General features: G+C 44.6%; 3 protein-coding genes across 4 annotated transcripts; all 3 read left to right on the top strand.

Moving 5' to 3' along the window:
- The first annotated feature begins 20,073 nt into the window (after positions 1-20,073).
- LOC101730532 (neural cell adhesion molecule 1-like) lies at positions 20,074-29,740 on the top strand. Its single transcript, XM_031906673.1, has 9 exons — positions 20,074-20,195; positions 21,682-21,768; positions 22,085-22,291; positions 22,799-22,942; positions 24,310-24,447; positions 25,216-25,327; positions 25,859-26,022; positions 27,501-27,684; positions 28,916-29,740. Exons 1-9 carry the CDS (start codon positions 20,135-20,137, stop codon positions 28,962-28,964), a joined length of 1,146 nt encoding a protein of 381 aa, XP_031762533.1. The 5' UTR covers positions 20,074-20,134; the 3' UTR covers positions 28,965-29,740.
- A 3,627-nt stretch (positions 29,741-33,367) lies between these two features.
- On the top strand, positions 33,368-52,008 carry LOC100491693. 2 transcript variants are annotated; one of them, XM_031906405.1, is made up of 4 exons: positions 33,368-33,614; positions 44,812-44,861; positions 46,766-47,359; positions 50,864-52,008. In XM_031906405.1, the coding sequence occupies exons 1-4, from the start codon at positions 33,589-33,591 to the stop codon at positions 51,412-51,414; spliced, it is 1,221 nt and encodes a 406-aa protein (XP_031762265.1). In that variant the 5' UTR covers positions 33,368-33,588; the 3' UTR covers positions 51,415-52,008. The 2 variants fall into 2 exon arrangements, with proteins under 2 accessions (XP_031762265.1, XP_002942937.2); XM_002942891.5 differs by having other exon boundaries at positions 44,809-44,861; positions 50,864-52,007.
- A 1,921-nt stretch (positions 52,009-53,929) lies between these two features.
- On the top strand, positions 53,930-69,805 carry haus5 (HAUS augmin like complex subunit 5). The gene is given in 19 exon segments (NM_001127088.1): positions 53,930-54,221; positions 57,905-57,967; positions 58,092-58,124; positions 58,710-58,734; positions 59,514-59,646; positions 59,799-59,946; positions 60,107-60,185; positions 61,292-61,371; positions 61,450-61,507; positions 62,793-62,959; positions 63,775-63,832; positions 64,154-64,299; positions 64,706-64,868; positions 65,211-65,291; positions 65,376-65,521; positions 65,709-65,823; positions 66,500-66,638; positions 68,155-68,287; positions 68,948-69,805. Coding segments are annotated over 19 exon segments (1,992 nt in total). The 5' UTR covers positions 53,930-54,123; the 3' UTR covers positions 69,075-69,805.
- Positions 69,806-71,570: the final 1,765 nt, after the last annotated feature.

Here is a 71,570-nt window from a genome sequence, read left to right as displayed (position 1 = left end):
TAGGGAGCTAAATTTGGAAATATCTTATAAAGCAAAACTTCCACTGTCACTGGCAATTGTCCCACATCCCTAGAGAGAGAGATAGAGAGAGATAGAAAGACAGAGATAGAGAGAGAGAGAGAAAAGAGATAAGAGAAAAGCATTTCGGCCAGTTAGGGGGGATTTAGGGTGAGTGCTTATTTGTGCCCTGGGTACCCCTGGAACTATAGCGGGGTGACTGTTACCCCAATGTTTCTATATATCTGTAACCTTGTTATGGGCTAAGGGGGCCCAGCCTGAAGGCCAGTTAGGGGGGGATTTGGGGTGAGTGCTTATTTGTGCCCTGGGTACCCCTGGAACTATAGCAGGGTGACTGTTACCCCAATGTTTCTATATATCTGTAACCTTGTTATGGGCTAAGGGGGGCCAGTCTGAAGGCCAGTTAGGGGGGGATTTGGGGTGAGTGCTTATTTGTGCCCTGGGTACCCCTGGAACTATAGCAGGGTGACTGTTACCCCAATGTTTCTATATATCTGTAACCTTGTTATGGGCTAAGGGGGGCCAGTCTGAAGGCCAGTTAGGGGGGGATTTGGGGTGAGTGCTTATTTGTGCCCTGGGTACCCCTGGAACTATAGCGGGGTGACTGTTACCCCAATGTTTCTATATATCTGTAACCTTGTTATGGGCTAAGGGGGCCCAGCCTGAAGGCCAGTTAGGGGGGGATTTGGGGTGAGTGCTTATTTGTGCCCTGGGTACCCCTGGAACTATAGCGGGGTGACTGTTACCCCAATGTTTCTATATATCTGTAACCTTGTTATGGGCTAAGGGGGCCCAGCCTGAAGGCCAGTTAGGGGGGGATTTGGGGTGAGTGCTTATTTGTGCCCTGGTTACCCCTGGAACTATTACCCCAGTGTTTCAGTTTTTAACCATACAACAATGGGGGTTCATGTGTTTAGTAAATATTCTGAGACACAAACACTACGGATTCAGACAGAGATTTTGGCCTTTGTTGTAGGATACAAACATCCTGTGCCAAACACACCCAGGGGCAGCACCCAGAGACAGGGAGAAGGGTGCCCATCCCATAAGCAATAGGAGGATTACGCCGGCCCTGGGTGCCACTCCTGTCCTGTGCGGTGCCGGTTATTTAAAATCAAACTAGAGACCAGAAACATTACAGCGGGTCCAGGTTTATGACCCACAAAAAAATTCTGATCATGGCAGCCAATCACTGGGCAGTATTCGTTAATTATTACCTTTTCATTACAGAATATAGTGAGAAACTGCCAGTAATCCTGCACGCAGCCCTCTCCGTGTGGGGGTTATGTGACCCACCCCCAAAAACCTAATCAATACTATAAGGGGGTCATTTACTAACATTCAGATTTTTCTGGGGGGGTTTTTTTAAGTTTTTTTGAGCCCCAATTCCACAAACGTCATTTATCAAAAGATCCGAACTGAAAAAGCACAAACAAAATAAAGCTGCTAAAAAAATCCGAATCAGAAATATAAAAAATCCAGTGGTTAGTAAATGGCTCCCTAATTTTTGTATTTCTTTTTTATTCATGATTTTCATTTCTCGCCCTAAAACTCGACTTTTTGGCGAAAAAACGTTTTTTTCACCATTTATTATACGTTAAAACTGTGACAAATCCGAATGGAAAAATACGCCATGTAAAACCAATGGAGATCATGTAGGAGTCGGGGGGCTTCGTGGTTTTAGAGGTTTAGGGGGTTTTTTGATGCTTTTGTAGGACAATACGAAAACATTTCGGTTTAGAAACAAAATGAAAAACCTTCTTTTGTCTCAAAACTTTAGAGTTTTTGAATTTTTGAAGCCGATTTTTGTGTGACAATTCAAAAAATATTCGAGTTTTCAGGGTGTCAATTTGAAAAACTCGCCGTTTCCGCAACTTTTTCCCTTCGGATTCTTAATTAAATGTCGGACATTCGTGGAAATGGGTTTCGTCGAACTTAAAAATAAAAAAAATGAGAAATGTTGGAGTTTTTGTAAATCTGCCCCCAAGTGTTTACACCCCACTGAAATGGACATAATGATTGGTAATAAAATCCTGGGGTTCTAATCAGTCTGCTGGTTACCAGGGTCACTGACCCTAGCACCAAACTGGCAGCTAAAAGAAATACAAATTTGGTGTTGGATTTTGCACTTACCCAGGGCATCGTGCAGGGAATGGGGCAAATGAATATAATATAGTTGCCCCCGGGGACGCCCAAAGATGCCTCATTTCAGAGCATTTCTCCAAAATATCAATTTTAAGAGGGGTGGTTCACCTTCAGGTCTTTATTCAATTGGTCTTTATTTTTTATTATTTTTTTATAGTTTTTTTAATTACTATTTGCCTTTTTCTTCTGCCTCTTTGCAGCTTCCAAAGGGGGGTCACTGACCCCGGCAGCCAAACCCTATTGCTCTGTGAGGCTCCAGTTTTATTGTTATTGTTACTTTTTATTCCTTATCTTTCTATTCAGCCCCTCTCCTATTCATATACCGGTCTCTCATTCATACCACTCCCTGGTTGCTAAAGTAATTTGGACCCTAGCAACTCTTTGCAGCTTTCAAATGGGGGTCACTGACCCCGGCAGCCAAACCCTATTGCTCTGTGAGGCTCCAGTTTTATTGTTATTGTTACTTTTTATTCCTTATCTTTCTATTCAGCCCCTCTCCTATTCATATACCGGTCTCTCATTCATACCACTCCCTGGTTGCTAAAGTAATTTGGACCCTAGCAACTCTTTGCAGCTTTCAAATGGGGGTCACTGACCCCGGCAGCCAAAACCTATTGCTCTGTGAGGCTCCAGTTTTATTGTTATTGTTACTTTTTATTCCTTATCTTTCTATTCGGCCCCTCTCCTATTCATATACCAGTCCCTCATTCAAACCACTCCCTGGTTGCTAAGGTAATTTAGACCCTAGCAACTCTTTGCAGCTTTCAAATGGGGGTCACTGACCCCGGCAGCCAAACCCTATTGCTCTGTGAGGCTCCAGTTTTATTGTTATTGTTACTTTTTATTCCTTATATTTCTATTCAGCCCCTCTCCTATTCATATCCCCATGTCTCTTTGAAACCACTGCCTGGTTGTTAGGTTAAACTGGACCCTAGCAACCAGATAGCTGCTGAAATTCCAAACTGCAGAGCGGCTGAACAAAAAGCTAAATGATTCAAAAACAACAAATGATAAAAAATGAAGACCAATTGCAAATTGCCTCAGAATAGCCCTCTCTACATCATACTAAAAGTTAATTTTGAGGTGTTTGCAATTAGTTTCTTTGACCCAAAATGGACAGAAATCATGAAACCATTCCTTGTTTGTGTATAGAGACATTGTATGGGGGGTGGCGCTCGGGGGGGGGGGGATACCGCTCTTCTGTTGTTGTTTCGGAGGGGAAAACAAACCGGTTTATTTTTAGGTGTCGGCTATTCTGAGCCCTATTTAGCCGGGAACAATGGGAAGCTCCGAGTTTCAGGAAACATTTCAGCATATATCCAAACATCCAGCGTATGTATATCCCAACCAGCCCAGCATTGTGGGGCCCGAGGCGTTAGGGATACGTGCGCCGACCAACATCGCCTCGCTCACATACGTACATACTGTGATGTCACAGGCCCAGTGACGTAGCACGGGCGGTCTGTCTTTTTATAGAAATACTTTATTGCTTTAATCATTGCTTTAATGGGCGTAATAATTATACAGGGAACTGTGAGTATCACTCATGTATTAAAAGGGATAATGTACCCCCTACTGTAAATGATAAGGATATTAGCAGTCACTGAGGGGTTCTGTGCCCATATAAAGGCACAAGGCTGCAGGCTGAGTTATACAGGGAACTCTGAGTATCACTCATGTATTATAAGGGATAATGTACCCCCTACTGTAAATGATAAGGATATTAGCAGTCACTGAGGGGTTCTGTGCCCCCCATATAAAGGCACAAGGCTGCAGGCTGAGTTATACAGGGAACTCTGAGTATCACTCATGTATTATAAGGGATAATGTACCCCCTACTGTAAATGATAAGGATATTAGCAGTCACTGAGGGGTTCTGTGCCCCCCATATAAAGACACAAGGCTGCAGGCTGAGTTATACAGGGAACTCTGAGTATCACTCATGTATTATAAGGGATAATGTACCCCCTACTGTAAATGATAAGGATATTAGCAGTCACTGAGGGGTTCTGTGCCCCCCATATAAAGACACAAGGCTGCAGGCTGAGTTATACAGGGAACTCTGAGTATCACTCATGTATTATAAGGGATAATGTACCCCCTACTGTAAATGATAAGGATATTAGCAGTCACTGAGGGGTTCTGTGCCCCCCATATAAAGGCACAAGGCTGCAGGCTGAGTTATACAGGGAACTCTGAGTATCACTCATGTATTATAAGGGATACTGTACCCCCTACTGTAAATGATAAGGATATTAGCAGTCACTGAGGGGTTCTGTGCCCCCCATATAAAGGCACAAGGCTGCAGGCTGAGTTATACAGGGAACTCTGAGTATCACTCATGTATTATAAGGGATAATGTACCCCCTACTGTAAATGATAAGGATATTAGCAGTCACTGAGGGGTTCTGTGCCCATATAAAGGCACAAGGCTGCAGGCTGAGTTATACAGGGAACTCTGAGTATCACTCGTGTATTATAAGGGATAATGTACCCCCTACTGTAAATGATAAGGATATTAGCAGTCACTGAGGGGTTCTGTGCCCATATAAAGGCACAAGGCTGCAGGCTGAGTTATACAGGGAACTCTGAGTATCACTCGTGTATTAAAAGGGATAATGTACCCCCTACTGTAAATGATAAGGATATTAGCAGTCACTGAGGGGTTCTGTGCCCCCCATATAAAGGCACAAGGCTGCAGGCTGAGTTATACAGGGAACTCTGAGTATCACTCATGTATTATAAGGGATAATGTACCCCCTACTGTAAATGATAAGGATATTAGCAGTCACTGAGGGGTTCTGTGCCCCCCATATAAAGGCACAAGGCTGCAGGCTGAGTTATACAGGGAACTCTGAGTATCACTCATGTATTATAAGGGATAATGTACCCCCTACTGTAAATGATAAGGATATTAGCAGTCACTGAGGGGTTCTGTGCCCCCCATATAAAGGCACAAGGCTGCAGGCTGAGTTATACAGGGAACTCTGAGTATCACTCGTGTATTATAAGGGATAATGTACCCCCTACTGTAAATGATAAGGATATTAGCAGTCACTGAGGGGTTCTGTGCCCCCCATATAAAGGCACAAGGCTGCAGGCTGAGTTATACAGGGAACTCTGAGTATCACTCGTGTATTAAAAGGGATAATGTACCCCCTACTGTAAATGATAAGGATATTAGCAGTCACTGAGGGGTTCTGTGCCCCCCATATAAAGGCACAAGGCTGCAGGCTGAGTTATACAGGGAACTCTGAGTATCACTCATGTATTATAAGGGATAATGTACCCCCTACTGTAAATGATAAGGATATTAGCAGTCACTGAGGGGTTCTGTGCCCCCCATATAAAGGCACAAGGCTGCAGGCTGAGTTATACAGGGAACTCTGAGTATCACTCGTGTATTATAAGGGATAATGTACCCCCTACTGTAAATGATAAGGATATTAGCAGTCACTGAGGGGTTCTGTGCCCCCCATATAAAGGCACAAGGCTGCAGGCTGAGTTATACAGGGAACTCTGAGTATCACTCGTGTGTTATAAGGGATAATGTACCCCCTACTGTAAATGATAAGGATATTAGCAGTCACTGAGGGGTTCTGTGCCCATATAAAGGCACAAGGCTGCAGGCTGAGTTATACAGGGAACTCTGAGTATCACTCATGTATTATAAGGGATAATGTACCCCCTACTGTAAATGATAAGGATATTAGCAGTCACTGAGGGGTTCTGTGCCCCCCATATAAAGGCACAAGGCTGCAGGCTGAGTTATACAGGGAACTCTGAGTATCACTCATGTATTATAAGGGATAATGTACCCCCTACTGTAAATGATAAGGATGTTAGAAGTCACTGAGGGGCTCTGTGACCATATAAAGGCACAAGGCTGCAGGCTGAGTTATACAGGGAACTCTGAGTATCACTCATGTATTATAAGGGATAATGTACCCCCTACTGTAAATGATAAGGATATTAGAAGTCACTGAGGGGCTCTGTGACCATATAAAGGGTATATAGAGTTATACAGGTAACTCACCTATATATCTACCTTGGAATGAGCAGCTGGGCCAGTATCTGTACTTTCTCTATACGACAGATAGTACCCAGCGTGCGTTGCTAGACTTTCCCTCGGCGGAACAAGCTTCCTGTTGTTGGTGTCTCTTCCCTGTCAGTCCTCAGCCCTTGGCAGCAGGAAAATATGAAAATCTGCTGAATTTCTATATCACGCTCCAATGAGGAGGAGACATCATCGCTTATTGTGCAGCATCAAAGCATCCTGAGCCGAGACCCATCATCACTGACCTGAGGCGGCCTGAGGCCATTGTGAATAAGGATGGCGTCACTTGTGTCTGGCACGTTTAGCGGTTCCTTTCCAAATATATGACGCTAGTGATTTCAATGTAAAGCTAAGGATCAATGCCAGATGTGTGACGTACAATAAGGCTCCGCCCCCGCAGCACAATGTGGCCCAGCAACAATACACACTATAGGCAAAACCCCAGTTGTGCAGCTTATTTTATTGCACAAGAACAATTTATATTAATTATTATGAAAACCATTATCACTCATTACAAAATAGCCTCCAATTAAAACAAAAACATTCCGTGGCCTTCAGATCCAACACAAAAAGAGTAAATTCAACTCCTTGTTCAGATCTCTGCCTCACAAACCTAGGGGCTGATTTGCTAAAATTCCTTTTTAATAAATAAACTCGACATAGTATGAATTCGAATTAAACTCCATAATTGCTGTATTTATAAAATTTCACCATAATGCTTGAATAGGAAATGGATCCTCTTTATTTTTCCCGAACAGGAAGTGCTCCAGCAGCCATTTTAGGAGCATTGGAAAACAATAGTGTGTTTCACTTGAAACTGGGTGAAATAGAAAACAATGGTGGGATTAACTTCCCCTTGAAAACATGTGAAAAAGAAAACAATGAAGGGATTAATGTCCCTTTGATACTGGGTAAAATAGAAACAATGAGGGGATTAATGTCCCTTTGATACTGGGTGAAATAGAAACAATGAGGGGATTAATGTCCCTTTGATACTGGGTGAAATAGAAAACAATGAGGGGATTAATGTCCCTTTGATACTGGGTGAAATAGAAACAATGAGGGGATTAATGTCCCTTTGATACTGGGTGAAATAGAAACAATGAGGGGATTAATGTCCCTTTGATACTGGGTGAAATAGAAAACAATGAGGGGATTAATGTCCCTTTGATACTGGGTGAAATAGAAACAATGAGGGGATTAATGTCCCTTTGATACTGGGTGAAATAGAAACAATGAGGGGATTAATGTCCCTTTGATACTGGGTGAAATAGAAAACAATGAGGGGATTAATGTCCCTTTGATACTGGGTGAAATAGAAACAATGAGGGGATTAATGTCCCTTTGATACTGGGTGAAATAGAAACAATGAGGGGATTAATGTCCCTTTGATACTGGGTGAAATAGAAACAATGAGGGGATTAATGTCCCTTTGATACTGGGTAAAATAGAAAACAATGAGGGGATTAATGTCCCTTTGATACTGGGTAAAATAGAAAACAATGAGGGGATTAATGTCCCTTTGAAACTGGGTGAAATAGAAACAATGAGGGGATTCACTTCCCCTTGAAACTGGGTGAAATAGAAAACAATGGTGGGATTAATTTCTCCTTGAAAACATGTGAAAAAGAAAACAATGAGGGGGTTAATGTCCCCTTGAAACTGGGTAAAATAGAAAACAATGAGGGGATTAATGTCCCTTTTAAACTGGGTAAAATAGAAACAATGAGGGGGTTAACTTCCCCTTGAAACTGGGTGAAATAGAAAACAAGAAGGGAATTAACGTTCCCTTGAAAATGTGTCAAGGACATGCTGCCACTGACTCCAAAAATTTCAGTTTAAATGGACGTTCGTTCCCATGGATCATCTTTATTTTTCCCAAACAGGAAGTGCTCTAGCAGCCATTTTGGGAGCATTGGCGCTCATTTTTGGAAAACAATAATTTGTTTACGTTTCACTTGAAACTGGGTGAAATAGAAAACATTTATGAGATTGACTTCTCCTTGAAACTGAGTGAAACAGAAAACAATGAGGGGTTAATGTCCCCTTGAAACTGGGTGAAACAGAAAACAACGAGGGGATTAACTTCTCCTTGAAAACGTGTGAAATAAAAAGCAATGAGGGGATTAACTTCACCTTGAAATTGAGTGAAACAGAAAAAATGAGGGGATTAACTTCTCCTTAACTTCTCCATTGCTGTATTTATAAAATGTCACCATAATACTTGAATCCTTGGTAATTTCCATTGATCCTCTTTATGTTTCCCAAACAGGAAGCGCTCCAGCAGCCATTTTAGGAGCATTGGCGCTCATTCTTGAAACTGGGTGAAATAGAAAACAATGAAGAGATTAACTTCCCCTTGAAAACATGTGACATAGAAAGCAATGAGGGGATTAACCTCACCTTGAAACTGAGTGAAACTGAAAAAGGGGATTAACTTCTCCTTGAAACTGGGTAAAATAGAAAACAATGAGGGGATTAACTTCCCCTTGAAACTGGGTAAAATAGAAAACAATGAGGGGATTAACTTCCCCTTGAAAACGTGTGAAATAGAAAGCAATGAGGGGATTAACTTCTCCTTGAAACTGGGTAAAATAGAAAACAATGAGGGGATTAACTTCCCCTTGAAAACGTGTGAAATAGAAAGCAATGAGGGGATTAACTTCTCCTTGAAACTGGGTAAAATAGAAAACAATGAGGGGATTAACTTCCCCTTGAAAACGTGTGAAATAGAAAGCAATGAGGGGATTAACTTCCCCTTGAAAACGTGTGAAATAGAAAACAATGAGGGGATTAACTTCTCCTTGAAACTGGGTAAAATAGAAAGCAATGAGGGGATTAACTTCTCCTTGAAACTGGGTAAAATAGAAAACAATGAGGGGATTAACTTCCCCTTGAAAACGTGTGAAATAGAAAGCAATGAGGGGATTAACTTCTCCTTGAAACTGGGTAAAATAGAAAACAATGAGGGGATTAACTTCCCCTTGAAAACGTGTGAAATAGAAAGCAATGAGGGGATTAACTTCTCCTTGAAACTGGGTAAAATAGAAAACAATGATGGGATTAACTTCCCCTTGAAAACGTGTGAAATAGAAAGCAATGAGGGGATTAACTTCTCCTTGAAACTGGGTAAAATAGAAAGCAATGAGGGGATTAACTTCTCCTTGAAACTGGGTGAAATAGAAAGCAATGAGGGGATTAACTTCCCCTTGAAACTGGGTAAAATAGAAAACAATGAGGGGATTAACTTCTCCTTGAAACTGGGTAAAATAGAAAACAACGAGGGGATTAACTTCCCCTTGAAAACGTGTGAACTAGAAAGCAATGAGTGGATTAACTTCTCCTTGAAATTGGGTAAAATTGAAAAAAAATAGGGCATTAATGTCCTCTTGAAACTGGGTGAAACAGAAAAAATAAGAAAATTAAATTACCCTTAAAACTGGGTGAAACAGAAAACAAGGAGGGGTTAACTTCCCCTTGAAAATGTGTCAAGGACAGGCTGCCACTAACTAATCTATTCCTCTACTAATCAAAGTCTCCATAGGACTTAATGGTACTCATCTTGACAGATCAAACCTGTTTAATTTTTTTTTTTGACAAAAAAATTCCAATAAGCATTAACAAATCAGGAATTATGGGAGTTAGTTCTGAAAAACCTGAATTTTTTGAGAAACAATATCAGATATCATCAAAGCACTAAACATTTTCAATAAATTCACATTGGAAAGTTGCTTGGAATTATGTTTTCTTAGGCAAAAAAAAAAATATTTTTGGGGTTAACGTGTCCTTTGAGAGTGATAAAATACTATTGGCTATGAAAACCAAAAATCGTCAGAGGTTGGTAAGGAAGTGAGTTGAAATTATACCTAAAACTTTTTTATTTGTGGTTTTCTAATTATTCCACTTTTTGTTTTGCAACTCTCCATTTTGGAATTTCAACAGTTATCTGGTTGCTAGGGTTCAAATTACCTTAGCAACCAGGGAGCGGTTTGAATAAGAGACTGATATATTTATAGTAGAGGGCCTGAATAGAAAGATAAGGAATATAAAGTAACAATAACAATAAAACTGGAGCCTCACAGAGCAATAGGTTTTGGCTGCCGGGGTCAGTGACCCCCATTTGAAAGCTGCAAAGAGTCAGGAGATGAAGGCAAATAATTCAAAAACTATACAAAATAGATAATGAAGCCCAATTGAAAAGTTGCTTAGAATTGGCCATTCTATAGCAAATTGCAGATAACGAACATTTTTACTAAATCTCGTATATACAGATGAGGGGTTCAGGTTTCCCATTCCCTGTGTTCCCATGGGAACAGCCCGGAACCCCACAAGGGAATGATATTCAACGGGCTTTTTTGTATTTATTTGCTTTGTTTCTAGACACGATGTGTTTTCTCTCCCTGCCCCTTTAGCAATGTCCATACATTTCCTGAGATAACATAGAAGCCTTGGCAGCCTCCCAAGCTCTTCCTTCTCCTTCAGCGTTTAACCCTTTATGTGCTTATATTCCGTCTGTATGTATGTGGGGGCACCGATACGGGGGGCTGGGGGTATAGCAGACAGGGGGGGCAGTGGTGTAGGTTGGAAATAGTAAGATCGGAATTACATGGGATTGGGCCTAGCAACTAGTGATGAGCGAATCTGTCCCATTTCAATTTGCCGAAACTCGATTTTTTCGAGTTTTAACGATATGTTTGTTCTGAAAAATTCAGGATTTTTCAATGTAAACTCAAAATTTTCATTCGAACGATTCAAGCATTATCATATGATCATTCAAGCATTACATATTAAATAGATATTCTATCTATTTATACGTTATAGGTCACATGACACCAGGGTTGGATTGGGGGGTGCACAGCGTCAGACTGGGTCCTAGTGGGCCCCGGCGGCCCAGATCTGATCCCCCCAGGGCGCTCCCGCGATCCGCCGTCTCCCTCCCCCGATGCGCTGCAGGTAAGTTTCTTTTAGGAGCTCTCGGGGGAGAGGGTCAGAGGGTGTTAGGGGCTTCTGCTGGGGGGGGAGTGAAGGCGGCGGGGGCCATTGGGGGGTGCAGGGGCCCCTGAGGCAGAAGCCCTGGTGGGCCCTGCACCCCCCAGTTCGACCCTGAGGGTGCAGGGCCCACTGGGGCTTCTGCCTCAGGGGCCCCTGCACCCCCCAAATGGCCCCCACCATTGCCTTTATACACCTTCCCCCTCACCCATCCGACCCCTTACTTCCCTGCCGTGCGTTGGGGGAGGGAGACCGGAGGAGCACCCTGTGGGGATTGGGTCTGGGCCACTGGGGCCACCGGGTTTTTCCCCCATCGGCCCAGACCTAATCCCCACAGGGTGCTCCACCGATCCTTCGGTCTCCCTCCACTTCGACCCTGCATGAAACCATCACAAGACCTATCAATGGAGTAAAAAAATATATAACATTAGAGTCTATGGACCAAGACACATTATTGAATAGCTTCTTAATAAATACACAGTAAGTCTAAACATGCAGTACAGGTCTGTATGGTCAAAAATACATAATATAGCACATATACAGAATTCCAAATATTAAAACCAAAAAAATAGCGAACAAAGAAAAAAGAAACAACAGATGAAATGAAATACATACAAATTATAATTTTTATAGGAACATGTGATGAATCAGCTCGGGGGGGGGGACAGTGTTAATAGAGGGCCCATAAGCCGAGCCCACCGGGTTCTCAATGAGGGATCCGACACGGGGATATGATCTATTATATATTATAGAGAAAAGAATTGGAAGTGTCCCCATCTGTAGCGGTGGGTTCGGGGCAAAAGTCCATTTTGATCCCTAATAAAAGTGTCCCTGGCCAGAGAGGTGCAAGGGGTTAACAATACAAGGAAAGGGAGTTCTCGTGGCCCAGGGGCCAAATAAATGCAATCTATTTAGGGATGGGCACATTATCTTTGTTTTCTGCTTTTTAAATAAACACAGGGATCTGAAATATGGAAAATAATAGACAGCATTGGGAGGAAGCCCCCCCCCCCCCAGTAGGGTATTTGGGCTCTCCTGAATCTCTGGGGATCACTTGGGGGCCACACAGACACACAGAGAAATACACACAACAGAAACAAAGGCAGTCGGACGAGAAACAATAAACCAGATGTTGGGAAACAATCGCAGATCCCTAAATACACATTTGTGCCAGTTCAGCATTCCCCCCCCCCATCCTTCCCCGGCCCCCCATACCTTGTGCGCTACTGGCGCCCCCTTATGTCACAGTCTGTACCCACATTGTATTACACATTCAGTTGTATGGATAGTAATATATGGGGGGAACTCAGCGTTTAGCTCCTTTATATCTTGGGGGAAACATTTTTGCTTCCATTTTATTTTTATTCAAAATGAAATATTTTTTTAATTTAATTTCTGGTGAATTCCAATTAAGTCAAAGGGAATAATTTTGGGGAATAATTTTAAAACAGTACCTGTACTTGATCCCAACTAAGATATAATTACCCCTTATTGGGGCAGAACAGTCCTATTGGGTTTATTTCATGGTTAAATGATTCCCTTTTCTCTGTAATAATAAAACAGTACCTGTACTTGATCCCAACTAAGATATAATTACCCCTTATTGGGGGCAAAACAGCCCTATTGGGTTTATTTCATGGTTAAATGATTCCCTTTTCTCTGTAATAATAAAACAGTACCTGTACTTGATCCCAACTAAGATATAATTACCCCTTATTGGGGGCAAAACAGCCCTATTGGGTTTATTTCATGGTTAAATGATTCCCTTTTCTCTGTAATAATAAAACAGTACCTGTACTTGATCCCAACTAAGATATAATTACCCCTTATTGGGGCAGAACAGCCCTATTGGGTTTATTTCATGGTTAAATGATTCCCTTTTCTCTGTAATAATAAAACAGTACCTGTACTTGATCCCAACTAAGATATAATTACCCCTTATTGGGGCAGAACAGCCCTATTGGGTTTATTTCATGGTTAAATGATTCCCTTTTCTCTGTAATAATAAAACAGTACCTGTACTTGATCCCAACTAAGATATAATTACCCCTTATTGGGGCAGAACAGCCCTATTGGGTTTATTTAATGGTTAAATGATTCCCTTTTCTCTGTAATAATAAAACAGTACCTGTACTTGATCCCAACTAAGATATAATTTTTTAGTAGACTTAAGGTACGGAGATCCACATTACGGAAAGATCCCTTACCTGGAAAACCCCAGGTCCCGAGCATTCTGAATAACAGGGGACCTGTATATCCATTTTGCTTTGCTCCTGAGGAAGCGTGCAGAGAGCACACGAAACGCGTTGAGCTACCGCTGACACTTCATATGTTCGTTGTTTTTATACTACTACTACACTGTAAGTAGCCTGCATTGCGCAGGATTTTATCCTTATATTAAACCATTTTACACTATATCTGCCTCATCTTCTATCCTATATACATTGTGAAATTGGATCCCTCTTCAATCAATGCCCGACTGGGATTGACCTACATGCTTCTTTTTAAGATGTTCTGGTGAGCAGTTACAACACCATTATAATATATACAGGGTTGGGGTCACTTTATCTAGTATTGGTGTTTGACTAAGCACTCACGTTCTAGTTGATTTTTGTTTTTTGATTCCTTTATTCTATTGATCTGCACCATATTTTTGTTTCGTTCTGTTTTACTTTTATGCGCTTCCATCGACACTACTGCATACATCCCTTGTGTATAGTAAGGAGAAGTATCCCTTGTATATAGTAAGGAGAAGTATCCCTTGTATATAGTAAGGAGAAGTATCCCTTGTATATAGTAAGGAAAAGTATCCCTTGTATATAGTAAGGAGAAGTATCCCTTATGTATAGTAAGGAGAAGTATCCCTTGTATATAGTAAGGAAAAGTATCCCTTGTATATAGTAAGGAGAAGTATCCCTTGTATATAGTAAGGAGAAGTATCCCTTGTATATAGTAAGGAGAAGTATCCCTTGTATATAGTAAGGAAAAGTATCCCTTGTATATAGTAAGGAGAAGTATCCCTTATGTATAGTAAGGAGAAGTAATCCCTTGTATATAGTAAGGAGAAGTATCCCTTGTATATAGTAAGGAGAAGTATCCCTTGTATATAGTAAGGAGAAGTATCCCCTTGTATATAGTAAGGAGAAGTATCCCTTGTATATAGTAAGGAAAAGTATCCCTTGTATATAGTAAGGAGAAGTATCCTTGTATATAGTAAGGAGACGTATCCCTTATGTATATATAAGGAGAAGTATCCCTTGTATATAGTAAGGAGAGTATCCCTTGTATATAGTAAGGAAAAGTATCCTCTTGTATATAGTAAAGAGAAGTATCCCTTGTAATATAGTAATGGAGACGTATCCCTTATGTATATAGTAAGGAGAAGTATCCCATTGTATATAGTAAAGAGAAGTATCCCTTGTATATAGTAAGGAGACGTATCCCTTATGTATATAGTAAGGAGAAGTATCCCTTGTATATAGTAAGGAGAAGTATCCCTTATGTATATAGTAAGGAGAAGTATCCCTTGTATATAGTAAAGAGAAGTATCCCTTGTATATAGTAAGGAGACGTATCCCTTATGTATATAGTAAGGAGAAGTATCCCTTGTATATAGTAAGGAGAAGTATCCCTTATGTATATAGTAAGGAAAAGTATCCCTTGTATATAGTAAAGAGAAGTATCCCTTGTATATAGTAAGGAGACGTATCCCTTATGTATATAGTAAGGAGAAGTATCCCTTGTATATAGTAAGGAGAAGTATCCCTTATGTATATAGTAAGGAGAAGTATCCCTTGTATATAGTAAGGAGAAGTATCCCTTGTATATAGTAAGGAGAAGTATCCCTTGTATATAGTAAGGAGAAGTATCCCTTGTATATAGTAAGGAGAAGTATCCCTTGTATATAGTAAGGAGAAGTATCCCTTGTATATAGTAAGGAGAAGTATCCCTAGTATATAGTAAGGAGAAGTATCCCTTGTATATAGTAAGGAGAAGTATCCCTTGTATATAGTAAGGAGAAGTATCCCTTGTATATAGTAAGGAGAAGTATCCCTTATGTATATAGTAAGGAGAAGTATCCCTTGTATATAGTAAGGAGACGTATCCCTTATGTATATTGTAAGGAGACGTATCCCTTATGTATATAGTAAGGAGAAGTATCCCTTGTATATAGTAAGGAGACGTATCCGTTATGTATATTGTAAGGAGACGTATCCCTTATGTGTATAGTAAGGAGAAGTATCCCTTGTATATAGTAAGGAGAAGTATCCCTTGTATATAGTAAGGAGACTTATCCCTTATGTATATAGTAAGGAGAAGTATCCCTTATGTATATAGTAAGGAGAAGTATCCCTTATGTATATAGTAAGGAGAAGTATCCCTTGTATATAGTAAGTAAAAGTATCCCTTGTGTATAGTAAGGAGAAGTATCCCTTATCTATATAGTAAGGAGAAGTATCCTTTGTGTATAGTAAGGAGAAGTATCCCTTATGTATATAGTAAGGAGAAGTATCCCTTATGTATAGTAAGGAGAAGTATCCCTTGTGTATAGTAAGGAGAAGTATCCCTTGTATATAGTAAGGAGAAGTATCCCTTGTATATAGTAAGGAAAAGTATCCCTTGTATATAGTAAGGAGAAGTATCCCTTATGTATAGTAAGGAGAAGTATCCCTTGTATATAGTAAGGAAAAGTATCCCTTGTATATAGTAAGGAGAAGTATCCCTTGTATATAGTAAGGAGAAGTATCCCTTATGTATATAGTAAGGAGAAGTATCCCTTGTATATAGTAAAGAGAAGTATCCCTTGTATATAGTAAGGAGACGTATCCCTTATGTATATAGTAAGGAGAAGTATCCCTTGTATATAGTAAGGAGAAGTATCCCTTATGTATATAGTAAGGAAAAGTATCCCTTGTATATAGTAAAGAGAAGTATCCCTTGTATATAGTAAGGAGACGTATCCCTTATGTATATAGTAAGGAGAAGTATCCCTTGTATATAGTAAGGAGAAGTATCCCTTATGTATATAGTAAGGAGAAGTATCCCTTGTATATAGTAAGGAGAAGTATCCCTTGTATATAGTAAGGAGAAGTATCCCTTGTATATAGTAAGGAGAAGTATCCCTTGTATATAGTAAGGAGAAGTATCCCTTGTATATAGTAAGGAGAAGTATCCCTTGTATATAGTAAGGAGAAGTATCCCTAGTATATAGTAAGGAGAAGTATCCCTTGTATATAGTAAGGAGAAGTATCCCTTGTATATAGTAAGGAGAAGTATCCCTTGTATATAGTAAGGAGAAGTATCCCTTATGTATATAGTAAGGAGAAGTATCCCTTGTATATAGTAAGGAGACGTATCCCTTATGTATATTGTAAGGAGACGTATCCCTTATGTATATAGTAAGGAGAAGTATCCCTTGTATATAGTAAGGAGACGTATCCGTTATGTATATTGTAAGGAGACGTATCCCTTATGTGTATAGTAAGGAGAAGTATCCCTTGTATATAGTAAGGAGAAGTATCCCTTGTATATAGTAAGGAGACTTATCCCTTATGTATATAGTAAGGAGAAGTATCCCTTATGTATATAGTAAGGAGAAGTATCCCTTATGTATATAGTAAGGAGAAGTATCCCTTGTATATAGTAAGTAAAAGTATCCCTTGTGTATAGTAAGGAGAAGTATCCCTTATCTATATAGTAAGGAGAAGTATCCTTTGTGTATAGTAAGGAGAAGTATCCCTTATGTATATAGTAAGGAGAAGTATCCCTTATGTATAGTAAGGAGAAGTATCCCTTGTGTATAGTAAGGAGAAGTATCCCTTGTATATAGTAAGGAGAAGTATCCCTTGTATATAGTAAGGAAAAGTATCCCTTGTATATAGTAAGGAGAAGTATCCCTTATGTATAGTAAGGAGAAGTATCCCTTGTATATAGTAAGGAGAAGTATCCCTTGTATATAGTAAGGAAAAGTATCCCTTGTATATAGTAAGGAGAAGTATCCCTTGTATATAGTAAGGAGAAGTATCCCTTGTATATAGTAAGGAGAAGTATCCCTTGTATATAGTAAGGAAAAGTATCCCTTGTATATAGTAAGGAGAAGTATCCCTTATGTATAGTAAGGAGAAGTATCCCTTGTATATAGTAAGGAGAAGTATCCCTTGTATATAGTAAGGAGAAGTATCCCTTGTATATAGTAAGGAGAAGTATCCCTTGTATATAGTAAGGAGAAGTATCCCTTGTATATAGTAAGGAAAAGTATCCCTTGTATATAGTAAGGAGAAGTATCCCTTGTATATAGTAAGGAGACGTATCCCTTATGTATATAGTAAGGAGAAGTATCCCTTGTATATAGTAAGGAGAAGTATCCCTTGTATATAGTAAGGAAAAGTATCCCTTGTATATAGTAAAGAGAAGTATCCCTTGTATATAGTAAGGAGACGTATCCCTTATGTATATAGTAAGGAGAAGTATCCCTTGTATATAGTAAAGAGAAGTATCCCTTGTATATAGTAAGGAGACGTATCCCTTATGTATATAGTAAGGAGAAGTATCCCTTGTATATAGTAAAGAGAAGTATCCCTTGTATATAGTAAGGAGACGTATCCCTTATGTATATAGTAAGGAGAAGTATCCCTTGTATATAGTAAAGAGAAGTATCCCTTGTATATAGTAAGGAGACGTATCCCTTATGTATATAGTAAGGAGAAGTATCCCTTGTATATAGTAAGGAAAAGTATCCCTTGTATATAGTAAAGAGAAGTATCCCTTGTATATAGTAAGGAGACGTATCCCTTATGTATATAGTAAGGAGAAGTATCCCTTGTATATAGTAAAGAGAAGTATCCCTTGTATATAGTAAGGAGACGTATCCCTTATGTATATAGTAAGGAGAAGTATCCCTTGTATATAGTAAAGAGAAGTATCCCTTGTATATAGTAAGGAGACGTATCCCTTATGTATATAGTAAGGAGAAGTATCCCTTGTATATAGTAAGGAGAAGTATCCCTTATGTATATAGTAAGGAGAAGTATCCCTTGTATATAGTAAAGAGAAGTATCCCTTGTATATAGTAAGGAGACGTATCCCTTATGTATAGTAAGGATCCTTATAGTAAGGAGAAGTATCCCTTATGTATATAGTAAGGAGAAGTATCCCTTGTATATAGTAAGGAAAAGTATCCCTTGTATATAGTAAGGAGAAGTATCCCTTTGTATATAGTAAGGAGACGTATCCCTTATGTATATAGTAAGGAGAAGTATCCCTTGTATATAGTAAGGAGAAGTATCCCTTTGTATATAGTAAGGAGAAGTATCCCTTGTATATAGTAAGGAGAAGTATCCCTTGTATATAGTAAGGAGAAGTATCCCTTGTATATAGTAAGGAGAAGTATCCCTTGTATATAGTAAGGAGAAGTATCCCTTGTATATAGTAAGGAGAAGTATCCCTTGTATATAGTAAGGAGAAGTATCCCTAGTATATAGTAAGGAGAAGTATCCCTTGTATATAGTAAGGAGAAGTATCCCTTGTATATAGTAAGGAGAAGTATCCCTTGTATATAGTAAGGAGAAGTATCCCTTATGTATATAGTAAGGAGAAGTATCCCTTGTATATAGTAAGGAGACGTATCCCTTATGTATATTGTAAGGAGACGTATCCCTTATGTATATAGTAAGGAGAAGTATCCCTTGTATATAGTAAGGAGACGTATCCGTTATGTATATTGTAAGGAGACGTATCCCTTATGTGTATAGTAAGGAGAAGTATCCCTTGTATATAGTAAGGAGAAGTATCCCTTGTATATAGTAAGGAGACTTATCCCTTATGTATATAGTAAGGAGAAGTATCCCTTATGTATATAGTAAGGAGAAGTATCCCTTATGTATATAGTAAGGAGAAGTATCCCTTGTATATAGTAAGTAAAAGTATCCCTTGTGTATAGTAAGGAGAAGTATCCCTTATCTATATAGTAAGGAGAAGTATCCTTTGTGTATAGTAAGGAGAAGTATCCCTTATGTATATAGTAAGGAGAAGTATCCCTTATGTATAGTAAGGAGAAGTATCCCTTGTGTATAGTAAGGAGAAGTATCCCTTATGTATATAGTAAGGAGAAGTATCCCTTATGTATAGTAAGGAGAAGTATCCCTTATGTATATAGTAAGGAGAAGTATCCCTTATGTATAGTAAGGAGAAGTATCCCTTATGTATAGTAAGGAGAAGTATCCCTTATGTATATAGTAAGGAGAAGTATCCCTTATGTATAGTAAGGAGAAGTATCCCTTATGTATAGTAAGGAGAAGTATCCCTTATGTATAGTAAGGAGAAGTATCCCTTATGTATAGTAAGGAGAAGTATCCCTTATGTATATAGTAAGGAGAAGTATCCCTTATGTATAGTAAGGAGAAGTATCCCTTATGTATAGTAAGGAGAAGTATCCCTTATGTATATAGTAAGGAGAAGTATCCCTTATGTATATAGTAAGGAGACATATCCCTTGTGTATAGTAAGGAGAAGTATTCCTCGGCCCCCCTGCATACATACAGTTATTTGAAGTCTATAAATGTGTAGGAATCCTTTCCTTCCTCGTTGGACAGACACATGTCTCTTCTCCCAATTGCTTCCTGCGCCCCCCCCCCCCCCTTTCCTCTCCCTCTCAGGGGTCTCAGGAGTTCCCCCTCCAGCTGCCGGCGCCTCTCAGACTCTGAAATGACATAGAAGTGAGGTGTGATGGGTGCTGTACGTGATGTGGGGTGGGGGGGGGAGTGATGAGCTGGGTGTCAGGGGAAAGGGCAGGGTCGGGGGGCACTAGCTATAAAGCCCAGGGTGGGAGATGCTGCTACAGGCACTGAGAGACAGACACACAGAGAGACAGACACACACACAGACAGACACACAGAGAGACAGACACACAGAGAGACACACAGAGAGATGCTGAAGATGGAACTACAGAGATGCTCAGTCCCTGTCCTACTACTACTTCTGGCTCTGGGTGAGTAAATTCATCTTTATAAATATATATATATATGTGTGTATATGTGTGTATATATTAGAGTTGTTGGTATAAACTATATAAAAGCAGAACGTGTCAATTCATGTTTATTACACTGTAGATGTAACTAATTTATAACTGAGCTATTTTTTATGGTGTGGTAGTCAAGTGCCTGTGCCCATAGCAACCAACTCAACAACTGGAATTAACGTTATCATTCCTAGTAGAGTTCCCAAAACTAATATCTGGTTGTTGTGGGCATTTGCACTGTTACAATTTAACAGAAATTATCCTTATTAAATATCACTGTCTAAATAGCAAAAGTTGGTTCTAGGGCGAACTTTCCCTTTAACGTTTATTGCCTATAAGTGATATTCTGACATCATTTATTTTTATGTTTTTGAATGATTAGATTTTTTTATTTAGCCTCTGGGTGCCAGTGCGAGTGACTCCAGACAACTGAAAAGCTATTTACTGCTGTTTATTTTTATTCTAAAGCTGCTGCTTAGACCCTCTTCTATCTGTCTTCCAGTTTGTCATTTAAACATTCAATCCACTACTGGGTTGTTAGGTTACATAGAACCATAGCAACTACACAACACCACATTTTATACTGGAAAGCTACAGACCAAACAGATACATCATACAAAAACACATAACTATAAACCCAGTGAGAATGAGGGATGAATGGATATTGGGGTGTTGTATCAGGAGTCAGAACCAGCAGTGCAGAGAAGGGAAAGGGACAGACACAGTGACAGTTACACATAACTATAAACCCAGTGAGAATGAGGAATGAATGGATATTGGGGAGTTGTATCAGGAGTCAGAACCAGCAGTGCAGAGAAGGGAAAGGGACAGACACAGTGACAGTTACACATAACTATAAACCCAGTGAGAATGAGGAATGAATGGATATTGGGGAGTTGTATCAGGAGTCAGAACCAGCAGTGCAGGGAAGGGAAAGGGACAGACACAGTGACAGTTACACATAACTATAAACCCAGTGAGAATGAGGAATGAATGGATATTGGGGAGTTGTATCAGGAGTCAGAACCAGCAGTGCAGAGAAGGGAAAGGGACAGACACAGTGACAGTTACACATAACTATAAACCCAGTGAGAATGAGGAATGAATGGATATTGGGGAGTTGTATCAGGAGTCAGAACCAGCAGTGCAGGGAAGGGAAAGGGACAGACACAGTGACAGTTACACATAACTATAAACCCAGTGAGAATGAGGGATGAATGGATATTGGGGAGTTGTATCAGGAGTCAGAACCAGCAGTGCAGAGAAGGGAAAGGGACAGACACAGTGACAGTTACACATAACTATAAACCCAGTGAGAATGAGGAATGAATGGATATTGGGGAGTTGTATCAGGAGTCAGAACCAGCAGTGCAGGGAAGGGAAAGGGACAGACACAGTGACAGTGACAGTCGGATGTTGGGAAGTTGCTCACAATAATATTGTCTCTCCCATACAGTTCGGTGCAGCACGCAGAGTAAAATCCAAATCGTTCCGTCACGAGGGCAGATATACTTGGGAGAAAGCCAGACTTTCCTGTGCAAAGGTGGGTGCCACTGTAACCATGGATACGCTGAATTTATTGAAACCAAATGGGTCGGAGTTTGCCAAAATGAAAAAATAAATAACTAAAGGGGAGTTTATACCTACTATATATACAGTATTATTATAAAACAATATCAGCGCTTTATGTATCTGCTACACTCATTCCCACCCCCTATAATTAGCTGAGGTCATTTAACTAAAGAAAATGAGCTCTGCATAAACAACCCCTTGCTGTTGTGACTCTTTTGGACAGTTCTTGGGGCTGTTTATTTAGATAAAGCAGGGTTTTACATATGAGCTTGTTTTCATGCCGACAGCCAACGGCGAGGGCACCATGAAGTGGCTGAGCCAGAGTGATGAAGAGATAGAGTCCGAGGAAGGACGATATGAGACAAAAGTGATAGACGAGAGCACCCTCAGCATCGCGGTCACTGCCGACACCCCGGAGCAGAAAGTCATCCGGTGCCACATGGAATTCGACTCTGGCGAGACGGAGGAGACAAAAATCGTCTTGACAATCATTGGTGAGACATTATTGATGTAGAGAGTACTATTCTGAGAGAATTTGCAATTGGTCTTAGTTTTTTATTATTTGTAGTTTTTTAATTATTTCAATTTTTGTTCAGTAGCTCTCCAGTTTGGAGTTTCAGCAGCTATCTGGTTGCTAGGCACCAAATTACCTTAGCAACCAGGGAGTGGTTTGAATGAGAGACAGGTATATGAATAGGGGAGGGGCTGAATAGAAAAATAGGAAAAAAAAGGCAACAATAACAATCAAACTGGAGCCTCACAGAGCAATAGGGTTTGGCTGCCGGGGTCAGTGACCCCCATTTGAAAGCTGCAAAGAGTTAAAAGAAAAATGATAATAATTAAAAAAACTATAAGAAATAAATAATAAAGACCAATTGAAAAGTTGCTTAGAATTGGACATTCATACTAAAAGTTACACACACCTGAAAGTCTACTCTATAGGGTTCCTGTTGCCAAACGTTCTCATTTTGTATTGTTGTTTGTTTCTGTGTTCCCTGCAGAAAAGCCACAATTTGTAGGTGACCTGGAGAAGCAGAAAACATTTTCAACCGGTTCCTCAGTCCAGATTCCATGTCAGGCAAAGGGAATTCCCCCTCCCAAAATCTCCTGGATTCGTAATGGTGCAGATGTGTCAGGTTCCCAAGGTGAGAATCCGAATCCTGAACCTGCTGTTCCAGGCTATCCTGAGTCCTAGGCTCTCCCTACTATCCCCCCACTGCTACTATAGGCACCATCTCTCCCTACTATACCTGCTATCCCACAGCCCCAGTCCCTTCCCAGAGGCTATTATCCCCCCACTGCTACTATAGGCACCATCTCTCCCTACTATACCTGCTATCCCACAGCCCCGGTCCCTTCCCAGAGGCTATTATCCCCCCACTGCTACTATAGGCACCATCTCTCCCTACTATACCTGCTATCCCACAGCCCCAGTCCCTTCCCAGAGGCTATTATCCCCCCACTGCTACTATAGGCACCATCTCTCCCTACTATACCTGCTATCCCACAGCCCCAGTCCCTTCCCAGAGGCTATTATCCCCCCACTGCTACTATAGGCACCATCTCTCCCTACTATACCTGCTATCCCACAGCCCCAGTCCCTTCCCAGAGGCTATTATCCCCCCACTGCTACTATAGGCACCATCTCTCCCTACTATAGCTGCTATCCACAGCCCCAGTCCCTTCCCAGAGGCTATTATCCCCCCACTGCTACTATAGGCACCATCTCTCCCTACTATAGCTGCTATCCCACAGCCCCAGTCCCTTCCCAGAGGCTATTATCCCCCCACTGCTACTATAGGCACCATCTCTCCCTACTATAGCTGCTATCCCACAGCCCCAGTCCCTTCCCAGAGGCTATTATCCCCCCACTGCTACTATAGGCACCATCTCTCCCTACTATACCTGCTATCCCCCAGCCCCAGTCCCTTCCCAGAGGCTATTATCCCCCCACTGCTACTATAGGCACCATCTCTCCCTACTATACCTGCTATCCCACAGCCCCAGTCCCTTCCCAGAGGCTATTATCCCCCCACTGCTACTATAGGCACCATCTCTCCCTACTATACCTGCTATCCCACAGCCCCAGTCCCTTCCCAGAGGCTATTATCCCCCCACTGCTACTATAGGCACCATCTCTCCCTACTATACCTGCTATCCCACAGCCCCAGTCCCTTCCCAGAGGCTATTATCCCCACTGCTACTATAGGCACCATCTCTCCCTACTATACCTGCTATCCCACAGCCCCAGTCCCTTCCCAGAGGCTATTATCCCCCCACTGCTACTATAGGCACTATCTCTCCCTACTATACCTGCTATCCCACAGCCCCAGTCCCTTCCCAGAGGCTATTATCCCCCCACTGCTACTATAGGCACCATCTCTCCCTACTATACCTGCTATCCCACAGCCCCAGTCCCTTCCCAGAGGCTATTATCCCCCCACTGCTACTATAGGCACCATCTCTCCCTACTATACCCAGTACTCTCATACAGATTTGCTTCCCTTCCCAGGACGTGTCTCTATCAGCGCCGATGGGACGTTACACATAGACAATATTGGGCTGCCAGATGCCGGGATATACACCTGCCGTGCGTGGATCGCAGAACGCAGAGAGGAGGCTCGCAGGGACGTCTCAGTCATAGTGAATGGTAAGAGTGTAAGGCATTGTGCCATACTACAGTATTACTGGGTGAAAACCAGTTGTTCACCATGTCATAGAATGCACTATTCCTAGCAACGTTGCAATTGGTCTTTATATTTTATTTTTTTTTACACATCTACAGCTCTCAAATGGGGGTCACTGACCCCAACAGCCAACCACTATTGCTCAGTGCACTTACAAGTGTATTACTATTGTTACTTTTTCATGCGTATTACGACCCTCTGCTATTCACATTCCAGTCTCTCATTCAAACCACTGCCTGGTTGCTAAGGCAAACAAGACCCTAGCAACCAGGTAGCTGCTGAAATGCCAAACTGAAGCTGCTGAAGAATTAGGTAGATCACTGAAAAGCCACAAATCATAAAAAATGAAGACCAATTGCAAATTGGCTCAGAATATTACTAATATTAATAATAATTAATAAATTCCCCCCTTTAGTTTACAAATCCTCAATCAAAATGCCTTGGCCTGTTCATTGGACATCTTGATAAAGAGTAAGCTCTTATGCTCCGTCCATCATTTCCTTGAACATACTATAGACATAAATACCTAAAACCATTCCAATCAATGGGGGGAAAGTTTCCAAAAAAGTTCAGGGGGGGGGAGGTGCAAGTGAGGGGAGTGGTGTAGGTGGACCAAGGGGTGTGGCCAAAGTTTTTGACTTGAAAATATTGGTTGCTATGCAAACAAAGTGTAACAACACAGTTTCTGGGGGGTTTAAACTAATATTTGTCATATTTTCTGGTTATCCCAGCTCCTCCAACTGTCGGCTTCCAGAATTCTGCTTTAGACGCCAACGCAAAATCTGACGCCAACCTGACCTGCTTTGTGACTGGACATCCCCAGCCAAAAGTCACCTGGACAAGGTATGAGAAGATTACTCTGATTGGTCACTAATGAACCAATAGGAATTTGCCCCATCTATGAGTTTCTGCCTGCCAGCTTTTAGTATGTTACAGAATGACCAGTTCTGAGCAACTTTTCAATTGGTCTTCATTATTTATTTCTTATATTTTTTTAAATAATTTGCTTCAAACTCTTTATAGCTTTTAACTGGGGGGTCACTGACCCCGGCAGCCAAAACCTATTGCTCTGTGAGGCTCCAGTTTTATTGTTATTGTTACTTTTTATAACATAATTTTCAGTTCAGGCCTCTCCTATTCATGTATCAGTCTCTCATTCAAGCTACTCCTTGGTTGCTAAGGTAATTTGGACCCTAGCAACCAGATACTGGAGAGCTGCTGAACAAAAACTGAAACTGAAAGGTGAACTATCCCTTTAAAGACAGAGATTGGACCAAGGGGGGTTCACTTCAAGACCAAGGCTATAGGGGGTCAAGTCCCAGAGACAGGGTTGAAAAACTAAATTTTCACATGTTTTTTGCCGTTATCTTTCAGAGGGTCGGAGCCTGTGACCAGTGATGGGCAGAAATACGTCCTCAGCGCCAATGGGCAGGAGCTGGCAATCCTACAGCTGGATGAGGCCGATAGCGGGGAATATACCTGCAGTGCCGGAAACGTATTTGGGCACAGCAACGCCACTTTGGTTCTGCGAGTGACTGGTAGGTGCCGACTGCCTCATCTACTTACCCTTTATTTGGTTTGGATATTATGCCTGTAATTTGTACTGTTCTCCAGAGAAATAGTGACTGTCTGTGGCACCTTACAGCCCCCCTGGCATTCCCAGTACCCAGAGGCACAAACAGCCCCCCCCCAGCCCAATAAATAGTGACTGTCTGTGGCACCTTACAGCCCCCCTGGCATTCCCAGTACCCAGAGGCACAAACAGCCCCCCCAGCCCAATAAATAGTGACTGTCTGTGGCACCTTACAGCCCCCCTGGCATTCCCAGTACCCAGAGGCACAAACAGCCCCCCAGCCCAATAAATAGTGAGTGTCTGTGGCACCTTACAGCCCCCCTGGCATTCCCAGTACCCAGAGGCACAAACAGCCCCCCCAGCCCAATAAATAGTGACTGTCTGTGGCACCTTACAGCCCCCCTGGCATTCCCAGTACCCAGAGGCACAAACAGCCCCCCCAGCCCAATAAATAGTGACTGTCTGTGGCACCTTACAGCCCCCCTGGCATTCCCAGTACCCAGAGGCACAAACAGCCCCCCCAGCCCAATAAATAGTGACTGTCTGTGGCACCTTACAGCCCCCCTGGCATTCCCAGTACCCAGAGGCACAAACAGCCCCCCAGCCCAATAAATAGTGACTGTCTGTGGCACCTTACAGCCCCCCTGGCATTCCCAGTACCCAGAGGCACAAACAGCCCCCCCCAGCCCAATAAATAGTGACTGTCTGTGGCACCTTACAGCCCCCCTGGCATTCCCAGTACCCAGAGGCACAAACAGCCCCCCCAGCCCAATAAATAGTCTGTGGCACCTTACAGCCCCCCTGGCATTCCCAGTACCCAGAGGCACAAACAGCCCCCCCCCCAGCCCAATAAATAGTGACTGTCTGTGGCACCTTACAGCCCCCCTGGCATTCCCAGTACCCAGAGGCACAAACAGCCCCCCCCCCAGCCCAATAAATAGTGACTGTCTGTGGCACCTTACAGCCCCCCTGGCATTCCAGTACCCAGAGGCACAAACAGCCCCCCCCCAGCCCAATAAATAGTGACTGTCTGTGGCACCTTACAGCCCCCCTGGCATTCCCAGTACCCAGAGGCACAAACAGCCCCCCCAGCCCAATAAATAGTCTGTGGCACCTTACAGCCCCCCTGGCATTCCCAGTACCCAGAGGCACAAACAGCCCCCCAGCCCAATAAATAGTGACTGTCTGTGGCACCTTACAGCCCCCCTGGCATTCCCAGTACCCAGAGGCACAAACAGCCCCCCCAGCCCAATAAATAGTGACTGTCTGTGGCACCTTACAGCCCCCCCGGCATTCCCAGTACCCAGAGGCACAAACAGCCCCCCCCCCAGCCCAATAAACAGTGATATATGCTGACACCCAGCCGCAATACAGTTCTTCTCTTTCTGCATGAGTTGAAATCCCGTCAGTCCGTGTCTCTATAACTTGGGGTTCTCTCTGCAGACCCCGAGGCGCAGACCCTGGGAAGAGGGGTGCTCATTGGGATTGTGTTGCTGCTCATCTTGGTGCTACTTCTCGCCGTCGACTTAACCTGCTATCGAACGAAGCGCAAAGGTTTCCTCATGTTCCTGTCCAACAAGGTGCTAAGAAACCGAATCCCACAGGTCAAGCTGCAGGAGTATGAAACGTAAGTAGAACCGCTCCGGTAGAACCGCTCCAGGTCTTCTGATAGGTCATGGAAAAGCATCATCTGATTGGCTGCCATGGGTTCCAGGGCTGGGGCCCTGTTTGTGCATGATCTTATACTTTGTTATAGAATGACCTATTCCTAGCAACTTTGCAATTGGTCTTCATTATTTATTTTTTTTAGTTTTCAAACTATTTGCCTTCTGCTTCTACATTTTTCAAATGGGGGTCACCGACCCCAACAGACAAAAATGTATTACTATTGTTAATTGTTATTACTTATCTTACTATTCATCCCCTCTCCTATTCATATTTCAGTCTTTCATTTAACCCACTGCCTGGTTGCTAAGGTAAACAAGACCCTAGCAACCAGATAGCTACTGAAATTCCAAACTGGAGAGCTGCTGAACAAAAAGTAAAATAACTGAAAAACCAATTGCAAATTATCTCAGAATATTAACGTCTACATCATATTAAAAGTTTGTTTAAATTTGGTTTTCTTTTTTTATAGTTTTTGAATTATTTGCCTTCATCTTCTAACTCTTTGCAGCTTCCAAATGGGGGTCACTGACCCCGGCAGCCAAACCCTATTGCTCCGTGAGGCTCCAGTTTTATTGTTATTGTTACTTTTTATTCCTTATCTTTCTATTCAGCCCCTCCCCTATTCATATACCAGCCTCTCATTCAAACCACTCCCTGGTTGCTAAGGTAATTTGGACCCTAGCAACTCTTTGCAGCTCTCAAATGGGGGTCACTGACCCCGGCAGCCAAACCCTATTGCTCTGTGAGGCTCCAGTTTTATTGTTATTGTTACTTTTTATTCCTTATCTTTCTATTCAGCCCCTCTCCTATTCATATTCCCATCTCTCGTTTAAACCACTGCCTGGTTGCTAGGGTAAACAAGACCCTAGCAACCAGATAGCTACTAAAATTCCAAGAGGCTCCAGTTTTATTATTATTACTTTGTATTCCTTATCTTTCTATGCAGGCCCTCTCCTATTCATATTCCCATTTAAACCACTGCCTGGTTGCTAGGGTAAACAAGACCCTAGCAACCAGATTGCTGCTCAAATACCAAATGGAGAGCTGCTGAACAAAAAGCTAAATAACTGAAAACCCATACCAAATAAAAAATGAAGACCAATTGCAAATTGTCTACACCATATTAAAAATGTGTTTAAAGGTCAACTAACCCTGTAATTGTCTTTTTCTTTTGTTTTTTTTTACTACAGGAAGGGATCAGCTGAGAAGACCCACGTGGTGAAAATCTTAGACGCCTGATCCAATCAGACCAAACAAGAAAGACGTTGTAGCCAATGGAAAAGGGTGTAAAGATAATGAGAAGATCCCTACACAGACTCTGCCAGGCCCCCGGGCATCCTCCGCGTGGTTAAATAGTTCCTAAATCACAGTATTTGTTCTTATTGTGAAGATATATAAGAAGGTTTTATCATGTATTTATTATCCATAAAAATGAATAGAAAAAAAATATGAGGCTATAGCATTGCAGCCAAAGAAAACTCCTCCTCCTCTTACTTTTGAGGCGGAGCTTCCACATTGCTTGCTGCACCATAAAGTACACGGGGGGGATAAATCCTTATACTGAGGCCCATAGAGGATGAAGCCAACAATATGGCATCCCTTACCCAGTTTTCATTGATATTTATTGATATTTAATAAATGAGCTACCCCCGATAATGTGCATACCCTGTATATTAACAATGATCACATGTTCAACAAAGGCAAAATCAAACCCCTCCCAGCTCTGGCTTGAGATTTACCATTGCCCAGAGGTAGGGTGGGCACATGAGAGATTGGGGGGGCTAATGCCCTTTGAAGGCTATTGGGGGCCACTGACGTCCAGTTCAACAAGACAAAGCTGTACAGGGCTAAAGAACATGTAGGAAGTTATCGGGATCTTTGCTGGTTGGATTAAGACAAAATAGGAGGGTCCTGGGCATGGTACATACATGGGGGATATGTTAATAAAAGGCACTACATTTGCCCAGGAGCAGTAACCCATAGCGACCAATCAGCAGGTACCGTTTACTGGTCACCTCTTATTGGTTGCTATGGGTTACTGCTCCTGGGCAAACTTAGTGCCTATTATTACATATGGGGGAAAGGTGCCAATAACAAAACAAGATGAAAGAAACTAGGACTCAATGGAGGCAGTTGGGCAAGGTGGGGGCAGTAAAGCAAGATGGACAGGAGGGCAAGATGGAGGCACTGTGGGACAGTCACGCTTTCTGTCAGTCCTTCCCAACCCGTGGCCGTTTAGTTGTTGTTGAACTATAGTTGAAAGGCCAGAGCTCAGAATCTGTACAGGGCTCTCCCACCTTTAAAGATTACCGTCTAACTGCATCTCCCAGCCTTGAAGGCCCCCCCCCCCTAGAAAAGTGGGGGGTCCTAAACAGGATATATGTATGTAACCTGGCCAAAGGGGATCATTCATACTTGGCCACATGTAAGCAGTCTAATGGGTATGTCCTCAACCTATGATTGTACAGATAAGTTATCATGTGACCTACACGCATGTACATTCCTCTGTGCTTGTTGTATATGTTAATAATGTACATAGAACAATTCAATAAAAACGTGTGTTTTGGCAGCTTCTATGTGTGGAAGTGGCTCGTTATATTACTCTCATCTATCCTTCCTAATGGCAGAAATAATAAAACATTTATAGAGGAAACCTCCTCTTTCTAGGAAACAGCATTACAGCTTTGCTTTATGGTTGACACCGATGGATTTGCTAGGAAAACTTAGAACCTGCATTGTTGGGTTCCACATACCCCCCTGCATATAATGGCAGAAATCTGGTGGCTCTCTCACTCAGGGCTCAAAAATGTCCGACAATGAATATCGATCCCAGCACCAAATCCTTAGTCTCAGTGTCGGTCACACAAGTCACTTTCAGGCCCAGTGACAAAGAGCCCGGTGAGAAAAGGGAATCATTTAACCATGAAATAAACCCAATAGGGCTGTTCTGCCCCAATAAGGGGTAATTATATCTTAGTTGGGATCAAGTACAGGTACTGTTTTATTATTACAGAGAAAAGGGAATCATTTAACCATGAAATAAACCCAATAGGGCTGTTCTGCCCCCAATAAGGGGTAATTATATCTTAGTTGGGATCAAGTACAGGTACTGTTTTATTATTACAGAGAAAAGGGAATCATTTAACCATGAAATAAACCCAATAGGGCTGTTCTGCCCCAATAAGGGGTAATTATATCTTAGTTGGGATCAAGTACAGGTACTGTTTTATTATTACAGAGAAAAGGGAATCATTTAACCATGAAATAAACCCAATAGGGCTGTTCTGCCCCAATAAGGGGTAATTATATCTTAGTTGGGATCAAGTACAGGTACTGTTTTATTATTACAGAGAATCCTATTGGTTGTGTGTCATGCATATTATTATGATATTATTATACACGGGACAAAATAATATTATAAGACAGCTGCTGGCCTACTGAGTGCAGAAAGGGCACGGCCTCTGTGGCCGCAAAATGTCATCAATGGGCGGAGCCTGCTAGTGCCACCATAAGGGCCCCTCAGGGTCGGACTGGGTCGCCGGAACAATACCCGGTGGGCCCCAGTGGCCCAGACCCAACCCTATTGCTGCTTCCTCTGGCCTCCGATGTCCTCCCCTGACGCGTTTCACATACATGTTCAGGGGAGGAAATCGGACAGGGGCCCCTGCGGGGGGGTTTAGGGGTGTGCAGCAGGGGCCCCTGCAGGGGACGTGGATGGGAGGAGGCACCTTAGGTGGTGCGGGGCCCCTGCCCACCATTTTCCTTTTTTCACCCATTAGGGCCCTAGCCAAAAATGTGCCTTTTTTTAACATTAATGCCTCTGAGTGGCCCTGTATCCAGCATGAAGGAATAACAGCCACCCTTGTTATTATCACTTTTAGGTCTCGGTCAAACATTATATTTAATAATTAGACTCTGCATTTATTTATATCACCGAATGGGAACTCGTAGCTGCACCGCGGGAAGCCGACAGATCACCAAATGAGTTTCGTACGCCAAGAAAGTTATTTTGGAGCACTGAAAGCTCTGTGGTTACAAACTATTCATCGGCTGCTTCCCTTTATCAAAATGGCATTTTATGTAACACGATACGGGAATCAAAAATATTTGAGTTTGTTTCTCTTCCCTGCAGTTGTGGATGTGACTCCTGAAACAATAGTGAAAGTCAGATGTCAGACTGGCCCGGTTCTGTTGGGCCCCACCGGCCTGAGCACACTGGCAGCATGGTGGAGCGCTAGGGGGCCACAATAAATTGCGTGATATGTAACTGAACTGGCGTCAGTATTTATGGGGCGGCCCCTTAGCTGGGGGGGGGGGGGGTTAGGTTGGACCTTTGGCGGGGTTGGGATCAAGTACAGGTACTGTTTTATTATTACAGAGAAAAGGGAATCATTTAACCATTAAATAAACCCAATAGGGCTGTTCTGCCCCCAATAAGGGGTAATTATATCTTAGTTGGGATCAAGTACAGGTACTGTTTTATTATTACAGAGAAAAGGGAATCATTTAACCATTAAATAAACCCAATAGGGCAAGTTTGAACTGAAGAAGCCACTTGGATGAGTGGTGAAACGTTTTCAAGAAAAACTCAGAAAAGTCCAGTTGTTTTAGACTTAATTCTACTAGATACTGTTAACCATTAAATAAACCCAATAGGGCTGTTCTGCCCCCAATAAGGGGTAATTATATCTTAGTTGGGATCAAGTACAGGTACTGTTTTATTATTACAGAGAAAAGGGAATCATTTAACCATGAAATAAACCCAATAGGGCCGTTCTGCCCCAATAAGGGGTAATTATATCTTAGTTGGGATCAAGTACAGGTACTGTTTTATTATTACAGAGAAAAGGGAATCATTTAACCATGAAATAAACCCAATAGGGCTGTTCTGCCCCAATAAGGGGTAATTATATCTTAGTTGGGATCAAGTACAGGTACTGTTTTATTATTACAGAGAAAAGGGAATCATTTAACCATGAAATAAACCCAATAGGGCTGTTCTGCCCCAATAAGGGGTAATTATATCTTAGTTGGGATCAAGTACAGGTACTGTTTTATTATTACAGAGAAAAGGGAATCATTTAACCATTAAATAAACCCAATAGGGCTGTTCTGCCCCAATAAGGGGTAATTATATCTTAGTTGGGATCAAGTACAGGTACTGTTTTATTATTACTGAGAAAAGGGAATCATTTAACCATTAAATAAACCCAATAGGGCTGTTCTGCCCCAATAAGGGGTAATTATATCTTAGTTGGGATCAAGTACAGGTACTGTTTTAATATTACAGAGAAAAGGGAATCATTTAACCATGAAATAAACCCAATAGGGCTGTTCTGCCCCCAATAAGGGGTAATTATATCTTACTTGGGATCAAGTACAGGTACTGTCTCAGTTTTAGCAAAGAAATTCGCTGTATGGAGAGAAAGAAAAGATTGTGAGCTCTTGTGAGTCAGGCCCATTCAGATCAGTATATATTGGGGTACCCTGTGCTACTGAATGCATCCCATAAATAATCAGCAGGGGCTTTTACAGAATATATTTTTATAGAGACCTACAGTGTCTAGGGGTATAGTTTCCCTTTAACAGAGCCAGTATGAGTGAGGGCGGAGCTTCCCAGACACGCCTCCCTGCCACTTTCACTTTCAGCAGCGAAGGGGCACGGAAATGCTGCACAGATTCCACAAGGGAGAGGAATTTGCTGCCTTTTCGAACATTTCCGTTTAACAAACCGATTATCTAGAATCCGACGGGCTCCCTCTCCCTATGTTGTTGTGACTCTGGAAAGTGACAGTCAGTGTTCTGGAATGTGACAGGTGTGTCGCCTCTACCTGTTGGGGCAGTTGCAAAGCAGGAAGGAAGGATGCCGGGAGTTGCAGAGGGCCTAAGGTTGGTATTTTTTGGGTCATATTATTGGGGTGTAAGATTTAATAACCCCCCCAAAGCCTTTGTGAGAGGCTGTGTGTCAGACTGGCGCATGTGTTCCACTTCCTCTAACCCAGATATGGAGAAAGGAAGGAGAAAACAGAAAACACATTAAAGGGCAAGGGCACTACCTGGCACGTAGTACTTGTGGCGTCGGTACGATGCCGTAATGGCACAGACGGGGGGGGGGAAACTGATTTAGCAAATTGTGAATTTATATTCGCACATAATAAATGCGCACAGAGGGCGTGTTTATGCAAATCGCAATCTCATTGGATGTCTCAATAGATGTCTGATTTGGCTAAAATCCGGGCAGCCATTGGGCAGGGGGACAGCAGTCCTGGGCCTGGTGGGTTTAGAGCAGGGGTGGCCAAGACGGGGATCACAGTCCACCAGTCGATCCCCCGTGGATTTCTGTTGGGCCGCGATGAAGGCGGGGGATGCGGAAGTGCAGGGTGAATGAGAACGTACGCTGCATCTTGGGGGAGGAGTCATCGGTCGATCGCCGATGGAAAAAGTCTGGCCAACCCCGATTTAGGGTCTTAAGTGGGCACACTTGGACTAGCCAGACCCCCATTAGCCATTATGCACCGGTCATAGCCTTCAAATATATTGGTAGCCTGCTGATGAATCCTATTGGTTGTGTGTCATGCATATTATTATGATATTATTATACACGGGACAAAATAATATTATAAGACAGCTGCTGGCCTACTGAGTGCAGAAAGGGCACGGCCTCTGTGGCCGCAAAATGTCATCAATGGGCGGAGCCTGCTAGTGCCACCACTGAACACTATTGTGTTTTTCTTAACCATAAGGGCCCCTCAGGGTCGGACTGGGTCGCCGGGACAATACCCGGTGGGCCCCAGTGGCCCAGACCCAACCCTACTGCTGCTTCCTCTGGCCTCCAATGTCCTTCCCTGACGCGTTTCACATACGTGTTCAGGGGAGGACATCGGACAGGGGCCCCTGCGGTAGGGTTTAGGGGTGTGCAGCAGGGGCCCCTGCAGGGGACGTGGCCCGGGGAAGGCACCTTGGGGGTGCCCCTGCACCCCCCAGTCCGACCCTGGGGCCCCTGCCCACCATTTTCCTTTCCACCCATTAGGGCCCTAGCCAAAAATGTGCCTTTTTTTTTAACCAATAATGCCTCCGAGTGGCCCTGTATCCAGCATGAAGGAATAACAGCCACCCTTGTTATTATCAGTTTTAGGTCTCGGTCAAACATTATATTTAATAATTAGACTCTGCATTTATTTATATCACCGAATGGGAACTCGTAGCTGCACCGCGGGAAGCCGACAGATCACCAAATGAGTTTCGTAAGCCAAGAAAGTTATTTTGGAGCACTGAAAGCTCTGTGGTTACAAACTATTCATCGGCTGCTTCCCTTTATCAAAGTGGCATTTTATGTAACGTTACACGATACGGGAATCAAAAATATTTGAGTTTGTTTCTCTTCCCTGCAGTTGTGGATGTGACTCCTCAATAGTGAAAGTCAGATGTCAGACTGGCCCGGTTCTGTTGGGCCCCACCGGCCTGAGCACACTGGCAGCATGGTGGAGCGCTAGGGGGCCACAATGCATTGCGTGATATTTAACTGAACTGGCGTCAGTATTTATGGGGCGGCCCCTTAGCTGGGGGGGGGGGGCAGGGTCAAGTACAGGTACTGTTTTATTATTACAGAGAAAAGGGAATCATTTAACTGTAACCCTTTCTTGGCACATTCACTTATATATGGGCTGTATTTTCAGGAGATGTGTGTTCTTCAAAGAATATTGATACTGGGAACTGGGAACAGCGCAGTGCCGCCACCTAGTGGACACTGAGGAACACACCTCTAGGGGATTTCCACTAGGAATAATCACACATGGTTTGCAGCAATATTAAACTTTATATAACTTTTGGACATAAACAGTAGAACAGCTTTTGGGTGACTGATAATCCTTTCCTGAGGAAACTTGGGAGGGCTATCCACACTGGCACAGTCTCTGTACTTGCCCAGCCCACTTTAGATCCGGATAGACCCCCAACCCTTAAACCAGTTCAGTCCCTTCCCCAAGAGCTCTTTAGTCCCCCCAGGTAGCGCTACCTGCCCCAGAGTACCTTCCCTGTTGAAAGGGGTGGCTGCTCCCACGTAGCAGGCAATTGCAATACCTGTTCCTCCAGGGGACACACACACAGAGTACCACAGAGGACTTTATATTCCCTGGCAGTCCAGCAGACTTTTATCCTTTCCAGTCTGAACACACACTGTTTGTGCTAACTGCTCACTCTGTCTCTAACTCTGAACTGGCAAACAACAGCAGGGGCTCCCTTTATAAGCTGCTGGGCCCGCCCCTAGATTTTTGGCTCCAAAGCTTAGGCACACCTCTCCCAGACGTGCACTGGGGCAGCCAGCCAACCGGATCCCTCCCCAGGCTGTAGCTAGGCTGGATGATGTCACAGACTGAGAAACAGGGGACAGGATTCTCTGATCCCCTACATTCTCCCCTTGGAAAAACCGGTAACGGCCTCGCTTGCCGTACCTCCTTACACTCAGAAACAGTACAACACTCCACAGGGTTCTCCACAGCAGTCTCCCTTTGACTCAACCCCTCATCTCCTTCAGGGGAGTCACTTTCAGATATGGAAGGCTCATAGTAGGACTTCTGTACTGTTGGGCCTTTGTAAGTCTTACAGTTCCGGGCCTGATGACCCATCACATGGCACTTGTAACATTTCCCTGGAAGTCTCTTACGCCGCCGGCGTACTTTACACAGTGCAGACTGGACCTGAACCTCATCAGGAACAGGGCAGTTTGGCTGTATGTGGCCTATCCTGCCACACCGGTAGCACGTTGGAGGTTTCCTCGTCTCAGTTGGGGTTTTGGCTCTCTCAGACAGTTGAGCTTTAAACGCTTCCAACTCTTTGCGAAGTCTCTTATTTTCCTCCAGCAGCTTTGCATCAGCAGGGGACTTCTCTGCATGCCCTAGGGTGGAACTCCTCCTCACCCTCACATAGGCATCAGCCTCCTCCCGCCGAACTCTCTCCATCAGAGCAACATAGCCAGGGGTTAGTGTATCCTGGTAGTAAGCTCTAATTGTCACGGCAACAGGGTCACTATTTAAAGTCCCTCTCCTCATTTGGCGAATCCTCAGGGAATCCATTTCAGAGCTTTGGATTACCCCACGACTCACCAGCAATCTCAGGCCTTGCTCCACCCGCACCAGATAGGCAGACAGGGCTTCCTTCTCTTTCTGGAAGGTAGAGTGGAAGTTGTGGAGCATCTCTGTAGTACTTGCTACAGGGCCAAACGTCACCTCTAGGACTTCTATCAGGTCGCCTGAAGTAGCATCAGGGTGACTAACTAGGTAGGATTTTACCACATCCACAGCAGGGCAGCGAAGGCTCTCAAGGATCTTCCTTCTCATGGTTGCCTCAGGGCCGGTCCAATCTCTCACGGACACCACAGTGGAGTCTCTCCAACTCTCAAATGAGTCCTCACCCGAGGGTACCGGATCTGCACCTGAAAACACTTTAAGTCTTTTAAAATTACCATTCCAGGCCAGCTGAGTCAGTTGGTCAGTCAGTAGTCCCAGCGCACTCACAATATCAGGGGTATCCAGCTGGCCTCCCAAGCTAGGCCGACTCCCCTTGGAGACCACGCTCTCACTGGATGGACATTGCTTTACTTGACTCTGTTCAGCTGGCGAATCAAACAGTCTCTTACTGGGCAGCACACCTCCCGGTGCTGTAACTGCAAACTGGGAAACAAGGGTGTCAACATGGGTAGTTAAATCATCTGCGTCATCAGACAGATCTGGCAGAACAACCCTCCATGGCCCTTCATCTCCCGCATCAATATCAGGGGGAACCCTCTCACGGTCTATCTCTCTGGGGCTGTCTATAAGGACATTCAGCAGAACCCCGGCAGAATCTCGCCGTGACGCAGCCACCCTTGGGCGGAAAAATATGGGCTCCCCATCAAGGATTTCATAAATAGAATCTTCCTTTACTCTTGGCATCATGGGCCCCACAACAGCAACCTTCCGGGGGTTAAGTCCCAAAGCATTGCACCACTGACGAACAGTTTGTGGGGTTTCATGTGCAGCCATGCTTTCATCCAACATTCCCAGCTTCCCAATAGTATCTCAGCAGTGCCTCCAAAATGTAACCCTTTCTTGGCACATTCACTTATATATGGGCTGTATTTTCAGGAGATGTGTGTTCTTCAAAGAATATTGATACTGGGAACTGGGAACAGCGCAGTGCCTCCACCTAGTGGACACTGAGGAACACACCTCTAGGGGATTTCCACTAGGAATAATCACACATGGTTTGCAGCAATATTAAACTTTATATAACTTTTGGACATAAACAGTAGAACAGCTTTTGGGTGACTGATAATCCTTTCCTGAGGAAACTTGGGAGGGCTATCCACACTGGCACAGTCTCTGTACTTGCCCAGCCCACTTTAGATCCGGATAGACCCCCAACCCTTAAATCAGTTCAGTCCCTTCCCCAAGAGCTCTTTAGTCCCCCCAGGTAGCGCTACCTGCCCCAGAGTACCTTCCCTGTTGAAAGGGGTGGCTGCTCCCACGTAGCAGGCAATTGCAATACCTGTTCCTCCAGGGGACACACACACAGAGTACCACAGAGGACTTTATATTCCCTGGCAGCCCAGCAGACTTTTATCCTTTCCAGTCTGAACACACACTGTTTGTGCTAACTGCTCACTCTGTCTCTAACTCTGAACTGGCAAACAACAGCAGGGGCTCCCTTTATAAGCTGCTGGGCCCGCCCCTAGATTTTTGGCTCCAAAGCTTAGGCACACCTCTCCCAGACGTGCACTGGGGCAGCCAGCCAACCGGATCCCTCCCCAGGCTGTAGCTAGGCTGGATGATGTCACAGACTGAGAAACAGGGGACAGGATTCTCTGATCCCCTACATAACCATGAAATTGTAAAAGTACCTGGGCAGCGGGGACGCCCGCCGCTCTCCAGGCGGGGACGCCCGCCTCTCCTTGCGCGCCGATGCGCGCGTCCGGCTCTTCTGGCGAGCGGCGGTGCTCGCTCTCCCTCTTGAGCCGGCGCGACGTATGACGTCATCGCGCAAGGCGCGAAATTCAAATATTTAAAGGCGCCTGCGCATATTTTCGTCGCCCAACTTCGGTTTTGCCTCCTGATTACTGTTTTCTGCTATTCTGATTCTGACTACTGTTTTGACCCCTTTGCCTGACCTTGACCTTGCCTGATTGCTGCCTGAACTGACCCCTTGCCTGTTTTTGACTACGTGTTCCGGATTTCGATATTGTACCTCGCTGCCTGTTCGGTTTTGACCTCGGCCTGCTCCACTTCGTCTCAGCTTCCTAAAACTTTACGTTAAACGCAAGGTTCCCTTGCCTGCCCAGAACATTCGCCCTGATCCTCTCACAACAAGTCCTGGCGGCACCCGAGTAGCGGAGGGCTCCACCCGAAGCGAAAGGTGGTTGTTATAGGCAGAAGAGTGAGCTTTGACCGGGATCTCAGCTTTTGTTCTGGGTTTGGGATACCGAGCGTGACAGTAAGTTGGGCCTGAAAAGAAAATGGATGCTGAAGGGGCCTCTGCTTCGTCCGCTTCTCCAGAGATCATGCTTAAAAACCTCCTCCAGCGTCTCAGGGAGCAAGAGACCAAACAAGACCAAATTGTCCAATGCCTCCAGGGCTTGGCCGTTAGGTTGGATTCTCTCCAACAGCAACCTGCAGCTGATGATCCAGCTCCTACCCCGCTCTCTTTGGGAATTTCCCTTGTAGAGCCTAAGATACCTTTCCCCGAGAAGTTCTCTGGGGATCGGAGTAAATTTTTTGCTTTCAAGGAAGCATGTAAACTCTATCTTAGTTTTTTGCCTCGCTCTTTTCCTACTGAAACAGCGAAGGTTAATTTTGTGATCACTTTACTGTTGGGTGATCCTCAGGTTTGGGCCTTCACTCTGTCCTCATCTGACCCTGCCCGATACTCTCTAGAAGCCTTTTTTAAAGCCATGGCTATTATCTATGACGACCCTGATCGGGCAGCCTCTGCTGACTCTACCATCCGTGCCCTCAAGCAAGGCAGGAGGCTTGTTGAGGAGTATTGTACAGAGTTCCGCCGCTGGGCAGTGGAGACAGGGTGGAATGATTCAGCCCTTCGTAGTCAGTTCCGAACTGGTCTGTCTGATGCCATTAAAGACAGTCTCATTAATTATCCTGCTCCTTCATCCCTTGATGCATTAATGTCCCTATCCATTCAAATAGATAGGAGACTTAGGGAGAGGCGTCAAGAAAGAATGGCCTCTTCCTTAAACCCCTCTTCTTCCCTGGTACCTGAACCTATACGTAACATTGCTACCCCTATGCCAGTAGAGGAGCCTATGCAATTGGGTTCTACTCGTTTATCTTCAGAGGAAAGAACCCGCAGACGCACTAATGGGTTATGCATGTACTGTGGTGAGGGTGGTCATTTCCGCAAAGATTGTCCAAAGAGGCCGGGAAACTGCAAAGCCTAAACAAGTCTGGGGAGTCTTGTTTGGGTAATGCAGTTTCTACTCCCCATTATGTTTCCTCTAAAATCTTCATTCCCGTGCTCCTCGATTGGGAGTACGGTAATGCTAAGATTCCGGCCTTTTTGGATTCTGGAGCGGCCGGGAACTTTTTGGATATTAATTTTGCCCATAAGCTGGGTATTCCTTGTACCACTGTAGTTCCCCCAGTCAGGTTACTGGCTATTGATGGGAATCCGCTAGGGTGTGGGTTTGTGTCTTCCAGATCTCAGAGCCTAGTCATGTCTATCAAAAGTTCTCATAAGGAACAGTTATTTTTCTATCTAATCAATTGTCCTGACACTCCTGTGATTCTAGGTCTCCCATGGTTACAAAAACACAACCCGCAGATTGACTGGGTCTCCGGTAGAATTCAAGGTTGGGGACCACACTGTGTAGTATCTTGTTTAAAAGGGTCTGTTCTCATTGCTACAACCACTTTAAAGGGTCTTCCTTCCCCATATACAGCCTTCGCTGATGTATTCTCTAAGAAAGCGGCTGAGTTACTACCTGCACATAGACCCTATGATTGTGCAATTGAATTAATTCCTGGGGCTGTTCCTCCCAAAGGTAGAACCTATCCACTTTCTCTTCCTGAGACTCAAGCAATGGAAGAATACATTAAAGAGAATTTGGAACGAGGGTTCATTAGACCATCCTCTTCCCCTGCGGGGGCAGGTTTCTTCTTTGTAAGCAAGAAGGATGGTGGGCTTAGGCCCTGCATCGATTATAGAAATCTAAATAAGATTACGGTTAAAAATCGCTACCCCCTTCCCTTGATTTCAGAGCTCTTTGATAGGGTTAAGGGTGCTTCGATCTTCACTAAGCTCGATCTCAGGGGTGCATATAATTTAATCCGGATTAAGGAAGGCGATGAGTGGAAAACAGCCTTTAATACTCGTGATGGGCATTATGAATATTTGGTAATGCCTTTTGGGTTATGTAACGCTCCTGCTGTCTTCCAAGAATTTGTTAACGATATTTTTCGTGACCTTCTTGGACGCTATGTTGTAGTATACCTAGATGATATTCTGATCTATTCTTCTAATTTGGAGGATCATCGTTGTCAGGTTCAGGAAGTACTACTGAGACTTAGACAGCATCGATTATATGCCAAGTTTGAAAAATGTATTTTTGAGGTTCCTTCTGTTCATTTTCTGGGGTACATCATTTCTCAACAAGGTTTAGAAATGGAACCAACCAAGGTAGAGGGTATTTTGAAGTGGGCTCAACCTCTCTCCTTACGTGCCATTCAAAGATTTCTAGGTTTTGCCAATTATTATAGACAATTCATTAAGGGGTTTTCTTCCCTGGTGGCCCCAATCACGGCCCTTACAAAGAAGGGGGTTGATCCCAGTATTTGGCCCACAGACGCAATTGAAGCTTTTAAGCTTCTTAAAGAAGCTTTTGTCTCTGCGCCAGTTCTGCGTCACCCAGATTCCACCTTACCATTCCTCGTTGAAGTTGACGCTTCTGAGGTGGGGGCTGGGGCGGTATTGTCACAACGTCACCCTGTTACTTGTAAGGTTCATCCTTGTGCCTACTTTTCAAGGAAATTCTCCCCTACGGAGGTTAATTATGACATTGGTAACAGAGAACTGTTGGCAGTTAAATGGGCCTTTGAGGAATGGAGACATCTGCTAGAAGGTGCCAAACATCCTGTTACCGTATTCACTGATCATAAAAATTTACTGTATATTGAATCTGCTAAACGTTTGAACCCTAGGCAGGCAAGCTGGGCTTTGTTCTTTACCCGTTTCAATTTTATCCTAACATATAGACCTGGGTCCAAGAATTTAAAAGCCGATGCCCTGTCCAGGAGTTTTGTCTCATGTCATAAAGAAAACCTTGAACCTGACACTATTCTTCCTAAGGAAGTGATTGTGGCTGCCCTGAGTCCTGACCTTTTGGCCTCTCTCTCTGAGGCTCAAATTAACTTGCCTAGAAACATACCATCTGGCAGGCTTTTTGTTCCAGAAAATTTACGCGAGGCTGTTTTGTCTGAAACTCATGACTCTAGGGTAGCAGGGCATCCTGGCCAAAGTAAGACTTGTTCACTATTATCTCGTTCCCTTTGGTGGCCTACTATGAGACAAGATGTTGGCAATTATATTAACTCTTGTGCAGTTTGCCAACGCTCCAAACCATCTAGGACTCTGCCTCAGGGGTTATTACAACCACTTCCTGTTCCCGAGAGGCCGTGGACTCATATTTCTATGGACTTTATTGTTGAATTGCCGTCCTCTAATGGTAATACTGTTATTTGGGTGGTAGTAGATCGCTTTAGCAAGATGTGTCATTTCATTCCCCTTCCCGCCCTCCCCTCTGCCAAAACTTTGGCTGGTCTTTTCATTACTAATATATTTAAATACCATGGAGCTCCATTGAATATTGTTTCTGATAGGGGGGTTCAGTTTGTCTCTAGGTTCTGGAGGGCATTCTGCTCTCTTTTAGGTACTGATTTGTCCTTTTCTTCGGCCTACCATCCTCAAACTAATGGTCAGACTGAAAGAACTAACCAATCTCTGGAACAGTATTTGAGGTGTTATGTGTCCAATAATCAGTCTCAGTGGACAGAGTTTCTTCCATGGGCTGAGTTTGCCTTTAATAATGCCACTCATGCTTCCACCGGGGAGTCTCCTTTTTATATTGTTTATGGTTTCCATCCAAGAGGTTTTTCTTTTTCAGAACATTTTTCTGCTGTTCCTGCGGCTAATTCTATGGTGGAGCATTTTTCAAAAGTTTGGCAGAGAATTCAAAATTCTCTGTCTTCTGCAGTGAGCACCCAAAAAAGGGCTGCTGATAGGCATCGGAAGGAGTCACCAGAATATCAGGTTGGTGATAAGGTGTGGTTATCTTCAAAAAATATTTCACTTAAGGTTCCCTCTGCCAAATTGGGTCCCAAATTTATTGGTCCTTTTGTAATTTCTGACATCATTAACCCTTCCTCTGTTCGCCTAGTACTTCCCCCTGAACTTAAAATTTCAAATACTTTTCATGTCTCTCTTTTAAAGCCTGCCAGGGTGGTTCGTCAGCATTCTCCTCCTCCTCCAGTTTTGGTAGATGGTCAATCTGAATATGAAATACAAAAGATTATTGATTCACGCTTATCCAGGGGGGGGTTACAGTTCCTTATTCACTGGAAGGGATATGGTCCTGAAGAAAGATCATGGATTTCTGCCACTAATGTTAAGGCTGACCGCCTTATCAGACAATTTTATGCTAAACACCCTGAGAAACCAAGGGGTCCAGTGGCCCCCTCTAGAGGGGGGGGTAATGTAAAAGTACCTGGGCAGCGGGGACGCCCGCCGCTCTCCAGGCGGGGACGCCCGCCTCTCCTTGCGCGCCGATGCGCGCGTCCGGCTCTTCTGGCGAGCGGCGGTGCTCGCTCTCCCTCTTGAGCCGGCGCGACGTATGACGTCATCGCGCAAGGCGCGAAATTCAAATATTTAAAGGCGCCTGCGCATATTTTCGTCGCCCAACTTCGGTTTTGCCTCCTGATTACTGTTTTCTGCTATTCTGATTCTGACTACTGTTTTGACCCCTTTGCCTGACCTTGACCTTGCCTGATTGCTGCCTGAACTGACCCCTTGCCTGTTTTTGACTACGTGTTCCGGATTTCGATATTGTACCTCGCTGCCTGTTCGGTTTTGACCTCGGCCTGCTCCACTTCGTCTCAGCTTCCTAAAACTTTACGTTAAACGCAAGGTTCCCTTGCCTGCCCAGAACATTCGCCCTGATCCTCTCACAACAAGTCCTGGCGGCACCCGAGTAGCGGAGGGCTCCACCCGAAGCGAAAGGTGGTTGTTATAGGCAGAAGAGTGAGCTTTGACCGGGATCTCAGCTTTTGTTCTGGGTTTGGGATACCGAGCGTGACAGAAATAAACCCAATAGGGCTGTTCTGCCCCAATAAGGGGTAATTATATCTTAGTTGGGATCAAGTACAGGTACTGTTTTATTATTACAGAGAAAAGGGAATCATTTAACCATTAAATAAACCCAATAGGGCTGTTCTGCCCCCAATAAGGGGTAATTATATCTTAGTTGGGATCAAGTACAGGTACTGTTTTATTATTACAGAGAAAAGGGAATCATTTAACCATTAAATAAACCCAATAGGGCTGTTCTGCCCCCAATAAGGGGTAATTATATCTTAGTTGGGATCAAGTACAGGTACTGTTTTATTATTACAGAGAAAAGGGAATCATTTAACCATGAAATAAACCCAATAGGGCTGTTCTGCCCCCAATAAGGGGTAATTATATCTTAGTTGGGATCAAGTACAGGTACTGTTTTATTATTACAGAGAAAAGGGAATCATTTAACCATGAAATAAACCCAATAGGGCTGTTCTGCCCCAATAAGGGGTAATTATATCTTAGTTGGGATCAAGTACAGGTACTGTTTTATTATTACAGAGAAAAGGGAATCATTTAACCATTAAATAAACCCAATAGGGCTGTTCTGCCCCCAATAAGGGGTAATTATATCTTAGTTGGGATCAAGTACAGGTACTGTTTTATTATTACAGAGAAAAGGGAATCATTTAACCATTAATAATTATTACTAGTATGGGGCCCGATGAGGATACAGATATGTTACATGTCTCCTTTGATTTTTCAGCAGATTGAATCTTCACATGCAGAGGGCCCAGCAGAAGAGCAGCAGCATGTTAGGTAAGTACAACTCATAGGGTCCTGTGACTTTAAATAATACCATGAAATGACTGTGTCTCTTTCACTTTCATTATCCAACTGACTCCAGCAAAGGTGCTTTCCCACAATTCCAATGACATATACACACAACATATAATGCGCACAACAATTAATGTTAGCGATTCAAGAGCAAATATGCAGAGCTTACAATCTAAAGCCCAAGAAAAGAAAGGCACAACCAATAAAATTACTGGGGCTCATTTATAAACACCTAGGCAGTCCACCCATAGCAACCAATCAGTGATTAGCTTTTTTTTTGAGCCAGCTGCAAGTAGAACAATGAAATCAAACACCTGATTGGTTGCCAGGTGCAAATTTGCCCAGTGTTAGTAAATGACCCCCAGTACTCACTTTGAAACAAGTGACCAGTAAATATTTCCTGCTTATTACAAGGGGATTAGTCCACTAAAGCTGGGCTTATATACTTCATGTATGTGAGTGTATAGATAGGTCGGTATATGTCTATAAACGTGCACTGGTGTTGCGTTGGAAGGGTTGAACTTGATGGATTTTGGACTTCTTCCAACCCAACTTCACTATGTAATTGTATAGCCTAGAGCAATAGGAATGTATTCAAACCCCTCTACATATATTTGAAATTAAGCCACCTATTTAAAGTCATAAGAAATATATATATAATGCAACATTTGATCGTAAATTGTAATTACATGCTTATTTATGAAAAATCTGGGATCTGGGTAACTGGCTCTTTAAAAAAAAAAAAAAAAAAGCAAAAATAAAACCTGTTCACACAAAATTTACATTCTACTCTTCATTTTTCCTCTGCCTGCAAAATTTTTACAACTCCGGGCAGGGGGCGGGCTGGTGACATCACAGGGTGGGACAGACAACGACATGGGCAGGGCCAGTTACACCAGGGGCGGGGTTATGACATGGCAATGGCTGCATCATTCCAAATGATTCCTGCCTGGTTTTCCTAATCTGGAAGCGTATTTTGTTCCAGTGCTGCCCCCAAAGCCCATGACCCCCTACCCCCCTTACTCCCCAGCTCCATCATTGGATTTCTTTTACAATAAAAAAGAAAACCAAAAAGAGGCACCCTAGTGCCACCCAAAACATGCTGCCCTAGGCACTGGCCCTCGGCTGCCTTAATATAAATACACCATACCTCCCAACATTTCATTAAGAGAAAGAGGGACAAAAATATGTGACGTTGGTAGTGCGGCAAAAATGTTTTGGCCACGCCTGCTTTGTGACCATGCCCCCACATGTCACACCCACTTTACATGCCCCAGATGTGCCAGTATAATCACTAAATAAAAAGAATAAAAGAACATATTAACTTCAAACAGGCCAGTATGACTACATTAAATTGAATAAGAGCATATTAACCCCAGATATTCCGGTAAAATTACCCCCCCGCGAGCAGAGCGGGCACAGCAATGAATTAAATGGCAATGCTGTGAAGTGGGACAGCGGGCAGTGCTATAAATATCGGGACTGTCACGGGATGGTTGGGAGGTATGATACACCCAGGGACTGGGAATGGTCCGATTGCCATCTTGGAGTCAGGAAGGAATTTTTTTCCCCTCTGCAGCAAATTAGGGAGGGATTTGATGGGGTTTTCGCCTTCCTCTGGATCAACTGGCAGTTAGGCAGGTTATACATAGGCATTATGGTTGAACGTGATGGACGTACGTCTTTTTTCAACCTAACTTACTATGTTACCCCTGAAAACCAGGCAGGCAATTTTGGCCCGGGACAACTCTCTCAAAAATTGTCTGTCTGGGTCAAAACCGCAACCCTAACCAGAAGTTGCCAAAGTTGAGGACCCTAGCAATGAGCAAATGACCCCTAAAGTCTTTCCCGAATATCCAATCATGGGTGACATTTCTTTGTTGCAGGGAGGCTCAAACAGATTTTTAAGAAAGACCAGCAGAAACCATCGAGACCTCCCAAACCAGACGCCTCTCCTACGACTTCGTCCTCCTCCCAAATTCCCCGCAGCATTGGTCGGAGCCCCTTGGTATCACAGGGAAGCTTGCCATCACCGCCACGTCCTCAGATCTCCTGGCCTGAAAACTGCGTGCGATGGTCGCGCCGCTACGATGCTTATATCTGCCACAGCGAGACAGACTCTAATTACGCTCTCCGGTTGCTACGATACTTGGAGGCCCAGCCGGAGAAGCTGCGCTGTTTCCTGCCCATGAGGGACATGTCATTGGGAAGCCCAATCCCGTCGGAGATTTGCAGCGGTTTGGGGGACAGTCACTGCATGATAATGCTGCTGACTCCGCAGTTCCTCGCCGACGACTGGTGTAAATTCCACATGCACCAAGCTCTGATAGAAGCCCCGCTTTCCGAAGGCCGAATCATTCCCGTCATGCTAAATCTGGAATTGTCTCGGTATCCGCCGGAGCTAAAGTTTATACAAGCCGTCAGGTCCCAGTCCTGGGATGACAGCGTCTTCGGTAAAATAAGGAACAGTATTTTAAGCTGTAAGTATTATTATATTATTAAGTATTATTATATACAGGCATGGGATCTCTTATCCGGAAACCCGTTATCCAGAAAGCTCCGAATTACGGAAAGCCTGTCTCCCATAGACTAATGGTTAAATGATTCCCTTTTCTCTGTAATAATAAAACAGTACCTGTACTTGATCCCAACTAAGATATAATTACCCCTTATTGGGGGCAGAACAGCCCTATTGGGTTTATTTAATGGTTAAATGATTCCCTTTTCTCTGTAATAATAAAACAGTACCTGTACTTGATCCCAACTAAGATATAATTACCCCTTATTGGGGCAGAACAGCCCTATTGGGTTTATTTAATGGTTAAATGATTCCCTTTTCTCTGTAATAATAAAACAGTACCTGTACTTGATCCCAACTAAGATATAATTACCCCTTATTGGGGCAGAACAGCCCTATTGGGTTTATTTAATGGTTAAATGATTCCCTTTTCTCTGTAATAATAAAACAGTACCTGTACTTGATCCCAACTAAGATATAATTACCCCTTATTGGGGGCAGAACAGCCCTATTGGGTTTATTTAATGGTTAAATGATTCCCTTTTCTCTGTAATAATAAAACAGTACCTGTACTTGATCCCAACTAAGATATAATTACCCCTTATTGGGGGCAGAACAGCCCTATTGGGTTTATTTAATGGTTAAATGATTCCCTTTTCTCTGTAATAATAAAACAGTACCTGTACTTGATCCCAACTAAGATATAATTACCCCTTATTGGGGGCAGAACAGCCCTATTGGGTTTATTTAATGGTTAAATGATTCCCTTTTCTCTGTAATAATAAAACAGTACCTGTACTTGATCCCAACTAAGATATAATTACCCCTTATTGGATGCAAAACAATCCTATTGGGTTTAATTAATGTTTTATAAATTTATTAGTAGACCTAAGGTATGGAAATATAAATTACAGAAAGACCCCTTATCTGGAATACCCTTGGTCCCGAGCATTCTGGATAATGGGTCCTATACCTGTATTATTAATTAGCATTCCGGGGTTTGGCAGTAGCGCAAGTTATCAAGTTCATTCATATCAGTTTCTATAAGAGATGAAGCTAATTTTCTGCTTAATTAATTGCAACAATCCCTATGCTGTGCTCAGCTTCTCCACTGCTGCCCAGAGCCTACTGAGCATGTGCAGAGCCCCTGACACTCCTGGATCATTAAAGGGGAACTAAACCCTGCTGCACAGCGCGGCTCAACCAAACGTTACTCCGCTGTTGCCGGACTACAAATCCCAGAATAATGTAACATATAATGAAGGGTGAGGCATGCTGGGAGCTGTAGTCCAGCAACATCAGGGCTGTATTCTTAAAGCAATATTGCCCAATAAAACTGTATTAAAATGCAAGAAATCCCCCAATGAGAATCCCAGCTGATGTGAGTAAATCCGGCTCCCTGTTCTCTGTTCCTGCAATTGGAGTTGGGAGCAATAAGCACAGTTTCCCAGCACTGAACAAGTCTGTCCCTTTATCCCCATGTCTGATTCCTGTGCCATATAATGAGGGGAAAATGCCATCATTATCTCTATATGTAAGGTACCAGCAAGGGGCCTGACACAGTGCTGGGAATCAGCATTCTCATTGGTCACTTCTCTTGCACTTACACTCACATTGTTGCTCAGTAGAATTCTCATTGGGGAATTTCCTTGCATCTAGAATTACGACTATAGCAACACTAGGGGGCGCAGTGGGGCAGCGTTATGGTTGGGTTTATATCCCCTTTAATATTATAGAGATTATGCTGATGCATTAGGTTCGGTATATAAAGTACCACATTTCTAGGCATATTCATTTTTAGAGTTCAGTATTTTTTTAATAGACCCATTGGTGTTTATGCACCATCATTATCAGTGATTTGGCAGTGATAGGGCATTAAGTACACAGTACAAGATGATAATTAAAGACAGAGTGGGTTTAATAGATGCTTCACATTTCTGGCAATCAGTGAATGACATTTGCACCCCCACATACGGGACTCCCAAATAAATCTGCTACAAGGGCGGTGGGAGTCAAAAGGCATGCTGGGCAATATTACAAAAAGAAAAGAATAGGTGGATTGGGTGTATGTGCTAATAGTGCTGGGCGGTATACCGGTTTAACCGGTATACCGGTTTTTTAAAAAAAAAAACGATATGGTTTTTAAACATACCGCTACACCGGTATGCGCGCCTCCTGCTATTTTTCTTCAACTATATCCGGGTTGCGCCCGTGCGCACGTGACGTCAGCGCGCATGTGACGTCAGCGCGCACGCAACGTCACTAGGACGCATCGCTGGAGGAACCATAAGTTGGGTAAGTTCTGCTGGGGGGTTGTGGTTGGAGTTGTGGGGGGGGGTGTTGGGGTTGTGGGGGGGGTGTTGGGGTTGGGGGGGTCGGGGTTGTGGTTGGGGGGGTTTGTGGTTGGGGTTGTGGGGGGTTGGAGTTGTGGGAGGGGGGTGTTGGGGTTGTGGGGGGGTTGTGGGGGGGGGTGTTGGGGTTGGGGGGGGTCGGGGTTGTGGTTGGGGTTGTGGGGGGGGTGTTGGGGTTGTGGGGGGGTGTTGGGGTTGTGGGGGGGGTGTTGGGGTTGGGGGGGGTGTTGGGGTTGGGGGGGTCGGGGTTGTGGTTGGGGGGGTTGTGGGGGGGGTTGGGGTTGTGGGGGGGTTGGGGTTGTGGGGAGGGGGTTGGGGGGGTTGGGGTTGGGGGGGTTGGGGTTGGGGTTGATTGGGGCACCAATATTTATTATTTATTTTTTATTTATATACCGTCAAATACCGTGATACCGATATAATTTTGAAAAATACCGTGATATAAATTTTTGGTCATACCGCCCAGCTCTATGTGCTCATGTACTTCCATTTTAGTGCTGCATTCCAGTGGTAAATGAGATAGACAGACAGACGATAGAGATAGACAGACAGCTAGATAGACAGGCAGAGGATAGAGATAGATAGATAGCTAGCTAGATAGATAGATAGACAGACAGAAAGGCGATAGATGATAGTCAGACATATAGATAAATAGATTAAGATAGACAGATGATAGAGATAGATAGACATACAGACAGATAAATAAATAGATAGAGATAGACACATGATAGATAGATAGATAGATAGATAGATAGATAGATAGATAGAGCCACACACAGCAGGCTAGTCCTAATTTGTATTTGCCCCTTGGGGGCTCATTTACTACCCACTACATCCAAAGCACCTACCTATGGCAAAGTAGGTTCTTAGGAGCCCTGTACTAAATACTTGCCTTGGGCACGGGTTAGGAACAGGCTTTGGAAGCAACTTGCACCCACGGGCACTCCTTTGTGAATGCCTCCGGGGCCAACCAGGGCCCCACAGTGGTGCCCCAGTCCGACCCCACAGTGCAAAGTCATGGAGCATTATAGGCCAATAAATATGCCTTGTGCCTGCTTTTTTGATACCCTTTATAAATGAGTGCTTTATATTTTTTGTTTCTCCTTTTTCCTTAATAGATATGATCAATAACCTGCAGATTATTGACAGTAGAATGGAGAGGCAACCTGCGTCCAGCAGTAACATCAGTAGCAATGAGACGCACAGCAGCGGCGGCACAATGGGAAGAGAAGGCAGCAATAGCACCCACAATACAAGCAGCGAGGCACCCACACCCTGCAGTTCTAGGCACAAAGAAACCTCTGATCTGCTGGGAATCAGCAGTGACTTGCATGGAAGGAGCTGTAAAGCACAGGGGTCCTGCAGTAAAATGGAGACTGAACTCCCCAGCAGAGACATGGAAGGAAGAAGCATTGAGACACAGAGTTGCGATACAGAGTCGACCAACATGGACCTTCAATGCAATGGCATGCAGGGTGCAAGCAATACTGGCTACGCACACAGCTCCAACCCCAACACACAGACAGCAGATAACTCCCCCTGTATAGGCAGCACTAAGGTATCTACACAACTGACTAATAGTGACTGGAACACGTGTGAAGGTGCCCTAGCACTCAACCAAAAGGCTGGCTCTTGCACGTGGACTTCTGGGAGTACAACAGATATGTAAAGACTGTGCCTGAAATACTCATAATACTCTCTACTGTAGTAATTATTATTATTATCAACATTTATTTATAAAGCGCCAACATATCCCGCAGCGCTGTACAATAAGTGGGTTTCATACATTGGGCATACAGAGTAACATATAAAGCAATCAGTAACCGATACAGGAGGGGAAGGGAGCCTTGCCCAAAAGAGCTTACACTCTACAAGGAGTAACATATAAAGCAATCAGTAACCGATACAAGAGGGGAAGAGAGCCCTGCCCAAAAGAGCTTACACTCTACAAGGAGTAACATATAAAGCAATCAGTAACCGATACAGGAGGTGAAGGGAGCCCTGCCCAAAAGAGCTTACAATCTACAAATGGGTGGGAATATAAGATACCTGTGGGACCTGTGGGTTGGTACGGTCACAAAGTGGGGTGTAGGAGTGTAACAATAAAGGAAACAAAGGAAAAAAAATGTTCATGTAAAATGTCTTGTTCCCAATGTTTAGGGGTCAAATGATTTAGGGGGTCCAATAACCATAGTCATAAACAACCCAATACAAACAGCCGATGTGACTCTATAATAACCAGTCATTCCCCTGCTGGAAAGTTCATGTAGGAGCTGCTCATATCATTCAGTAAATAGATCCCAAAACAAACAGCTGATGTGACTCTATAATAACCAGCCATTCCCCTGCTGGAAAGTTCATGTAGGAGCCGCTCATATCATTCAGTAAATAGATCCCAATACAAACAGCCAATGTGACTCTATAATAACCAGTCATTCCCCTGCTGGAAAGTTCATGCAGGAGCCGCTCATATCAGTCAGTAAATAGATCCCAATACAAACAGCTGATGTGACTCTATAATAACCAGTCATTCCCCTGCTGGAAAGTTCATGTAGGAGCCGCTCATATCAGTCAGTAAATAGATCCCAATACAAACAGCTGATATGACTCTATAATAACCAGTCATTCCCCTGCTGGAAAGTTCATGTAGGAGCCGCTCATATCAGTCAGTAAATAGATCCCAATACAAACAGCCGATGTGACTCTATAATAACCAGTCATTCCCCTGCTGGAAAGTTCATGTAGGAGCTGCTCATATCAGTCAGTAAATAGATCCCAATACAAACAGCTGATGTGACTCTATAATAACCAGTCATTCCCCTGCTGGAAAGTTCATGTAGGAGCCGCTCATATCAGTCAGTAAATAGATCCCAATACAAACAGCTGATGTGACTCTATAATAACCAGTCATTCCCCTGCTGGAAAGTTCATGTAGGAGCCGCTCATATCATTCAGTAAATAGATCCCAATACAAACAGCTGATGTGACTCTATAATAACCAGTCATTCCCCTGCTGGAAAGTTCATGTAGGAGCCGCTCATATCATTCAGTAAATAGATCCCAATACAAACAGCTGATGTGACTCTATAATAACCAGTCATTCCCCTGCTGGAAAGTTCATGTAGGAGCCGCTCATATCAGTCAGTAAATAGATCCCAATACAAACAGCCGATGTGACTCTATAATAACCAGTCATTCCCCTGCTGGAAAGTTCATGTAGGAGCCGCTCATATCAGTCAGTAAATAGATCCCAATACAAACAGCTGATGTGACTCTATAATAACCAGTCATTCCCCTGCTGGAAAGTTCATGTAGGAGCCGCTCATATCAGTCAGAAAATAGATCCCAATACAAACAGCTGATGTGACTCCATAATAACCAGTCATTCCCCTGCTGGAAAGTTCATGTAGGAGCTGCTCATATCATTCAGTAAATAGATCCCAATACAAACAGCTGATGTGACTCCATAATAACCAGTCATTCCCCTGCTGGAAAGTTCATGTAGGAGCCGCTCATATCATTCAGTAAATAGATCCCATTAGATCTTATTTGCTTTCCTCTTCTGACTCTTTCCATCTTTTAAATGGGGTTCGGGGGTCACTGACCCCAGCATCCGAAAAACTATTGCTCTGTAAGGCTACATTGTTAGTGTTACTTTTTATTACTCCTCTTTCTGTTTAGGCCCTCCTCTATTCATATTTCTGTCTCTCCAAACCACTGCCTGGTTGCTAGGTTCAGTTGGATCCTAGCAACCAGATAGCACCTTAAATTCCAAACTGGAGAGCAGCTGACCAACAAGCTAAAAATAAGTGTATATGGGAAAACCTGCCTTTGTAAAGCGTATAATCACTACCCAGTTACTGGGATGGCTGATAATTCCCTCTGTTGAGCCTATGTCCAATTGCATGCTGGGTATTGTAGTTTTAAATTAATCCTAGCTATAGGCTAATTGTTAGATACAAACTCCATTACCCAGCATGCAGTGGCACAGGCACACTAGGGGTAAAAACTTTGGCTAGTTTCCAAACTAGAAACCCGCCAAGACTCCAAAAAATAGCCCACAACTGTATTTTGGCGGGTTTGTACTTTAGAAAGCCAACACCGCTTGAAATTAATAGCCCAATTTAGCGGGAAACCCGTCAACCCTGCCGCTACCCACACCGCACGCAATATCTCCCCTCAGTACCAGAGGCGCCTCTCCCCAGCGCTTATATAGGGTAGGATGACGTCACGGCACTTCTCGCGAGATCTTGAGTTGGCGAGAGCGGGAAGTTTAAGGAGCCGACTGGGGGAGCGCCGGGGAGTTCTGTCACACAGTAACAAGACTCTGAGAGCCGGTAGTTCGGGCGGGCTAAGGAGTAGTTGGCGGCAGCCAGAGATGGAGCGCAGGGGCCTCGCACAGGAGCTGCGGAGATGGGCGGTAGAGGAGATGGGACTCCCTGCCCTGAAAGCGCCCAGTGAGGAGATGCTGCAGCGGTGAGTGACACTCACATGGGTCTCATTTCCCATAACAGCCAGTCCCATAGCCAGTCCCAAGCAACCAGTCCCATAGCCAGTCCCAAGCAACCAGTCCCATAGCCAGCCCCAAGCAGCCAGTCCCATAGCCAGTCCCAAGCAACCAGTCCCAAGCAACCAGTCCCATAGCCAGTCCCATAGCCAGTCCCATAGCCAGTCCCATAGCCAGTCCCAAGCAACCAGTCCCATAGCCAGTCCCATAGCCAGTCCCATAGCCAGCCCCAAGCAGCCAGTCCCAAGCAGCCAGTCCCATAGCCAGCCCCAAGCAGCCAGCCCCAAGCAGCCAGCCCCAAGCAGCCAGCCCCAAGCAGCCAGCCCCAAGCAGCCAGTCCCAAGCAGCCAGTCCCATAGCCAGCCCCAAGCAGCCAGTCCAAGCAGCCAGTCCCATAGCCAGCCCCAAGCAGCCAGTCCCAAGCAGCCAGTCCCAAGCAGCCAGTCCCAAGCAGCCAGTCCCAAGCAGCCAGTCCCATAGCCAGTCCCATAGCCAGCCCCAAGCAGCCAGTCCCATAGCCAGCCCCAAGCAGCCAGCCCCAAGCAGCCAGCCCCAAGCAGCCAGCCCCAAGCAGCCAGTCCCATAGCCAGTCCCATAGCCAGACCCAAGCAGCCAGTCCCATAGCCAGCCCCAAGCAGCCAGCCCCAAGCAGCCAGCCCCAAGCAGCCAGTCCCAAGCAGCCAGTCCCAAGCAGCCAGTCCCAAGCAGCCAGTCCCAAGCAACCAGTCCCATAGCCAGTCCCATAGCCAGCCCCAAGCAGCCAGCCCCAAGCAGCCAGTCCCAAGCAGCCAGTCCCATAGCCAGCCCCAAGCAGCCAGCCCCAAGCAGCCAGTCCCAAGCAGCCAGTCCCAAGCAGCCAGTCCAGCCAGTCCAAGCAGCCAGTCCCATAGCCAGTCCCATAGCCAGTCCCATAGCCAGACCCAAGCAGCCAGTCCCATAGCCAGCCCCAAGCAGCCAGCCCCAAGCAGCCAGCCCCAAGCAGCCAGTCCCAAGCAGCCAGTCCCAAGCAGCCAGTCCCATAGCCAGTCCCATAGCCAGTCCCATAGCCAGCCCCAAGCAGCCAGCCCCAAGCAGCCAGCCCCAAGCAGCCAGTCCCAAGCAGCCAGTCCCATAGCCAGCCCCAAGCAGCCAGTCCCAAGCAGCCAGTCCCATAGCCAGCCCCAAGCAGCCAGTCCCAAGCAGCCAGTCCCAAGCAGCCAGTCCCATAGCCAGCCCCAAGCAGCCAGTCCCAAGCAGCCAGTCCCAAGCAGCCAGTCCCATAGCCAGCCCCAAGCAGCCAGTCCCAAGCAGCCAGTCCCAAGCAGCCAGCCCCATAGCCAGTCCCAAGCAGCCAGTCCCAAGCAGCCAGTCCCATAGCCAGCCCCAAGCAGCCAGTCCCAAGCAGCCAGTCCCAAGCAGCCAGTCCCAAGCAGCCAGTCCCAAGCAGCCAGTCCCATAGCCAGTCCCATAGCCAGACCCAAGCAGCCAGTCCCATAGCCAGCCCCAAGCAGCCAGCCCCAAGCAGCCAGCCCCAAGCAGCCAGTCCCAAGCAGCCAGCCCCAAGCAGCCAGCCCCAAGCAGCCAGTCCCAAGCAGCCAGTCCCATAGCCAGCCCCAAGCAACCAGTCCCATAGCCAGTCCCATAGCCAGCCCCAAGCAACCAGTCCCATAGCCAGTCCCATAGCCAGCCCCAAGCAACCAGTCCATAGCCAGTCCCATAGCCAGCCCCAAGCAGCCAGTCCCATAGCCAGTCCCATAGCCAGCCCCAAGCAGCCAGTCCCATAGCCAGTCCCATAGCCAGTCCCAAGCAACCAGTCCCATAGCCAGTCCCATAGCCAGCCCCAAGCAGCCAGTCCCAAGCAGCCAGTCCCATAGCCAGCCCCAAGCAGCCAGCCCCAAGCAGCCAGCCCCAAGCAGCCAGCCCCAAGCAGCCAGTCCCAAGCAACCAGTCCCATAGCCAGCCCCAAGCAGCCAGTCCCATAGCCAGTCCCATAGCCAGTCCCATAGCCAGTCCCATAGCCAGTCCCATAGCCAGTCCCAAGCAACCAGTCCCATAGCCAGTCCCATAGCCAGCCCCAAGCAGCCAGTCCCAAGCAGCCCCAAGCAGCCAGCCCCAAGCAGCCAGCCCCAAGCAGCCAGCCCCAAGCAGCCAGTCCCAAGCAGCCAGTCCCAAGCAGCCAGTCCCATAGCCAGCCCCAAGCAGCCAGCCCCAAGCAGCCAGTCCCAAGCAGCCAGTCCCAAGCAGCCAGTCCCATAGCCAGACCCAAGCAGCCAGCCCCAAGCAGCCAGCCCCAAGCAGCCAGCCCCAAGCAGCCAGTCCCAAGCAGCCAGTCCCATAGCCAGCCCCAAGCAGCCAGTCCCATAGCCAGTCCCAAGCAGCCAGCCCCAAGCAGCCAGTCCCAAGCAGCCAGTCCCATAGCCAGCCCCAAGCAACCAGTCCCATAGCCAGTCCCATAGCCAGCCCCAAGCAACCAGTCCCATAGCCAGTCCCATAGCCAGCCCCAAGCAACCAGTCCCATAGCCAGTCCCATAGCCAGCCCCAAGCAGCCAGTCCCATAGCCAGTCCCATAGCCAGCCCCAAGCAGCCAGTCCCATAGCCAGTCCCATAGCCAGTCCCATAGCCAGCCCCATAGCCAGTCCCAAGCAGCCAGTCCCATAGCCAGTCCCAAGCAGCCAGTCCCATAGCCAGCCCCAAGCAGCCAGTCCCATAGCCAGCCCATAGCCAGCCCCAAGCAGCCAGTCCCAAGCAACCAGTCCCATAGCCAGTCCCATAGCCAGCCCCAAGCAGCCAGTCCCATAGCCAGCCCCAAGCAGCCAGTCCCATAGCCAGCCCCATAGCCAGCCCCATAGCCAGCCCCATAGCCAGTCCCATAGCCAGTCCCAAGCAACCAGTCCCATAGCCAGCCCCAAGCAGCCAGTCCCAAGCAGCCAGTCCCATAGCCAGCCCCAAGCAGCCAGTCCCATAGCCAGCCCCAAGCAGCCAGTCCCATAGCCAGTCCCAAGCAGCCAGTCCCATAGCCAGCCCCAAGCAGCCAGTCCCATAGCCAGCCCCAAGCAGCCAGCCCCAAGCAGCCAGCCCCAAGCAGCCAGCCCCAAGCAGCCAGTCCCATAGCCAGTCCCATAGCCAGTCCCATAGCCAGTCCCATAGCCAGTCCCATAGCCAGTCCCAAGCAGCCAGTCCCAAGCAGCCAGTCCCAAGCAGCCAGTCCCAAGCAGCCAGTCCCAAGCAGCCAGTCCCAAGCAGCCAGTCCCAAGCAGCCAGTCCCATAGCCAGCCCCAAGCAGCCAGTCCCATAGCCAGCCCCAAGCAGCCAGTCCCATAGCCAGCCCCAAGCAGCCAGTCCCATAGCCAGCCCCAAGCAGCCAGTCCCATAGCCAGCCCCAAGCAGCCAGTCCCATAGCCAGCCCCAAGCAGCCAGTCCAGCCCCAAGCAGCCAGTCCCAAGCAGCCAGTCCCAAGCAGCCAGTCCCAAGCAGCCAGCCCCAAGCAGCCAGCCCCAAGCAGCCAGCCCCAAGCAGCCAGCCCCAAGCAGCCAGTCCCATAGCCAGCCCAAAACAGCCGGCCAGTCAGTCACGTAGCCAGCCCAAAACAGCCGGCCAGCCAGGTGCGTGGCCAGCCAGTCGCACTCGCCTAAAACAAGAAATTATTCAAGACTGACTGTATCTTTAATTTCAGGTTATTTATCGGGCAGTGTGGGGACATCTGGAAGTTTATAATACGCCATGTTCACAGCCAGAGGTGAGTTATTGGGGGGGCAACGGCTAAATCTTATCATGGGAGCCCCAATTTTTCTTTTGGGACAAATCTTTTTAATACAAGTACTTGCTGATTTCATCCCTATCTCCATTTGTTTCCCATACAGGACTGTGCGCAAGATCGAAGGGAACCTCCTCTGGTATCCTTACCAATCATGCTTCTGATCCCTTATAACAGAAATCCGCACAGTGACAGGCTGTTTAATGTTATACTACATGTAACGTTCCATGAGTAGCACCCCCTATGGGCTGGATAAGTAGAACCCAGGGGCCAGCCTTCCTGTGTATTGTGCCTTCTGTAGCTGCAGAAAAGAAATGAGGTGTATCTGAGGACCAAAGGTGAAGGGGCCCCTCCAAAAATAACCACTGTTTTTTTAAACCCCACCCTTAATGTGCCAGTTACCTGCACAGTTTGTGAGTTGGCCCCCTTATTGCAAAAAAAAAAAAAAAAAAAAAATATATATATATATATATATATATATATATATATATATATATAACACTCACTGGACCAAATGAGACTGATGCAATCATTGTCCCCTTATCCAATGATTAGGCCTAGGCTGACCCATCAGGACAGGATTCCATGATTGTGCCAATGTGGTTCTAGTCTGGCAGATGTCTGTAGGCTGTTCAGGAGGGCCCAATACTTTGGGCAGTAACAGGGAGGGGGGTAATATGCCATGTTTGGCTATTGTTTTTTCATCCCTTAACATCCTATTCAGGTATCAGCAGCTCCAGCACACAGAGGTGAGCTTCTTTATATATGTCTGTGTGTGTATATGTATGTATATATAAATATATATTATATATACTGTAGAATTGTTTGCAGGGTTGATAGCACTAGGCTTTCTGTTGCACTTGGAATGGAGTATTGTGAGGAGGGTGCAATAGTGCAAGGGTTTCAGTGTCAGTAAGAGGAAAGCAGTAATAAAAGGATTTCTATAGCACTGAGTTGAAAAGCAAGCTTTCTGTAAATAGTAGTATTGACTAAACTAGTTCAAGGCTTTCTTACTGTTTTAGTGAGTGGGAAGCAGTAGTGCAAGGCTTTCTGTTTCGGTGAGTAGGAAGCAGTAGTGCAAGGCTTTCTGTTTTGGTAAGTAGGAAGCAGTAGTGCAAGGCTTTCTGTTTTGGTAAGTAGGAAGCAGTAGTGCAAGGCTTTCTGTTTTGGTAAGTAGGAAGCAGTAGTGCAAGGCTTTCTGTTTTGGTAAGTAGGAAGCAGTAGTGCAAGGCTTTCTGTTTCGGTGAATAGGAAGCAGTAGTGCAAGGCTTTCTGTTTCAGTGAGTGGGAAGCAGTAGTGCAAGGCTTTGTTTCAGTGAGTGGGAACCAGTAGTGCAAGGCTTTCTGTTTCAGTGAGTGGGAAGCAGTAGTGGCAAGGTATGCTGTATCAGTGTTGGGGTCAATAGCCAGACATGCAGCAGTTGCAGGATTTTTGTAGCAGTGAGGGTGGATGGCTGATTTCATGAGGGTAAAGTTAAGAATTCTGGCCAATCTAAATGACCCTATCTTTCTTCTCCCCATACACCAGGCTCAGAGGACTGCAGAGGAGGAGCAGCAACAGCGCAGGAAGCAGCTATGCAAGGAGATTTTGGAGCTGCGAGCGGAACTACAACATTTACAGGAACAAATTCAGAGTGCAGAGCGAGAGATAGTGAGCCAGGGTGAGGAGCTGGTTTTTGGGTTTAGTGCCGTAACATAGAATCCTTTTTTTCTTTGTGCCATGTTGGTGTTTAACCCTTTTTAGTATGCACTTTTTTTCCACAAATTTTTACTTGACCCCCATGGTCATTAACCAATCATCTTTTCTGTTCAGATTTAAACTGTGACCGTGCACAAGATTTGTGCCGTCGCTCACTACTGCTCCGTGCGTTCAACAAAAAAAGGGAGGTGGAGTGTGAGTCTTTGTGCCAAAGCAACAAAAAGATCCAGTTCCGATGTGAGCAGCTGCAAGAGATTCGCAGGTAAGAGGCTGTGGAAGGGTCTCACAAGGGCTCACAATTATTTAGCGGAGATGTGGGGAGTGCAGTACCTTGAAACTTCATCTGCCAGAAGAATTGATTATTAGCCTTCCTAGTTAAGGTGTAATTTTAGTTTTACTTCTTTTTGCTTAATATCTTTCAGGGCATCACAAAGAGAGGTGATGTTCACGGCCGTGGATCCTGACCTATCTTCCTCTACATTCCTGGAACCCGAAGTGATGGTGAGCAAAACATTCCCTCCAGTCTTGGAGTTTTTCATCTTTTTGACATCAGTTTATTCAGTTGTGCTTATGTAGAAAAGGTGCAGAAAAACAACCTCCAGAAATAAATGTAAATGTATTATTTTTACATAGACATACCAGATCCCCTGGATTCAAAGAAAACTTTGATTATGTGTCTGTGTTATAGGGACCTGAAGCTTTAGGTGGCCTGTTGGCAGTTTATCAGCCCGTGTATGGGCACTAATGACTGGTCTGCCCAACCGACATCTGACCTGAAATTGGGCAGATCTCGATCATCGGGTTTGAAAATAAGTCCGATCGGGGACCGCATCAACGAGCCAATGCGGTCCCCGATCTGACTTATTTGGATGCCTATACCTGTCGTTCTAATTCGATCATTTGGCCCCAGGACCAAACAACTAAATTAGCCCGATATCACCCATCCATAGGTGGGGGTTTCATGAGAAGATCTGCTCTCTTGACGAGGTTGCCAAGCGAGCAGATCTTTGCATGTATGGCCACCTTTAGAGTTATGCAACCCTTTTCTCACCTCATTCCTTTATGAAGTGATGGTTTTTGGGACTTCAAGTTCCTCTGCTTTTCAAAGAATCTGCACCACCCATTATGTTAAGCAGAGGGGCAAATCTCAGAATCTTATCACTTGGAAAAAGGTGAGTGAGCAGATGGATCACTGTGTTTGGAAATGGTCCCAGCAAGCACAGACAGACTATAATGCATATATATTTATATCTGGAAGTTAAGCTAGTGTTAATACACATCGTTTTCTATATAACCCAGCCAAACAAGCTCACCTTAAAACGGCTGGGGGTGGTATATTTTCTCTTTCATGCAGAAGTCAGCTCTTACATCCTAATTTGGATTATTCGCTTTCTTGTAAAGTGCTGTTTGTTGCAAATGGCAGAATGGAGTCCTGCACTCTTACACTGCTTATCTGGTTCCTAAGTCTCTGGCAATATCAGCCTTTCTCCAACTCTGTGAAGATGAAGGCAGATAGGTTCCATGCAGGCTGTCAAATATTCTATAAATGGCAGATCATTATTTGCTACTGCAGCTAAATATATTTAAATTTTTTTCCCCTACTTTAGAGAGATGTGAGAGAAGCTTGCCAACTACGCTTCAAATTTTTGCGGTCACTTCATGATGATTCCATCTCCAGCTCTGTACAGTAAGTTAGGCAGTAATATTGTGCCAGGTGCTGATTATGTCTCTTGGTTGGCCGATTTTACACTTATTTATTCTGTAGCCCAGGAAAAGAGGATCTGCGCTCGCTGTCCCACCAGCAGTGGATGAGTATGGCAGAGGTGAGCAGGTTTTAAAGATGACTTAATGCAAACATTAGCAGTTATGCCCATATGTATAGAGGCAAACCAGTAGCGGATATGCCCATGTGTATAAAGGCAAACCAGTAGCCAAAATGCCCATGTGTATTAAGGCAAACCAGTAGTGGATGTGCCTTTGTGTATAAAGGCAAATGTCAGCGGATGCACCCATGTGATTTATTGCAAACATTTGAGATAAGCACTTGTGTGTTAGGGCAAAGACAGATGGGGCAGTTAGAAGCCATAATTTTTAAAAAACTGATCGCGGCAACTAATTGCGACGGCTATTACAATAGTGTTTTGTCCTGCACAGCAAATTGTACATGTGGTGACTTGTACTTTGGGACTCGCCGTCACTGCAATTAGTTGCCATGACTCGATTTTTAAAAAATGCGGCGACTAATTACCCTGTCTGTTTTTGCCCTTGCCAGTGAAAAGGCTTTTTTTTTTATAATTTAATTACTCTTATGCAGCAGAGATTCTGCCCCCTTTGGCATTATTTACAGGGTAGATGCCCTATTTACATTAATTTTGGATATTCAACACTTAGTTTTAAGAAGTGGCCATATTATGTGTGTTGGCTACGGTTATTAATAGCAATAACAGCAAAAGCAAGATCTGTTTTGACCACAAAGTTGTCAGCTAAAGAAATCTGCACGTGACATTCATGGGGTGACTCTGTAGAAGTAGATTTTTGATCTTTATCATTCTTTGTGAGCGGACATCAGTCAACCAGATGAGCCAAGAATGCAGCATATTAATTGGTGGTGCTCTAAGCCATGATGTCTCACTTCTTTTTTTGTAAACGAACAGAAGATCTTCCTCGCACACCCTTGGCTCTCCAAAACAATTTAGCGCTCGGTGCACACTGCTGGAGGGATCGGCACCCTCCCAAAATTCCAAATAGCAAAAAAAGCACTGGCACTCGAAGCTGCAAACGGGACTAGCCCTTAAAAAAAAAAAATCTTTATTGCAGAGGTGCAACGTTTCAGGCAAAGTGATTGATAAAGGGGTCACTTTGCCCCGAAACGTTGCACCTCCGCAGTAAAGATTTTTTTAAAGGGCTAGTTCCGTTTGCAGCTTCGAGTGCCAGTGCTTTTTTTCCACTTCTTTTTTTGCACAACCGGCTGAAACCAGCAAATTTTTCTCCCTTTGCCAATACATGCGTATAACAAAGTCATCTATAGATTAAGTAGGTTGCCTTACTTGCAAATAGATGAGCAGTCGAGTGTACATACGAGTTGTAATACTTTTCTTTACTCTGCAGAAGGTTTGGAATACCCACACCCCTCATCACATCCTGGCGGCATTAGAGCGACTTACGGTAAACTCGACCCAAGAGCTAAAGAAATTGCAGTCCTCTCTGGCAGCTGATCTATCCAAGGCACCCTCTCAGCAGGCAAAGGAATCCACTGAGCCCACAGCACAGACAAGGTGATCTTGTGCCTTTTGTTGAAAATGCATTCTGCATATCTTGTAATGGCGTTGTTCACCTTTGAGTTAATTTTTAGTATGATGTATAAATCGGTATTCTGAGACCATTTACAATTGGTCTTCATTTTTTATTTTTTGTTGCTTTTTAATTATTTCACTATTTGTTTAGCAGCTCTTCAGTTTGGAATTTTGGCAACTATCTGGTTGCTAGGGTCCAAATTGAATGAGAGGCTGGAATATGAATAGGGGAGGGGCTGAAAAGAAAAAGACAACACACAAACTGCAGCCTCACAGAGCAATAGGTTTTGGCTGCCGGGGTCAGTGACATTGATAGCTGCAAATAGTTTTTAAAACTATAAGAAAAAATGAAAGTTGCTTAGGATTGGCCATTCTATAACATACTAAAAGTTAACTACCCCTTTTAATAAAAAAAGACCTGGAGTTCTTATTATATTTGTACTTAACATTGGGCAGCAGTGAAATATAAGGCCTCCTTATCTGTTAGCTAAAGACACACAAAGCAGAGAATAGAAAATTTCTGGCAAACACTACTTCTAATAGCAATTATTATATACAAATAAGTCAAAAGCCATTTCAGGTTTGTAATGTATATTGAAAAGTTTCTTAGAATTATGATTTCTTTTATTAGACAAAAATTTATATTTTGGGTTGACTTGTCCTTTTAAAAGAGAGGACTGAACACATATGTTTCCCCAAAAGGAAACCTAGGCTGAGCATTAAAAATATTGTTATTTTTCTGTAAGTGTAGCCAAGCTACATCATGTAATTGTCTGTATCATTACTATTTCTTGCAGTGAAAGGTCCCACCAAGATCCAAAAGGGACTCTGCCATCCTTTCACAGCCTGATCCAGGTGAGTGTATGTGATGGATTGTGCCACAGCTTTGACTGGAGGGTCTTCCTGCAATCTCCACCACCCAACAGGTAGTCAGTAATAAGCCCCGTCCAGGGCCAAATTTATATTCTGTACCAGCAGAACCCAAAGAGTTTGGCATGCAATAATCTCAGCAGACTTCTCAGAATTCCTAATTTCAGCAATATTTTTTTTTTTTTTTTTTTTTTTTAACATGAGAAGTGCTCAGACAAGGAATCTACCTTTTCTTTATTTTGAATGTATAACTACAAGTTGATCCTGGGATTGTGTTCCATCCTGCTCTTTATGGTCTCTCCTCAGGAAGGCTGGGCTAATTCCGTGAAGGTATCGTCCGAGCTGCGCCGTGTTCAGAGCCAGGCCCAGGCCCTATCGGAGCATTTGGCTGAAAGGATCCAAGAGATTCACAAGAAACTGTCAGATGGTAGCGAAGTGTCGGCGCTCACCAGGTGATGTGTGGAAACTGGCAAGAGGCAGTGATTGTCATTGGCATCACACAGATTAACTGCACTGATCATCCAAATCAAAATGGGTTTGGATTAATCTCACTAAAATCCTGCCCCTAGGCTTAGTAAATGCAGTTCTAGTTTTTATCCAGGCCTTGATTCTCTTAGACAAGATCCCCCTAGGGTAAATGAATCCAGTGTTTTCCACCAGTTCTTACCCAGGTACTGAGCTCTGAGGCTACTCCCATCACGTGTTCACATAGATCCAGCATTGCCCTGGCTGAATTGAATCAACTGGAATATTGAATTGAACACGGTTATCAGAGCTGCCAACAGATTTGGGAACAAGGGCGTTAGACAGAGTGAATTGTGTTGTAACTGGACATGTACCGTTCTGATATCGTTGCAGGGTGGCGTTTGATGCAGAGCTACGTTGCGTGATTCTGCGAGGGTGCAGGGACGCTTTGCTGCACGAGTGCCGGATACTTCAGGAAGAGGCAGCAGGCAAGAAGCAGGAAGTGAAGCTTTTACAGCAACAGCAGCAAAACATACAAGAGGCTTGTCTTCTTCTGGTATGTATGTTTGTATGTATAACTTTATTTATAAAGCGCCACAAGGGTACGCAGCGCTGTACAGTCTTACAAAATTACACAAGTGTTACAAAATTAGTATTAGTGTTGTAATAAATAAATACAATAAATATATATATAAATGCACAGGGAATAAGTGCCATGTGGTATGAGACACAGTAGGAAGGAGGTCCCTGCCCCATAGAGCTTACAATCTAAGTGGTTGGGTAACATACAGGCACAAATTGGAAGGTAAACAAAGCACTATGAGGGTGGGGGGCATGCCTGTTATTTCAATTTTATACAGCCATTACCTTTGTCCTTCATTGGCCGTTATTTTTGCAGGACAAGAAGCAAAAACAGATTCAGATCTTAATAAAGGGAAATTCTTCCTCTAAATCCCAGATCCGGCGCAGCAGTGCAGAGGTGAGCAGTGGTTAATAGGTGGGGCACGAGGAATAAAATGGGCTTGATATTTGCTGTCTCTAATCTTTCTGAATGTTCCACCAGGCCCAAAAATACGTTCAGGATAAACTGCTGCCCCGGCCCCAAGAAATCGTACAGGAATCTCAGCGCCTCCAGGACTCCATCCAGAAGGAGGTTAAACACTTCTCTGCAATCTCCCTCCCAGCAATTTTGAAAGTATCCACTGACGGGTAAGGGCACATCACCCTTATTCAAGCCAATCAGGGAAGGGCAGATAGGATGAACCCAGAAGGCCACCGCTCTAATGCCTTTGTGCAAAAAGTATAAGGCCCAGCTGTAATAACACCTAACACATAAGTTAATATTAAATATTAATTTTATTATTACTCATACATTGAATGTTTAAATCCCTTGCAGATTTAATCTGGTTCCGTCCCGTGAGCTTTCCATTAACCGTATGTCAAACACACACGCTCCCTACTATGGCATCTTTAAGGGCATCTACGAAAGTCTCCGCCTACCACTGTATAAGGTAAGAAGAAGTGTGTGCTCTTCATGCACTTTCCGCCATTGTGAAACTGTTGCGTGTACAAATTACCAGGGGGCATATATCAATGCTCAAACACTTGGCAAAATAAATAAGAAGGACCAATTGAAACATTGTTTAAAAGATAACTAAAGCAGGGCTGAGGTGTTATACATTATGTTCTGGGCTTCTGTACCAGCCCAAGGCAACCACAGCCCTTTAGCAGGGAATATCTGTGCTACCAAAGATGCCCCAGTAGCCCCCCCCCATCTTTCTGCTGATTCACTACACAAGCTCTGTGCTGCTGGCACTTACCTGAGCTTAGGGACCCACTCACTATATACTGTATGTATAGAATATAAATGTCACAGAAGAAGGCAGATTAGTAATTCATTCAGATTCCAGATACCTATATCGTTGCTTCTATAGAGATGCTGAAACTTTAATCTAGTGCAGTCAGTTTATTATATAAAATATGGCATTTCTAGCCATATTCATTTTTAGGGTTTAGTTTCCCTTTATAAAACAAGTTAAAGATGAACCTTTTTTTTATAAAAAATGTTTTTTTAATGTATTAATCAAGTTATATCGCTTTTAAATGTAAGAGTGAGTTGAATGTGGATTCTGTTGAGAGTTCTTGCGGGTCCTGCCTTCACCATGTTTCCTTTTGTGTCTCTGACAGGCGCCGGAGAGTGTGCTTAGCCATGTTGCTGATATGAAAAAGCAGCTGTTTTTCTTGCGTTCCCAATTAAGTAGCCGCAGTGAAGCCATTAGCAAAATACAAAGGGCCCTGCGGAAGAACACTAATCCAGATACAGACGGTAAGCTTGCTGCATGGAACATTGATCGTTTGTGTGTGAAAAGTGTGTGCTGTGCTCAGGAAACTAGAAAGATGAGCACAGCAACCATTTTATGCTTTATGGCTGAGATTCTAGCTATCTGTATAACAGAGCATTCTGTCACAGTGGCACAGATCCTATCTGATCCCCCCCATTGTAAGCAGCAGTCCTGCCCTGCTTTATGGCTGAGATTCTAGCTATCTGTATAACAGAGCATTCTGTCACAGTGGCACAGATCCTATCCCCCCCCCCCATTGTAAGCAGCAGTCCTGCCCTGCTTTATGGCTGAGATTCTAGCTATCTGTATAACAGAGCATTCTGTCACAGTGGCACAGATCCTATCTGATCCCCCCATTGTAAGCAGCAGTCCTGCCCTGCTTTATGGCTGAGATTCTAGCTATCTGTATAACAGAGCATTCTGTCACAGTGGCACAGATCCTATCTGATCCCCCCCATTGTAAGCAGCAGTCCTGCCCTGCTTTATGGCTGAGATTCTAGCTATCTGTATAACAGAGCATTCTGTCACAGTGGCACAGACCCTATCTGATCCCCCCATTGTAAGCAGCAGTCCTGCCCTGCTTTATGGCTGAGATTCTAGCTATCTGTATAACAGAGCATTCTGTCACAGTGGCACAGATCCTATCTGATCCCCCCCATTGTAAGCAGCAGTCCTGCCCTGCTTTATGGCTGAGATTCTAGCTATCTGTATAACAGAGCATTCTGTCACAGTGGCACAGATCCTATCTGATCCCCCATTGTAAGCAGCAGTCCTGCCCTGCTTTATGGCTGAGATTCTAGCTATCTGTATAACAGAGCATTCTGTCACAGTGGCACAGATCCTATCTGATCCCCCCCCATTGTAAGCAGCAGTCCTGCCCTGCTTTATGGCTGAGATTCTAGCTATCTGTATAACAGAGCATTCTGTCACAGTGGCACAGACCCTATCTGATCCCCCCATTGTAAGCAGCAGTCCTGCCCTGCTTTATGGCTGAGATTCTAGCTATCTGTATAACAGAGCATTCTGTCACAGTGGCACAGACCCTATCTGATCCCCCCCCCCATTGTAAGCAGCAGTCCTGCCCTGCTTTATGGCTGAGATTCTAGCTATCTGTATAACAGAGCATTCTGTCACAGTGGCACAGATCCTATCTGATCCCACCATTGTAAGCAGCAGTCCTGTCCTGCTTTATGGCTGAGATTCTAGCTATCTGTATAACAGAGCATTCTGTCACAGTGGCACAGATCCTATCTGATCCCCCCCCCCCCCCCATTGTAAGCAGCAGTCCTGCCCTGCTTTATGGCTGACATTTCAGTTATGTTTACAATAGATAGTTTATAAGAGCCTAGTAAATATTGTGTCTTTCCTCATTTAATCCATTGTGTTTTCACAAAGGGAAAGCGAGTTCTGTTTGTGACAATAAAGGGGTGTTTGAGAGTCTCTCAGACTAGGCTGCATTCCGAGTTTACTGCTTTAAGAACATTTTTTTTTTCTCCCCAGCTTTATTGAAGTCTCTTTCCGCCCATTACTCTCAGCAAATTGACGAGATGGTCCCCAAGTTGCAGCACCTTATACAGCAATGTGAGAAACGCCAGGAGTATGGAAGAGAGGTGCAAGCCACCGTGATGGACTGGTGAGTGATGAAGCACAGTGTAGACAATAGTAAAATAACTGGAGAGCACTTTAGGGTGAAGACACACTGAGCTACCAGTAGCAGCTACTTGTTGTGGCTACAGAAACAGACAATGCTGATAATTTACTGATAATGTGTGTTTTAGCAGAGGCAATTGTTAATATTCAGAGTAAAATTTTGAGACAATTTGCAATTGGTCTTCATTGTTTATTATTTGTAGTTTTTTAATTATCTCGATTTTTGTTCAGCAACTCTCCAGTCTGGAGTTTCAACAACTATCTGGTTACTAGGTTCCAAATTACCTTAGCAACCAGGGAGTGGTTTGAATGAGAGACTGATATATGAGCAGACCTGAATAGAAAAATAAGTTATAAAAAGTAACCATAAAACTGGAACCTCACAGAGTTTTGGCTGCCGGGGTCAGTGACCCCCATTTGAAAGCTGCAAAGAGTTTCCAGAAAAAAGATAATTCAGAAACTATAAGAAATAAATAATGAAGACCAATTGAAAACTTCTTTAGAATTGGCCATTCTATAACATACTAAAAGTTGAACTCAAATCAGCAGCTGAAATCTGCCCGTATATGGCCACCTTTAGCCTTATCAGCTGCTACCCAGCACATTTGCCTTCAACCATTGTTTCTTTCCTATATCTATACAGGTGGGAACAGCCCGTACAACTGTGCCTGCCTTCGGAGCAGAGAGGAGGGCTAACTCTGCGCCAGTGGAGAGAAAGATGGACAGTTGCAGTGACAGCCCTGCAGAGAGCTACAGGAAGCAGAAGCTGAGAACCAACGGTGGGAAAATGTGTGGTACGGACACTAGATGGCGCAGTTGAGTTTGTCAGAAGCTTTGCTCTCCCTGTTGGTACAGAATATGACTTATTAAAGCATTTTGTGTGAGTGGTGGTCACATACAGGCTGGATGTGATGGATACGATTTTCATTTTCGTGTACACACACTGGCCTTGCAAGCAGACCTGGGGTATTCTAGGTGTCTGTGCGGGTAGGAGAGCAGCCTAAGATAGCCAAGCTGTTTGTCTTGATAGGTGAGAAGACTTAGCTTATAGCTTCCTTATTCTAGGTGCCAAAACCGCTGATTGCTGCATATTTTAGATGGTAATTGCCTGACCTGGGCTATTGCCTCTGTGTATTTTGACTACGGCGCCCCCCGGAGCTATAGATTGCTTGGGTGCCAAAATAAAAGCTCTGAACATTGTTCCGTACATTGGATATTATTCCAACCTCCAGGGTAAAATCAAGTGACGTTACTTAGCGTATACTCTATTGAGAATTTGTGCAGGTTCTGCTCATCCTTAGCAACCTATGGATAAGGACATTATCATTCTGCTGCTTGAAAGCAAACGTCTGATTGGCTGCTGTGGGCTACTACATTGTGCCTATAGTTGTATTGCACTTTATATTGGCTGCACTCGCACACTTTTCTTACTTTTCTCTCTCTACAGTGTAACATTCTAGTCACTAGCATTTTACCTATAAATAAACGTCTTTCCATCGCATCGTGGCTCCTTTGTACCTTGATCACCTTTTCACCACCCCCACAATGTGTGGTTTCCCTGTGGCCCTGGGTCACATTGTTATATACAGGCTTGGGGGGGCTAGCCATATTCTTCATTTCCCAGGGTGCCACAGCCATGTGACCTGTGCTCTAATAAACTTCACTCACACTTTACTGCTGCGCTGCAAGTTGGAGTGATATCTCCCCCTCACCCCCAGCAGCCGATCAGCAGAACAATGGGAAGGGAGCAAGATAGCAGCTCCCAGTAGGTATCAGAATAGCACTCAATAGTAAGAAATCCAAGTCCGGCTTGGGACTCCTCCAGTTACATGGGAGTAGGAGAAACAATAGGTTAGCTGAAAGCAGTTCTAATGTGTAGCGCTGGCTGAAAGCTCAGACTCAGGCACACTTTACTGCTGCGCTGCAAGTTGGAGTGATATCCCCCCCTCCCCCCCAGCAGCCAATCAGCAGAACAATGGGAAGGGAGCAAGATAGCAGCTCCCAGTAGGTATCAGAATAGCACTTAATAGTAAGAAATCCAAGTCCGGCTTGGGACTCCTCCAGTTACATGGGAGTAGGAGAAACAATAGGTTAGCTGAAAGCAGTTCTAATGTGTAGCGCTGGCTCCTTCTGAAAGCTCAGACTCAGGCACGCTTTACTGCTGCGCTGCAAGTTGGAGTGATATCCCCCCCCCCTCCCCCCCAGCAGCCGATCGGCAGAACAATGGGAAGGGAGCAAGATAGCAGCTCCCAGTAGGTATCAGAATAGCACTTAATAGTAAAAAATCCAAGTCCGGCTTGGGACTCCTCCAGTTACATGGGAGTAGGAGAAACAATAGGTTAGCTGAAAGCAGTTCTAATGTGTAGCGCTGGCTCCTTCTGAAAGCTCAGACTCAGGCACGCTTTACTGCTGCGCTGCAAGTTGGAGTGATATCCCCTCACCCCCAGCAGCCGATCAGCAGAACAATGGGAAGGGAGCAAGATAGCAGCTCCCAGTAGGTATCAGAATAGCACTCAATAGTAAGAAATCCAAGTCCGGCTTGGGACTCCTCCAGTTACATGGGAGTAGGAGAAACAATAGGTCAGAACTAATTCCCCGTAGGCTTCAGCAGAACAGAACCCTAGTGTGTCACTGTGCTGGCTAATAAGGGAAGCAACATGGCAGCTGTATAACAGAGCAATTGTTCATACAATAAGTTTCCCATGAATTATAAATAAGTGCAGTAGGACACAGAGATCTGACACTTGATATCTGCAAGAATACTGCCTACATAGCGCAGACAGGCCCGCGATGTTCCGAGTAAGCTTTCTGCGAATAGCACAGGATGTCAGATATTCTGAATGTCTCTTGTGGTCTGAACGTATGTTTCAAGCCTACAGATACAATCAGCTTTAACTAGTGCAGCGCACACACAATTCAGCTTCACAGTCATATAATGCCTGTGCATCAAGCACCCCAGCTACACACGTATTAACCCTTTTGTGGGGCGGCCCAATGCCACACTTCATGGCCTGTTTCCTCTGTGTGGAAGAAGAGCCATAAATTATCTGTAACCTATATCCTTATAATATACAGTTGTGTCATTTCCCCGTGGGACCTACCTGTAAATGATATCCTTATAAATGGTGCTAAGTGATGTCAATTCTGTCACTTGGCTCACTATAGTAAAGTACCCCCTGTTGTAAAATGTGAGGGTATTGTAAGTCAGAGAGGAGTTACATGCCTTTGGCCTTGTACCTTTTATATGGTCATGGAACTCCTCTGTG

The sequence above is a fragment of the Xenopus tropicalis genome, chromosome 7 (genome assembly GCF_000004195.4).
Source record: "Xenopus tropicalis strain Nigerian chromosome 7, UCB_Xtro_10.0, whole genome shotgun sequence".
Lineage (NCBI taxonomy): Eukaryota > Metazoa > Chordata > Amphibia > Anura > Pipidae > Xenopus > Xenopus tropicalis.
This window is presented reverse-complemented; position numbering and strand designations above follow the sequence as displayed.

Coding starts and splice junctions, on each gene's coding strand:
- LOC101730532 (XM_031906673.1), top strand. CDS start 20,135: ATGCTGAAGATGGAACTACAGAGATGCTCAGTCCCTGTCCTACTACTA. Junction 24,448..25,215: donor CGTCTCAGTCATAGTGAATG/GTAAGAGTGTAA, acceptor TGGTTATCCCAG/CTCCTCCAACTGTCGGCTTC. Junction 25,328..25,858: donor CCAAAAGTCACCTGGACAAG/GTATGAGAAGAT, acceptor GTTATCTTTCAG/AGGGTCGGAGCCTGTGACCA.
- LOC100491693 (XM_002942891.5), top strand. CDS start 33,589: ATGCCGGGAGTTGCAGAGGGCCTAAG. Junction 44,862..46,765: donor GAAGAGCAGCAGCATGTTAG/GTAAGTACAACT, acceptor TCTTTGTTGCAG/GGAGGCTCAAACAGATTTTT. Junction 47,360..50,863: donor AAGGAACAGTATTTTAAGCT/GTAAGTATTATT, acceptor TTTCCTTAATAG/ATATGATCAATAACCTGCAG.